Genomic DNA, 60,948 nt, shown 5'->3' with positions numbered 1-60,948 from the left:
TTCTTAACTAAGCAAAGCAATGTAAATCAAAACTCTGCAGCTATAACTCAAACTGACATCAAACAGCAGGTAGAGCAATCAAGATACTGCAAAGAAGCTTCTTGTCAAATATAATCACGAGAATGCGTCTTAATGTTGCATGGTACATCTAATTATGATTGATCGAATGAGAGCATACAATATACCTTTTGTATTTATGTAAACTAACTACTTCTGGAGATTGCACGCTGAATCTTTTGATCTTATTAACACTACACATTAGAAATTGACCTCATTGGTTGACATGATAAACAGTCTGGGTTAAAATCTTTCAAATGGCACAAGACCAAAACCATACATCATTTAAAAGACTAACCCCAATTGTTGATCTTGTAAACAGATGAATTTCATAGGATAGTTGATCATATTTAGCATATTGTTTAGCAACAATCTCATAATTTAAGACAATTTTGGGCCAAAGATAGAATTGTTCGAGGGTGGGGTTGGGGGTTGCTGCATAACGCATCTCCTTAGCAGCTGCATTCTGGTTATACTAATATTAAACCAATTCATTTGTACAAAGCATGCAATATTGTGGAGTACAGGTAATGAACGCCTTTTCGCTCACCGCAAGATCCTGTGTCATGCATGGAATGGAATGTTAAATAGAGTAAACAATGGTCATAACTTCAAAGTGAAACTTTATGGAATTAGACAAACGTGTATTTCCTTGCTCAATTATCACTATAATTTAAATATTTAATTTGTAATTGTATTATTAAGCAAGGAAATTGACGAGGGTCAATTTTGATGAAGGGCAACGGGAAAAACAAAATTCAAGTTCAAAATCCAATAGTTTTATTTCTATGGCAAATGTTTGGCGCACACCTTGAAAAATCGCCTATTGGAGGCATTGTGCATTCTTATGGATGACAAATATGCACAGAAATGAAAGGAAATCACAAAATATATTCTACACACTTTTTAATTGATACTTTCTGCAGTTGATATTCAAGTCATAAATTACATAATACAAGGGACTGCATTGGAAGAGTCCAGCTGCACATGGATTCTAATGGAGAACGCGACAAGACAATGTTTTAATTATTCATATATCCAGCTTTCGGCCATTGACTTCCAGCTGACAAGCTCTTCAGGTTTAAACCACAGACCAATTTCTTTGTCTGCACTTTCAACAGAGTCTGAACCGTGAATGATGTTTCTACCAATGTCTATACACAAGTCTCCACGAATGGTACCCGGTCTGGAGTCAGCCTACAAGATTTAATGATATTTATATAAACCATAGTGAAAACAAATATTTCTGGTCATAATTGGTGTATGCTAGTTAATGTGCACATCACAGGTTCTTTTTTCTTTAAGTTTTTTGTTGTTAGAATTTTATGTTGTGCTCGATTTGGTGACTGTGAAACAATTCCAGACTGAAATACTTGATTAATCCTAAGATGTTCCGAGTATGAACTTAGCAGGGTTCTCCACGAGGGGTTTTTACAGGGCGCCGCGCCCTGTTATCTGAAATTGGCGCCCTGTTTAAATTGTCAGCGCCCTGTTATATTTCCTGTGCGCCCTGCATGGTCCCAGACAAAGAATTGTTTACAAAACAGGCCAACACTCATTGTCTTCCGAAGATGATTCATCGTGCTCAGGGTAACTGGTTCATTGTTTTAAGGTGCAACTGAAAATTCCGGTTTGTTATCGTAGCAGGTCACCGTGAGGTGATAACACCACCAAACAAAAAGTTACAAGTTTTTTTCAACACGATTAAAAATGAACATGTGGCCTGAAAAGTGCATTACCGTACCCATATTTTTACTGCCAGGGTGACGTCAAATATATAAAATCGTTATCGGTAAAACCATTCGCTAAACCTCAAGGTCTATGGTTAAAACCAAGTTCACGCCGTGACTAGGTAGCGGCAACATCGTCACCGCCGAGTGGAACAAACGACCAGCGCAGCCGACATACCATCACAGACATTGCTGATCACCAAGAAGTCCACACGAATGCTTGCTTGAACATGTAAATGTTTATATTTAAATGTCACTATTTAAAGTTGAATTTTCTTTAAATCATGATTTAAAAACCCCAGTAAAACGACCATGCTTTCAACTCGCATCATAAGTGGAGGAAATAAATTTACTTGTGTTCTTTTGGAACAAATATTCTGATTGGTTGCTTTTCGCGTCAATGCGTGGCTTTGGCCAATCAAAAGCATCGTTACATAGTATCAGGGTGCACACAGTAAAATGAACTGTTTCCGGGTCATAGCTGTTTTCAACAGACATCAACAAACTTTCGATTCGAATGAAAATTATTCTTTTAAGTATGTATTTTGTTTTTTTTATACCCAATTCTATTATTTTTGATAGTAACTGTTAACTGCAGATCGAAAATCTTCTATTGTGTACATTTTATTTCGTTTGATCACCTTGGTTTTTGGTGCCATTCATGCAAGTTTTTTAATAAACAAATTACGAACATTTGTGCGACATACATTTTATTTTGCTTCGTCCAAATAAATATAAATCATCAATATAAATTCTTGCTAAAAATTAAATAAAGCATGTATGTATCTATTTGGGAAAATAAATTAACAAACTTGTTACGTTATTTTCTGGACGCGATCATTACTTGTAAACAACTGATGTCGCCGCTTGAGGAATCGTGCAGCTAAAATCAGCTGATTGTACGTGCTGACGTTTACTTAATAATGGCTCTTCCAAATTCCTATTCATTTTGTAATAATATATATTATGCATATGTAATAATATATGTAGATTAATAGATTTTTTAGTTTCCATCCTTGCCAATGATGCACGTTACAAATGTGCCACGCCCACTTCACATTGGCGCGCCCTGTTTAATTTTCAAACCGTGGAGAACCCTGAACTTAGGTTAAACAAAACCCATCAATAACAACAAGAATCAGGTTTCTGAATACCAAAAATGCTTGATTGATAAAAAAAATGCATGCAAATTGGCCATCATGAATCAAATCACAGAACGAATGCATCTCAAGGTAGACATGAGAAATTTAAACATGATCAGTACGGGCATGTCTGATATACAGATGCTGACGGACAATGAAATTGCAAGTCCAAGGGACTAATAAAGCATGCATGTATACTTACAGGGTTGGTTTCTCCCAACATAAACCTTCCAGTTTTCACTGCATTTTTACCTTCCCATGCCTATAGAAAGATTAATAATTTAATGGAAATGATCAAAAATATAGAGTACCATAGTTCTATAGTTGGAACACCTTATTTGCGCAAAACAAACTCATCTAAAATCTTTATACAACTGCTCAACCACCCAACACGCACTTGCAACATTTATATATACTATTAATTTCACCTAGATATTATGTCTAATTGGCAAAATGTACAACGAGCTACACCTTTGAGTTTACTTCTACATTTTGTTTCCTCAATTGCCACTTTTTCAGTATTTACTTCCACTGATTTCTTGATGTCAATAAATAATTCAACCCCTCAAACAATTTTAAAACTATAAGCTCTAACTTTCTTTTCTGATTTTATTTTAAAACATAAAAGAGAACATTTTTTGTATCATTAGTGCCCCCTAAATGGTTAACACAAGTTATTTAATTTGTGTACTTGGGATTAAATCTGAGAAAACTTACTCATTATCATTTGACATTCAAAGATTACTATGAATAACCCAAGATCTATTAAATCAGGCCATGCATCTTTATAAATCCTGAGCAGTCTGCAACCACGAACATATCAGACAATGCATCTACATCTCTGCGTGTTTGTAGACCAGTATACAACCATGAAGGTATTAGAAAACTGTAAATCTTACCATAGCACATACAGGTCCTGATGACACATATTTACAAAGTCCTGGATAAAATGGTCTGCTTGCTAAGTCCTTGTAGTGTTCTTTTAAAAGATCTTCTGATGCCTGTTTAAAAAAACAACATTAATTATTACATAACCCTCGATTCTGCAAAATATATGAACACAAGGAATCACCAGACACTTGCACATACATTGTAGAGGTTGATGATGTACATTGTACTACTGTAAAATACTTTATTTTAGATAGAATTAATTTTTGGTGAAGGCATTTTGATTGTTTTGTATAAAGTTTTTGAAATTTACTAACTTTTAAAGACTTGAATATAAAAACGTAAGGAAAAAAGTATTTTCACTGGATTTATTCTCATCGATGCATTTCTTCATCAAATATAGCGAAAATAAATGCAAGTAAAAAGAAGGTACTTCACAGTACTTGTTATTGGGAAGCAGCAATCTGTTTCAGCTGCACTAAAAGTTTGAGGTACTGAAACAATTCTATAGATGAGTAGGGATCATACAGAGAAAATGTAAATCTGCAAACCACATAAAATAACTAGGCTAATAATCATTCCTGAGGTTCATGACAACCAGGTACAAAATACAATGTACCAGGGAGACACTTAAAATTTTTCAATTTCATTCAAATATTCAGTACGCTATTTCGTGACCAGAAATTCAAATCACATCACAACAATTAATTTGTTGATAATTATTTATTGAACACTTTGAATTCTGGTATACAACACGTCAAATTTTATTTATTTATATAATGTACCACCTTAAGTGTTTTCATAAAATATAGCCTACAATAAATACAGTTACAAGTTTAGTCATTAAGAGCAATACCGATATCACATTTTCCTGAGAAGTTGCAATGGCAGAATCGTGGCTGCATCAGACGCATAGCTGCGATTTACATGTACTATGAAATTTATACAAAATGGTTTTCTTGTTGTCAAACGTGCACCGTCAAATGTCAATAGTTCTGTAATTTCATCCAAACAAGGAAATATTTTTCACTGTCAGGTTCAGCCAATTTCCATCATTTTTTTTTAGTTGAAAGCCTTTTTAAATTTGAGTAACTTGGAAAAATTCAAATCTGAAAGTTACGGCGATTGTTAAGGTAGCGAGAAGGGTTTTGTGACATTTTCGAATAAAACATTCTCTGTCTGTTGTGTTGTTCAGAAGAGTAATTTAGCTTATATATTTCAAAAGACTAAGTATAGAGGTACAAGTTCGCACAAACTGGACAGTCATTGTTTACATAATTATCACGTGACATCAAAAATGGCGAATCATGCAAAAATGACTAAGTCCTCGATTGCGAGAGCACACTGCGGAATTTCCTGGTGAAATTTACGTCATGCATTGTCCGTAATCAAGTCCATTGAAATGCGTCTCGGATAATCAAAAGACCTATTATTCCGATTTCTATGCAGGTTTGTTTTTTTGTCCTCAAATTATTTCATACTTGACACCTTTAACAGACTATTATTCTGTGACAAAGTATTTTCTTTAAAAACCCAGACATATTTTGCACCATCATTATCTATTGAACGATAACTGCGAGTTTGAATGTCCTAGTCCGAACGCACTTGATTTGGCGGCGGTCCCAATGAGTCGTACTCAATCGAAACTTCAATTCGAGAAAAACGCGAAAAACAGTTTTGGTTAATAAAACACTGTAGATTTGCAGCATTATTATAAATATTCACTAAAAATGGCCAAACATATTAACCACTGATATCATAGAGCTCATGAAGAGTGTCTGATAATGAATAATTTCATGCTCGAGCGTGAAAAATGAAGAAAACTGCTGGCATTTGAGTCCCCACTCCAGGAACGTTCGGGTTTCCATTGTTATGCAAACGAATAACGAGGGATAATCCTCTGACAAACATTACTGTCCCACTGTACACGCTGACAGTTTACAAACAAGCTAATCCTTCAAGTGTCTCTGATAAGTGATCTAATAAAACGGTTTTCATGGTGAAACAAAATGGCCGATGTTTGAAAAATTGCTGTGTCAGAGTGCGACACTGAGTGGCAGATTTTTCTTTGCCTCATCTGTCAACGCTTTTTTTTTCTTTTTTTTCGCCACTGCGTTAGAAAACATGGTATTAGTAAAATAGAATATTGACTTGGAAAATAAAACGATTTAAAGGAAAGTTGCGCAAATTTACAGTACTCATTTTGCACTACCTCCCGCCCGCTCCCGCTTTCCAAACACCTTTTTTCTCGCTTTTTTGACCGCTTGTTGAATTGGACAATTATTTAGTTTTATTTTCGACCGCGCAAACCCCGAAATATCACCGCTCGCTCGCACGCATTTAAAATTCGGACTAACAGAAAAATTTCCGAGGTTCACATTGTCTTATAATTGTCTTTATGGTTTTTATAGATGTTGAACAGCTGACAAAAGTTATAAGCACGCAACCTGATCCTTTGGCCTCGATTTGGCTTGGACTGAATATTTTATTTTAAACAATATTCTGACGTGAAATACAAAATGTATTTCAACACAAGTACGACATGGTTGTCTGGGTTTTCTTTCCTGATTATTGAGACTTCGCAATGTGTTTTGTATAATTATTGTTGTTTTCCTCCGAGGCGAAGACAAGCTGAAGGACCATGAAGCTAAATGGCAGTTTCATGCATGGGCTGACTGAAAGAATATATTTCTAAGCCTAAAATAAACCTAGTCTTTCGTTGATAATTTTGATTGTTTGGAATGTCTGTCGACCGTGTAATAAAGACATTATTCTCTATCAATAATCCGCCCAAAATAGGAACATTTCTACTAATTCTTGTGTTTTTTCGACGTTTTTCGAAAAATCTGCGATTAGGCTGCGAAAGTAGAACATTCCGGGGGGTGGGGGGTGGGTGAAGAGCATCGCCAGGCGATGGACGCGGAGTTCTTTGGCAACGACCGCAAACGTTTTCGTATCCAGCCATTGGTTGGCCACAGAGGTCAAAATACGCGTTCTATTTTTATGCTTTAAGTTTGGCTCTTCCGTTTCACCGCCTCCGGAATGTTCTACTTTCGCAGCCGTGTGAATCTTGAGTTTCGAAATTGTTCATCGACTGGCCACCAAATATCTATGGCTATAACTAAATTTTTAAGCCCAATAAATTATTCATACATGTCAAGCTCTGTTCGATTTTTTCAGGGCCTGTGGCTGTTTTTAGTCGAAAATATTTTTTGTGGGAACAATTTTACGTATACGTATACGGTTTAGACCGAAGTCATTCAATGATCGTGACCTAATTTTAAAAATTGAATGTCAAATTTTACCAGACATGGACCGACATGGATTCGGTATCGTTATTTTTGGAATTAATCATTAACACTTCCTCGTTTCTATGAAATATATATGTTTTTTTTTCACGTGATTGTCTCATTAAAATAAAATAACATATTACATTTAGAACAAGCACCCAAAACACGTAACAAGAGGTCCCAGTTCAGTTGCTTTCACGATACAAGTGTCATACAACTATTAGATTTGAAGTGCCGTTCAGAATTTAATAATAGTTAATACTAGTTAGTTGTACGTTCACACTTTACTATCAAAACCACCATTTCGACCACTCCTGCGCCAGTGATCAGTGTTTGGACGAGCGGTCGGTGTTTTCAATGAGCGAGCGAGCCAAAAAAAAAAAAAAAAAAAAACGCGATTAAAATGCGGTCGGTTTCCGGTCGGACAAGACCGCATGGTCGGAAATTAAGCGTTAAGCGGTCGATGTAAAAGCGGAAGGTTGGGCGAAATGAGTACTGTATGACCATGTTTCTCCGACGAAGTCTTGACTGACAATAATGCTGACAATGAATGTTAGATAAACATGCATTGTTTGCAACTGGAAGCTTATCACCCGTTATATCAGAATCGTCAACAACAGAGTATACAGATAAGATGTTATCATTTAAACCCTTTCAAAGATAAACAATATGCAAACGGCAGTTGTAGTCTTTTCTGCTAGCGTTTTAAAACACTGATTTGAGCGACGTTATTTCGCAATTTCGATCTTTTGTAAACCTGGGATGATGTATCAAGGTCTAAAGTGAACGTTTTATCAATTTTTGAAAAATCAAGAAAAAAGTGAAAATTTCCCTTCTCGCTACCTTAATTATACTGATCAAAACCTGACTCGCTGCAGTAAACTATTTATTGCCTGCACTACATTAAATTCCATATTCTATTTTGTTTTGGGCACATTCTAAATACAACTAACCTAAAAATTCAAAAGGGAGGGACCTCAGGGCTATACAGGAAATTACTTATGTCAAATATTAATTGAGTAATATAGTCCATTTTTGATCGTCAAACAGAAAAACCTGAGCGAGATTCAGTTGGCTTGATGACACCGGTCATTCTGATAACTCAGTCACAACCAAAGCCACATAACTACGGTACAGATTGGCTTTTGCAAAGTTGATATCTTGCGAATCTTGTACAAATAATTACTCCACATGTCTAAGGTTTTGAATAATTTTGCCTTGATCCCTAAAAACCCACACATTACATGTACATTAATATCTAAAGCATATAAACATTGAATTGTGAAACATTTTCATTTTTGGCTAGCAGCATTTCAACATTTGTTTATTTAAATTAAAAATGTTCATGCCTGTTTGAAAATGATCTTCAGAAAAATGTATGTGCACCACACCTATTTTTTAAACATCCAACAAGTTTATTTTTGGTATCTAGAAAAAATAATACAGGACTTCTAAAATAATATAACATTGCTTCCACCATACACCATTGGGTAGAGTGCAACAAATGTTGTTTCAGCTACAAAAATGCATAGATTATTTCTTGTTATTATTGTTATTATTTTTTTTCTAAAATATTTCTATATTTAGTAAATTATTTGTTTAAAATGCAACAAACTATTAATTACGAATTGTATCTTAATTTCAAAATTAGTGTGGCAGAGTAGCAATTTTTTGAAGAAAAAAAAATTGTCTTAAAAAAAAATCTTTCCAATCGGGCAAGATGCGCGTTTTTATATCTATAAACTATTTCTTAATCTCCCTGTAGAGTTTTTTGTTTTTAATTTTTCTCTGCGAAGATTTGTTATCCAGATTGTCATTCCAAATTCACCCCCCCCCCCGAATTCATAATGGTCAGTCCCGTACTAGGGCGCATTACGTTACCTGTAAAAACTTCATGCCAACCAGTTTAAATCCTTTTAATTCAAACCTCTTGATAACTTCTCCGATTATACCACGCTGGACACCATCAGGCTTGACCATAATGAACGTACGTTCGGCATTACCTCTGCTTTTATCGGCCATGACTCGAAGGAATTCTGCGATCACAGACAAAAGGGTACACACCATGTGCTGTCAGACAGGAAAAAGAAAGGGCACCGGTTATGCATGCACGTATATTGTCACGTGGCAAATTTACACCGACGTCACGCCGGAAATAAATGAAAAAAATATCGTGCGTTATTAAACAGCGAAAATTTTCAGCTACGACCACCCTGAAACGGAAATTCGGTGAAATATGTGTCAGCACTTGCCTTGCCTCAGATGAACTCAACCTACGAGAAAGTGTGATGTGAACGGGACGGGTCACGTTCAGTGTCACGTGACCTACCCGGCGTTTGAAGATTTTATGAGAAATTTCAACAAAGTTTAAAATAAAATTTGAAAAATATGATTCAATTTAATTATTTTTTCATGGTTATGAGATACTGCAACATTAATTGATAAAGAAAATATTTCGAGAATTCACGTTGTGACACGAGATTTCGCGACATAATTTTAACCCGGAAGAACATCCTCAAAGGTCAATACGATATTGGCACATGTGTGTTCCATGTTTTGGTGTATGTTTAGCATTTGGGGAGACAGACTGTAAATCAGTATCCATTCTTACACTACATCACTATGTTGCGACAGCGAATCAAGAGGTCACTTGATGAGCAAGTGGAAAACACAGAAAGAGACGATGCGAAGAATAGAAAGACTGCGACTCGTCAACAAAAGTTTCTTACGCTTGGTTCTGACAACAAACAAGAAGAGGAGGAAATGTTGGAGAAATTAGTGTTTGGTGGGGAGCACCTTATTATTGAACAGTTTGAAAAAGAAAGCTCAAAGTCAAAAACGACCAAAGAGGTATATTTCGATTATTTTCCTTTACTATACCATCAATTATATTAAATAATTTACTAACATATTTGGATCATATCGAATGGGCTGGGCTCTTGTGTGAACCAGAAAAACCAATAATCTATGAATAAATGAATAATATTTCCATGCAACATAACTTAAACCCTAACATTCCAATCCTACACTGTAATTGTAGATGCCCCTCCAGACATGTTCTGAAGCGAGGCTTATTAATTCAAATGGGGAAGGTGCACTGGAGGGGTAATGCTAGTATTAAAGTTATGCGTTAAGGGTACTAAGAAACTCAGATTATATGGTTCTCCATGTTTAGAAGTAGGCCCAAAAATGAATAACATACAAAAGGGGTAAACCTTTCTATCAAAAATAAAAATAATAGATGCAGTGCATACATGAAATAAAAAAAATTGTTTGGAATTGTGCAAATAACATCAAAAAATAGTTTTACATGAACCAACTACACTGCTAACAAAAAATACAAATAAACCTTGCAACACCACTTGATATATCTGTAATTTTTTTGGGGGGGGGGGGCTCTTATTAGCTAAATGAGTACAAGCATAAATAAATTACTGTAAAATATTTTATTTTAGCTGGAATTAATTTTCGCTGAAAAGCCTTTTTGGGTGATATTCATGGATTTTATTTTCACTGATTTTTGATGAGTTGAATGTAAAATATAGGAAAAAAGGTATATAACAATGTCATAATTTAACATCCCCGTAATGTTTTTAGGATAATTCAGAAGAGCGCTCGCAAGGAATTCTGGACAAAAAAATTAAACCAGCGTGGATTGATGAGGATGATGAACAAGTAGTGATAGACTTCACTCAAAGAAAACATCAATATCTAAAAAAGCCAAATGATAGTGTTTTGACAGGTGATATTTTACAAGAAAGGCTCCGATCCAAGTAAGTAGCTTTAATTTTGTATTTCAAATAATAAAATTGATGCTGTAATAGTCATGACGATGTTAGTTCATTCTGCTATATACATGTAAGAGCATGTTTCAAATGATATTTCCATAATATCAGTACATAATTGTGTACATGTATGGATTGCATTCTGGTTGGAGAATTGGTTCAACATACAATGATGAACAAATAGAGAGCTCCCCTTGTTGCCTTGTTGGTCTGATTTAACCCTAAAAACTATGGTAGGCGTGTACAAAATAGGCAAGGTCAAGTTAATGGAAAGACTGATTTACTATCACCGCTATATTGTTCCGAACACCAAAACAGCAACATAGCCAGCTATGTTGCTGACTGCTTTGGTGTACGCGTCTAAAGATTGTTATCTTACTTGACCTTCTCGAATCAACTCATTTTTAAGAAGGGATGCCTCTCGACTTAATGTGGGCAGTGTAAGTAAGCTAAAGTTAGCACACATCTATTTCTCTCAGTGTGCTTGTTTTGTTTATTATTACAGCAAGTATCAGAAGTATTGGGGCAGCCAATTTGCAAACTCGCTAGCGAATTGGCTAACTGCTTGGGTTTTGACTAAACAATTGGCTTTTGAATCTCACTGGCGCCGATTCGTGGTCGCGTCCACTCTGGACGAGTCTATATTGCATTAGGGGACATAGAATGTTTTTACGTAGCCTGGAATCGCTTTGTTATGCGAGACGTTATAATGTATAAATAGTTTCTCTGTAGTCATAGTACAAATGTAAAGTAAACAAAATTATCGAGAGTGATTTTGGATTTGTTAAAAAAATAGCCGAAATGCTGTGACATTGTCTAATTGGTGATGGGAATCGCCAAGCCAGTGTATAAAATAGTGAACAGAAATTTTCGTAAATATACTGACTGCGAAAGAAGCCCGTCGCGAAGTGTCTTGTATATATGTATTGCAAATATTATACTATAGAACGGTATATCTCTCTTGGAGGATGTAGTGACCCTGAAAAGAGACACTTTGTTTAGATTTTCTTAGTATATAGCGGACTATATTTGAAATCCGCAATGTTGGAAGAAACCTCTAGAAAGTTCTGGCGTGTTCATGTCCAGGGCATCCAGAATAGCGAGTTCAGTAAACCGATTAGCAAATACGTCATTTCTTTTCAATTCTCGTTTTAAATGTCGAAAACAAAGCTCGCAGGTATTAAATTGTGGGCTATATGGAGACTGAACAAGAGGGTGACTTGTCTGGCATCGAGCATCTCGCATAGAATGGATTCAGTGAAATAATCGTCATGAAAACCACAATTGTCTATTACAACAGTGTTGCCTTCACCAATAAACAGCTGACCATCTACAACTTCTTCATTCAGTGCCTCCTCCCATTTGAAGGACCGCGGATAATATTGTAATGGGTCACACCAAGCGGGCTATGCAATAAATTCACGGTAAAATTTATGTTGGATGTGTATCTTTGCACTTCCACCGGCTGACCGACTGAAACATGTCTATAGACACGATTACCCGCCGTGTGTTTCACTCCCGCCGTATCAAAAATGTTCGGAATAGATGTAATTTTTTTTATATGAGTAGTCTAAATCTCGCTTCAATGTGTGGTATATGGTTCTTGCGTATGGCAGCGTGTTGGGCGTACACACACCCTCATCCAACAGCGTTCCTTTCACTTCCCTAGCTGACATAGATGCTTTGTTGGCCTTCAAAAACTCAGTAAATTCCACTACTTCGGGGGTCGCCTTTGTACGTGTTGATCGGTCGACTTAGAGGCACGAGTTGATCCCGTTTCTCGAGTTTTTTGACTATGCCGTGTATAGTACTCATCGACCTCCCAGTCTCATTGTGGCTAAATATTGCAGCGAAAATCCATTCAGCCTCTGACGTACTATATATGACCAGGTTGTAGAATCAACTAACCTAGAATTTCGCATTGTGAAAATATTAAAATAGTCGTGAAAAAAATGTACTTACATTTTTCCGATAACACTTTATTGGACAACACAATGTAATGTAATAATAAACACAAACTTGCGCGCAAAACTTCAACAGATAAAACGTTCCATTATAATGTACATACAGTGTCCTATATTTTGATATCTCATACATAGTAATATATGGCAACGTACACGGAATATTCAAATACATTGAAATTGGGGGTGTAATCCTTGATCCGATTTTCAGAACACTTGACTTGTGTGTGTTCCTCGTAATCAGTGCGACGTCTTCTTTTGGTGTTAGTTTGATCCAAGGAGGTCAAATAAGATAACAATCTTCTGACGCGCACACCAAAGCAGTCAGCAACTTAGCTGGCAATGTTACTGTTTTGTTGTTAGGAACAATATGGTGATGGCAGTGAGTATGTGCCATTTATGGTGTAATTGATAATGGTGACCTCTGTACATCCTTGAGACTCATTGAGAGCAGGGTTTTACATCATTTTTTAGATGTGGGGATCATTGGGATCCCTTGTCTGAAAAATTGGGGGTCATAATTGCAAATTGTAGGGTCATACACAAATCAAGAAATTAATTTTTGTTAAATAGGGAAAACAATACAATGGAGAGTTAATGAGATGATTTGAGTTCAATGGAGGAGTACCAGTATGAAAAAACATCTAACTTACTAAGTTTTATCGAGGTCTTTATTCATACAACAAATTCTGAACATGCATGAAATCGGTAAAAACATCGCAAGGGAGATCCCGTTTAGCCATAACATAAACAGTTCGTAGCTGAGCTGCGTATGATTTCAGATTGTCAGTTGTACCTTGATAATTCCTCTCGTTTGCTACCTTACGAGCACTGATGTGACTTCTAGAGTCTTAATGCCGGATGAGAGTTGAGTTTAGAAAATTTGAACACCCGTCAGTGAAAGGGTTTTTTGGATTTCGATCTCACACAAACTTCACATTCCATAACGTTTCGGTCTGATATGTAACGAAGCCATTTAAAACGATTTAGCCACCCAGCGTTGAAAGAACAATCTTTCTTTAGTAAAACGTGGGGCTTTTCACTGGACGTAGCTGGTGAAGCTTCAATGGGAGAACTATCAGACGAGCTATAAACACTAAACATAGTACATTTTTTGTGTGATTGGTGTAAATGGCAACGCACATACGAATGATGATTTAGAGTGTTCCATTTGAAATCGAGGGAGGTTCTAGTGTTACAAGAGCCCATTTAGCAACTACTGCAGATCAAATGGAGGGGTGGATTACTCACGACTTGACGCCAAAATTTCTACGTCACGCAGGACGCACTGCTGATTTTCATGAGGGTCATACAGTCATAATTATGTGTCAATGACGCAATATATTGCGTCATGTAAGATCCTGTGAGAGAGTAAATTAAATCAATGTGGTACCAGTCACTGAACATAGTGGTTGTCGCATCAGACTCATGATCAGTAGACCCAAGTTCAAATCCTACCTTAGGCTGAAAATCAAAAGGGTCGACCCCCCTACCCTAGGTGAGTGTGCCACAGACTCAATGGAAAGGCCAATTCCGCTGGCAGAGATTCATTCACTAACAATTGCAACTTTGCAGGAACCTTGGTTAAGATCTCCAGGTGCTTGTGTTCGACCAAGCCTGGTTGACGCCAGGATAACGCATTACATTGCCATTTGATAGATGGCCACACAGCCCTGTCATGTAGTCCGAAACATGAATATGACTTCTGTGGCAAAGTGCACTATGTGTCAGCACTAGCAATTGCAATTTGCACTTACCAAAAAAATGATGAAAGTCAGGAGAGACAACAGTGACACTCAATGTCCAGAACTGTGGCCTGGCACAAAAACAATTTAAAAGAATAAATTCCATTTTGACAATTCTACTTCATCCTTTCCAGTTTTGAGAAAGCTGTCGGAAGAGCACCCTCATGGGCCAAACTAAAATCAGAAAGAGAAGAAGACTCTGAAGGTGAGGCGTAGTCTGAAACTGTCACAAAATTGTATATTCGCTGAGTAATCAAGTAATCACTAATACACATACCTTTCCTCTTGTCAACAAATTTGTGACCAAAAGTTTTTTTGGAGTCAGTGTAAAATAGAGAAAGTTTACAGAAATATTATCAGATTGTCAGCAAGCATAATGAATGTTTTCTCTACTATAAGGTGCAAGTGATGATGAAGATGATGTTTTAAAGCACACTGGAGACTACCTCACTACATCGGATAAACTTACTAAAGATATATTACAAATTAAACGATGCACACATGCTAATAAGCAAAAACCAACACAGGTAAGCCAAGTTTTGTTTTTATTATAAAATCATATAAATTTCAGCAATACTGCGCTAATAAAACTTAAATTCCAAAAAATAACATTTTACTAAAGTAAAATCATGGGGGGGGGGGGGGACTTTTGAATTTATCTTGCATTTAAATGCACATATATATGGTACAATGCAAACTTATGGACTAATCCTATTTTCCTACAGGGTAAGATAGAGAGTGTTGAATTTCATCCGGGAGCACAGGTTATATTGACGGCTGGCAGAGATCAAACTCTTAACTTATTTCAAGTGAGATTACTTACAATTTTCTACTTGCCTTCATTTTTATGCAGATGAAATATGTTTGGAGTCTTGTATTGCCTCGCAGAAAACCTTTAACAGTTGAAGTCTGATTATTTTAGAAAGTAAATTTTGCCTATGCCTGAGATGAGAGGCAATTGTGATAACAATTTGCATTCCTAATATGGGCACAATTTCACCCTGGCACAAACACCAATATATTTGCAGTAATATTTGTATTGAATTTATAAACAATATTGTACTGGAATATGGCCAATTCAATAAAAGTCAAATATCCCTAATATAGTCAATTGAACTCTGGTGGCACAAAGGTCAATGCTTTTGCAGTAATGTATACATTGCTGCATCTTGAATGGGGTGATCACATGTACATTACCACGGCAACCATTAGTTGATATAGCACTCGGGTGGGGAGGTTAAATATCATCCATATCTGGGTTTTCTATTAGTGAATAAATAAAAAGTAAAATTTTATGATTGTTCGAGAATCATAAACTGGTAGCAAGCATTCATTGGAAGTTTTTTTGCTTTTCTATAGTCTGGAACAAAGTGTGTGCGTTCAGATGTGTTTACATATTGTGTATATTGCATGAGAATCAACAACAAACAAAAAGGGTATTTGTGAGTGTGTCGCTTTCAGCATTGTGCATTGAATTATGTTTGCTAGCACCATAATTGTGTGCTATTTAACATTCAGGTTGATGGAAGGACAAACCCCAAAATACAGAGCGTTTTTGTCGAAGATTTCCCGATTCGAACTGCACATTTTACAGCCGATGGTGAACAGGTAGTGATGTCGGCCAATATGCGATGCTTCTACGTCTACGACATGATGGCTGGCAAGGTTATCAGAATACCAGACATTAAAGGTGAGGCACACTAAGTATCTATTCTCCTGATTAGGTAATTTGGCAGCTTCGCTAATTAAAAATGTAACTAAAAATTATATTTTCTTATCTTTGTCATACTTTGAATAAATTTAAAGATGTGAATAATATTTTTGAGCATTAATAAATAATCTAACAATTATGTATCAGAATACAATAAGACTTAATCTCTATAATCTCTATAATCAGTGATTGCAGTATTTTTCATATTCTGCTCCTGAATCCCCAATATTAGAGAGGTACCCCAAATCAAATCTCTGCTTACTTAAAATTTATGTTTTCCTTAGTCACCTATGTCTAGTTAAAAAAACAAAATATCTACGTAAATAAAATGAGTACGGTATTGTGATAGACATAATGTTCAACCATTCACTGGTGTAAGGTAATCTGTGCACCCATGCAAAGAATGTGGTCACATTACTGTTAAATATTTTATTTTAGATTACCGTAGTTGTCCAGGTAAAGTGCCCAGAGTCCTGAACATGGGAAATTGTCTAAAAAAATGGGGTGGGCCTATGCCCGGACACCCCCTGCAAAAAAAAGAAAATTCACAAAAATTGACAGCACGCAGATCGAACTGCGGCAGGGAATAGAATGGCAAATGAAAACGTGCAACAAAATAAATGAACAATATGCAACATTAGAAGTAAAACAAAAATAATTTATTGCTTATAATGTAACAAATAAACCAGAAATAATAAAATCAACAGTGAGGACTCATTTGAATTAGGATTTCCCCACTGCAAATATGCTCAATTTGCGTGAATGTCAGGGGTTGAACTGCGTAAAATTATTTACAGTTTTGACAAATACCGGATCAACAGTCATACAAGAACAATAATAATTTACAAATTTACGCAGTCAAAATTACGAAAGTTCATAGTTGTTTGAAAACACTTCTCAGAACTCTATTTGTATGTTCATTGCCATCTCCGTCAAACTCAAAACCCTCAATGTCCAAGTCGGCGTCACTGTCGCCATCCAACAAAATCCCTACAGGGTCGTCCTAAAGTTCAGCGATGTCATCGCACACGATTTGGCATGTCTAATCACAATAAACAGACAAGAAAAATGAGGTCGTGTGCAAACGACTCTGCTCTATCATCTTTGACCTTTAAACATCTGCTTTACTGATTGGCTAAGAATGAAATCACTACTACCGGTAGTGTTTTATCATAGAGATCAAGTCATCGGATTGACATCGCAAAATCGCTGGCCCCAGTTATAGATTCGCAAGCTGCTACCAAATATTTTATAAAGCCAAAATAACGTGATTTCAACCACTCTCCTAGGTATGGGTTGCTACAATATTGCAACATTGGTTTCATTGTCAAAGACGCTAAAGCCGAACGAGTGTGACACTTGTGACTCTCGATACTGTAATATTTGCTTGAATTGTTTCTAGGGAAACACAAACCAAATGGCGCTTTTCAGGGCCACGACGTATTTCAAAAAGAGAACTAACAGCAGTGCCCTGAAAGCAGAACGCGAAATTATCTATTTTGCTGTCATGGCTATTTTGCATTCACTCCTCGTTTTATTTTTCAAGATTTTTTATCAGAATCAGAACAGACTGCAAGGAAGTCAACTGTTAATACAGTGAACAAAAAATAGATTTTTGTTATTTTTTTAATAACAAGTGTAGAAAATGACCCCTGGGTGTAGTAGGCCAGACATGACCTCAATTTCTTCATTGTATCAAAATTGGTAGTGGTCATTTGCCCAGGCAATGGACAACTACGATAAATTAATTTTCGCTGAAAAGGCTTTTTGGGTGTTATGTGTATGGAGTTTAATCTCACTGATTTTTGATGAGTTGAATGTAAAATATAGGAAAAAAGGTACCGTATATTCGCTGGATTTAATTTTCACTGAATAATCTATTTTAGCGAAAATAGCAAAAATAAATTGCAAGCGAAGATTGTATATTACAGTAGAAACAAACTTGTTTCCTCCATTACTTTTCTAGGAATCCAGGAACGAAATTTGACAACATTTAAAATTTCCCCTGATGGTAAATACATTGTATTCCTAGGATCCTATGGCTATATGTATGTTTTGTCAGCGAAGGTAAAAATTACTTTTATTTTATTTTTTAATGGCTCCACCTTTATTTTTACATAGATCACTGTGACCTCTATCAGTGCAGTTGTCACTGTTGTCAAACGTGCCTGCTATCTTTTCCAGCAAAATTGCTTTCATTTACAGTGCACTCTACACAGATATCGGAGAATGTCCATATTGATTGTGAATTGAACTTACCAGTCTAAGCCTAACTTTTGAGAAATATTCTCGGTTGCCATGGTTACTCGGTGAAATTTGGCACTCTGAGAAACACTCCTCTTTTTGCATTTTGTTAATAATGTGTATCTATGGTCAAAATAAGATGATGACCCAGTATAGAATAAAGGCAATTTGTATGTATGCTTCTAATAGTGCAAATACAGTTACCTGGGTAACGATCATTGACAACTTTGGTGAACTGGGTAATTTCTCAGGAGTTGAAATTTGTGTTCTTCGCAAAGTGCAAACTAAAAAAATGAATTAATGTTATTTCAAAAATTAAGATTTTGCGGAGGTTGTATTTCATTTAGTGATGCGACTAGTTAGATAGTTGGCAAATTGTTTCTGTTTTAAAATCTGTCATCAAACCCAATGATTTATTAAGAGGGATATTTTGTGCTGCGTTTACTTTCACAGAACAAAGAATGGATTACCACTTTAAAAATGAATGGTAGTGTAGATGCTATAGCATTCAACGATGACGGAAGTAGAATGTATTCACACGGTGGTAAGTAGTAGAACTATTCAGGTACTACATATTCAATGGGATGCACAAAACCAACACATTTTTGAACTTACAAACTTTTTGTGCCACATCTCTGACCCCTGGTTCTTCAGGAATGCAAATAACAACATTAGTTTTTATGCTAATTGTATGCAAATAGCAGGATAAATTGTTATGCTAATTGTATGCATAAAACAACAAGATCAATTGTTATGCTAATTGTATGCAAGTAACAACAGGATAAATTGTTATGCTAATTGTATGCAAGTAACAACAAGGTGATTGTCATGCTAATTATATGCAAAAAACAACAAATTACATTGTTATGCTAATTGTATGCAAGTAACAACAAGATCAATTGTCATACTAATTGTATGCGAAAAACAACAAAATAAATTGTTATGCTAATTGTATGCAAGTACAAACAAAATCAATTGTCATGCTAATTATATGCAAAAAACAACAGGATAAATTGTTGCGCTAATTGTATGCAAATAACAACAGGATAAATTGTTATGCTAATTATATGCAAATCAGGGCATCTCTCTGTCATGCTATCTCTCCCAATCTTATTTGTCCCCTGATATTTATTTCGAGTTATAAAAGACACTAAAACTCTAACAATAAAACCCTAACAAGTAGAGTAAGTAGGTTTACAAATTAATCACATTGCCATAGTTACTACTGAGCATAATTTCATTGAAGTTATTTCCATTATAGATACATACATTGTGCTGTGTATTATTTTTTATTACATCTAATTGTACTCAAAAGGACATAGATGTATTGTTTTCTCATTATTGTACATCTTGTATGTATACTAATAAAATCTGTTTCTCGTAATTTGTTATTTTTTTATTTGAGAATTACGAATCTAAAAACATAATTTTTTTTCCTGAATTAATAAGAATGCTCAAAATTGTTTTTTTTTTCAGATGATGGAGAGGTTTATATATGGGATATGAATTCCAGAAGATGCGTACACCGATTCATTGATGAGGGGTGTATTAAAGGCACATCTTTGGCAGTTGCCAACCATGAACAATATGTAGCGTGTGGGTAGGTACTAATATCCATATATATATATAGATCCATCTATTTATGTTTTTAACTTCATGTTCCTGTGTTTGTCTTAAGGCCCCCTAACTTTGTGTTCATGTTCTAAGGTACCCTAACTACATGTTCATGTGCTTATGTCCTAAGGCACCTTAACTTCCTATTCTTGAGTTTATGTTAGAGGCACCCTAACTTTGTATATTTATATATGCGTTTATGTTCTGAGGCAATTTAACTTAGTTTATTACTTTGTGTGCGAAGCACAAAAAGGGAGTCTTTGCAGTTAGTGTGTCTGTATGTGTGTATGTGTGTGTGTGTGTGTGTGTGTGTATGTGTGTCCGTCTGTTCCACTGATATCTCAAGAACCATACATCAGTTTTTGATGAAACTTGGTGCATAGATGCTCTGGGCCAATGTGCAGATTTGATTAGGTTTTGGTAAAAATCCATGCATATTAATTACCTAATTTGCATGATAATTAGCTGATTTTTGGCTGTTTCATGACTGTTCCACTGATATCTAAAGAACCACTCATTGGATTTTGATGAAACTTGGCACACAGATGCTCCAAACTAATGCGCAGATTTGATTAGTTTTGGGTAAAAATATGTGCAATATTAATTACCTAATTTGCATAATGATTAATCAATTTTCGGCTTTTCCACTGATATCTCAAGTACTAATCATCACATTTCAATAAAACTTGGTACATAGATGTCATAGGACACTGCACAAACCTGAAAGTTTTTAGGGTAATATCAGTAGATATTAATTACCTAATTAGCATAATTAATTAATTTTCAGCTTTTGATATTTCAAGTAGTAATCATCACATTTCAATGACACTTGGTACATAGATGTCATAGGACACTGCACAGACCTGATAGTTTTTAGGGTAATACGAGTACATATTAATTACCTAATTTGCATAATTAATTAATTTTCAGCTTTTGATATTTCAAGTACAAATCATCACATTTCAATGACACTTGGTACATAGATGTCATAGGACACTGCACAGACCTGATAGTTTTTAAGGTAATACGAGTACATATTAATTACCTAATTTGCATAATTAATTAATTTTCAGCTTCTGATATTTCAAGTAGTAATCATCACATTTCAATGAAATTTGGTACATAGACATCATAGGACACTGCACAGACCTGATAGTTTTAGGCTAATATCAGTATATATTAATTAGCTAATTTGCATAATTAATTAATTTTCAGCTTTTGATATTTCAAGCAGTAATCATCACATTTCAATGACACTTAGTACATAGATGTCATAGGACACTGCACAAACCTGATAGTTTTTAGGGTAATATGAGTACATATTAATTATCTAATTTGCATAATTAATTAATTTTCAGCTTTTGATATATCAAGTAGTAATCATCATATTTCAATGAGACTTGCTACATTGATCTTCTAGGATTATGCAGAGACCTAATTAGTTTTAATTGGATATTAATTACCTAATTTGCATAATGTTCCACTGATATATAAAGAACCACAAATTGAATTTTAATGAAATTTTTAAAGAGAACTATGCAGAAACCCAATTAGTTTTTGGTAAATATTTATGCTTATTAATCTCCTAATTAACATAATTAATTAACACTGATATCTCAATTACTGATCATCACATTTGAATAAAATTTGGTACATAAATGCTCTAGGACAATAGACAGGCCTGATTAATTTTGGGTTAAAATTTGTTCATATTAATTCTCTAATTAGCATAATAATTCATAATTTTTTTGTTCTGTTCTGTTCATATTAGTTACCTGATGTACATAATTAGTTTTCAGCTTTTCTATCAATATCTCATGTACAAGTAATTTTGAATTAATTTTTAATGTGTCTTCAATACTCTCAGCACACAGGAGTTCTTTCTAAGCTTTCTTTGATTTCAGATTGTATTGAACAGGGAGGTGGTCTATTTTTTGTTTAGTCTTTATATTGATTTTTTTTGTGTGTAAGCTTATATATTTAACCTTTTTACCACCAGACTTTCCGGCCCAAATATTCCTGCACTTTTTTTCTAATATTCTTCAATATTTCTGGAAATGAACCCTCATTTTTAAGTAAACAGACAAAATTTTAGTCAATTTTCAGTTTTACTAAAAAAAATTGGCTATTTTTCTCCCAGTCTTCTGAAGGAAAGTGCAGACTATAAACAGGACTATTTTGTGAATTTGTGATGAAAAAAGAGACCTGGTGGTGAAAAGGTTAAACCTGATACGAGTATCTGTGTATTCCTCAGATCTGACAGCGGAGTGGTAAATATCTATGATGATTCATGCTTGACTCTCAAGTCTCCTAAACCAATCAAGTCTGCGATGAATTTAGTCACGCGTGTCACCCAAAGCAAGTTTAACTCCACAAATGAAATTCTTGCAGTTTCATCAAATTTAACAAAAGATGCAGTTAAATTGGTAAGTGAGACATTTACCATGTTCATCATTCACATTCACATCTTGTTGAACCTTTGATTGTCTTCAGTTCAGCAAACTAATCATGTCACTAACTGCAAACGGAGCACTTTCAGGAAGTCTATGAGACTGCATTTCACTCGCAACTCAATTTGGGTAAATAGGAAAATGACAATGCATTATACCAATTTTTAATGTATTCATAATTCAGGTTCTTTTTTCTCTTTCCTCTATCACTACTATTTTTAGTTGCATCCTGGATGAAAAAATTTCCTTCAAGAAATGATTACATCAATCATATGCATGGATGTCACCATACATAGCACCCAGGGTACTCAGATAATTTTTTTTTCGATTAGAAATGCCCTAAAAGTGAGGAGTAAGTGGGCACTGAGTCGAACGAGTATGATACTGTCACAGGAAAAGTGCACCCTCTATGCAGGATTCCTACCTTGTGTCATGTGACATACATAATTGGCATTCCCATGAGGACATATAATCTTTTTTTATTAATCAGCTTTTGAGATTGAGAGGTTATCACAAACATGAAAAAAAAAAAAAAACTCCCAATACATGTACTTTCAGATAAAGATTTATAAGAAAGGTTTATGTAACACACTAAATAAGTGATGAATGTCTCATTCTACATGAGTTCCCGTGCACGTATGCGTCAATTGAATGTATTTCTAACCAGTAGTGTCACAGAATGCAGTTAACAGGTTTGATTGCCAGCACAGAGACAAATGAGGTTATTGCTTTATTCAAAGTAACAAAAACATGTACTGTAGAACTGCACTTTAGACTTGCAATCAGAATGTTGTTCTTTCAAATCATGGTGGTTTGCGATATTGTGTCCTTGGGCTTCACATCTGTCCTTCTCTCCACCTAGAAGTAAATGGATACCTGATATGGTAGTGATTGCTATGTGTGTGTTTATCTCTGTTGTTCCTTGAGCAGCTAGGCTTTATGCTTCCTAGGTCAACACAAATCAAACTAGTGTACTGAACAGAATTACAGTGCCCCAACATCATAAAATAATCAAAGAAAGCTCCGAAAGAACTTGCGTGTGCTTGAGAACATTGGAGGTACATGAATCAGAAATAGAGTACATTTAAAATTGTTGAATGAAATTTCAATTTAGAACACCAATTTTAAGAACAAATTTGCAATTAACATATTGCCGATTCAGTATGCAGTGCATACTTGGTCTCTGACGTTTTGTTTTGTGATCAAATGAAAGGTGGCCGAAATTGTTTTGAAAATGTGATATCTTGGACATGCTCAGTCAGTTTGTGTTCAAATTTGGTATATGCATTATAAATGTTAGAATACATGTCCATGACAATTTGTTTTACAAGCAGATCATTACCGGTAATGGCTGACTAACAGCCATCTTGCTTTTATGTTACTGATTTGGTACACATTCGTGTTTGACTTCATGCATCATCCTCATTGTTAGAAAGAGCGTCATTGGATAATGACATAACAAATAAGTTGGCGCATACTTGTGATACTGGACACATGCAATTTAGTTGAGTTTTAAACAAAAATTGCATAAATAGGAGAAATAGAAATATAAAGTTTGTGACCATAGATTGCAAACTTAGAAGTTATTTGATAAATCTGTTTGTTGTTTTTACCAGATTATTCTATTATTCACTCAATTACTGACCATACAAATTCATTTATGAACAATTTACCTGGTCACATGACCAGTGATTTGCAATTTGATTGCATATATTATGCATGTAGCAATACATGTCCATAAAAATTTCCTTGTGATTAGATAAAAGACAACGGCCATCTTGCTTTTCGGCCATATTACTTATTATCTTAGGCATGAATAACATTTCTCCTAATTCCAACAGGGACTATGACATTAACAAAAACTTGTTCTATTTACTTAATATGCTCTCTATCGTTAAATACACAATGAGGCAACACATTTCAAAATACTTGACATTTTTATTGTGATTGATTTTGTAATTCACAACAATTTTTTTTTTTCCCCCGCTGGAATTTTGCGTTTACTAATAATAGCAACCTTATCATGTAAATATTCCAAACAAAAATATTGATCACAAGGAAGTAGTGCCGAGGTACGCATGTCCTTGTCAATCATAATGTACCAGACATCTGATGTGAAGTAGCTGTCTGGAGCAGATGTAAGAGATTTCTTTTATGACCACCAGTCAAAAATGATAATAACAATAGGGACTATGACATTGACCAATGACTTGTGGAATTTTATGAATGACTAATTGAAAGTCTGAAGAAAAAACTTTTACGAATCTCAGTTACTTAAATTATTTGTGTTTTTATTGATATTTGAATGATCCAGTACACAACAAATTTAGTATATATCGAATGGTAGTTGAATTTTAAATTTAAATCGGTCGGAAATTATGGCTGAACGATATGTGGAAATTATAGGATTACTTCCATATAAAAAACAACTCTTGATACCCTTGTTTTTTGATTACTCTTTCTTTTTATTTTTTTCAACGGAAAGGTCTGCTCAGCAAAATAACAAGAATTTTCTGTATTTTACCGTACTACTTAGGTACAATGTCCCATAATAGTTAGATTTTACACAAATTTACTTTTAAAAAACCCAAAAAATTGACAGTCTTTTGTAATCACTGCGTTTACAAATTCATTCCAGCGTTCTGAAGGAAGCCAGCAGCTATTTGTTGTATCTACAACAGTTGACAGTATTTTAAACCTCCCAAAAGTTTGCCTTGTGTGGCAAACTAAATACTGTCAACATTTCGTTACTGGGTTTTTAGCTGTCAGAAGAGCCGTAAAAAGATAGAAGCGGAAATATGTTTAAAATTTCAGTGATATCTGTACCAGTACACTGGTGTTACTAATTATTTGTTTAGAATTTATAATTTGTAGAATTTATAAGTACCATTAATAAACAAATAAACCAACCACTTCTTTGTTGACCTCTATCCGACACCTTGTTATCTAATTGACCTTTGACACTTTTTAGTCGTTATTCAAAACTTCAGACTCGCATTATATATATTGGAACACATATGCACATTTGTTTCATGATTTTTTTCCAAGATGGCCGAATGACAACCATTTTAATTTGAAAAATTCATCAAAATCAAGCATTTCTGCCATTCCAAAACTAGATCAAACATGGTACATACATTAAACATTATGGACTCTTGATGAAAGTAATTTTGTTTTTTAGATCAGATTTGAAAATGTCCAACTGGCGTCATTTTGTTTGAAGGAATGCTGTTCCAAAGACATGTTTCTGACATGCCTTGACCAGTCAAGTTTAAACTTTATAGATGTCACACATATGCACAGATTTATGTTAAAAATGCATCAAATCCAGACTTTATGGGGAAATCAGGATTGTCATTGCATATTACAGCGTATGACACGGTGGGAGTGTGTACAAATCCTCAGCAGTCGCTGGCTTGTTAGCTGTTGTATATATCTGGTAGCGTCGCTTATGCGTAGGCTTCGAATACGAAGGCAATGTTCACCACCATCAATGTGGTGAAACCCATGGAAGGTGCTGAACTTTATGATGCATGAAACAAAAAATTTCAATTGACCTGATGATGACGCATGCGTTGTGGAATACAGAAAAAGGGTCCGAAGCATGCACACTGCGTACACAAAATGCTAATAACCTTTAACAAATAGTATTTGAAAATTAAATTATTATAAAAAGCATTTATGAGACGCCGAAATCACGTATATTCGGTCTTGACCCCCATTCTCTCTATTGTGGTTATTTGAAGACTGTAAACGCTTTCTATCATACTAAACTGGTCACCAAATTTAACAATACAATATGTTTTACAATACAATCTAAATGAGCTACGACAAGCCAAAATATGTCTTGATTACATAAGGCGCCACCAGTGGATGTTCCCGGCTCCATGCTCGATTTATAAATGCATTAAATACATCACTTATGACATTTCATAGGTATCTAAATTAGACACCCTTATAAACCTTTGGTTGTGTGATAGGAACGTATTTGCAGATGATAGAAAAGCATTTATAGCATGTGATAGAAAAAAGTTAGCATGTGATAGAAAAAAGTTAGCATGTGATAGAAAAGTTAAGTGTGAAGCAGCTCTGGAAAACGTCTAAACCTGGTTGTAGTAGCTGTAGAAAATATTAATATTGAGCTGAAATAAAATGAAAACAACATTACATGACACTGTTGAAAGCATATGTAAGGGACTTCAATTTAAAACAACTTGTTCGTTTCATAAGAGGAACTTATTATTATCGTGATGTTTTCAGCAGAATAAACAGGATGGAGGCCAATCCGTGTGATTAATTCATTTTCAGATTTTATAGATATATAACATTAATGCTAATATGTTGTCAGGGGTTTCACAAATGAATTTTCTGTTCATCAGGCCAAAAAAAAAAAAATAAAAAGGCTCTCAGCGAGACCGGCGTTGGCATGACGTGGCATGGCGTGGCGGGTGGGTTGATGGTGGTGGTTGGGAGAACAGTAAGTAGATGGCCAATTTGGGTGTGTAGCCGGCCATATGGCCGGTGGCCTACTCTTAATGAAATCCCTGTGTTGCTATGACAACCAAACTAATATACTTTATACCGTTCTCGTTTTTTTTATTTCAGATTCATTTTCCATCCATGTCGGCATTCTCAAATTTCCCAGAGTTCCAGGTTTCCATTTACAAACCAACATGTTTAGATTTCTCACCTCGTAGTGGTTACCTAGCAATTGGCAACAACAAAGGAGATGCACTTTTATATCGGTAAGTACAAGTTTTTTTTGTTTTTTTTTCTCCAAAAATATTAAATTAGGTTACAAATTGTCAAGTTAACTCTTTCCCACTGTAAGCCAAATGGGTTAGTATTTCTGGTGATAGTGATATATTTAATATTGATTTGTGGATTGAAACTTGAGACCTTTGCATGCACAAATGTTTACAAACATACAAAAATGACTAATAATACTGTAAAATACTTATTTTTGCTTGGAATTAATTTTTGCTAATTTTGCTGAAGGAATATTTCAATGAAAATAAAATCCAGCAAATATCCCTTTTTTTTTTCTATATTTTGCATTCAACTCATCAGAAATCAGTGAAAATAAATTGCAAACAAAACACCCGAAAAATATTTTCACCGAAAATTAATTCCAGCTAAAACAAAGTATTTTACAGTATACCAACATTATATGTACCAGTCGCCTGCAGTGAAAACTTCATACATTTGATTTTCCAAACTTTATGTAATAAAGTAAATACACTATTCATTAAATTGTTCTCCTTCTAATTTGTTTGTTTTTGTTATACTGTTTCTTTTCAAGGAATGGCTTTCAATTTTTCTAAATAGAAATATTTTTTGAAATCATGATTTTCATTTGTCAGTTGCTTAGTAGTGAATTGAACAGATGAATGATATCCATGCACAATTAACATTTTTCCCATATTTTTTTGGCAAAATGGAGCCACTTCTACAATCTCTAGTAAATCATGCGGACATCACAATCACATTATTTTCGAAGATTTATTAGCTCAATTTCACACTTTTTAGGGTCTTGAAAGACCTATGTTGTAATTGTTTGGTGAGGTCTTGACAATTTTGAGAAAAAACAAATCTTTAGACTTTTATAGAATTTTAAACAATTATTTGACTGTGTATTACATGGTTACTTCAGTTCGTATACATTAATTTATCACAAAGAGTCTTTTGAAATGAATATTCAGTTATTCTAGCACTTTGACACATTATTTGGGGCAAAAAATTGTGCATGTTAATTAACCTAATTTGCATATTACCGGTACACATATCATCACAACAAATGTTTTGAATAAATTTACTGCCAAACCCAAAGAATAGGAATAATCTTTATTGAGTTTTGAAAGTATAAATAATGGCAATGGTTGCTGTGTATATCTGTTTTGCATTGCAAGAGTATGGTACCCTAATCAAATGTATGCAGATGTGCCTCTTTAATGAATTAATATGCATAATTAATTATTTTGTATTACATTGTCACTTTTTTCTAAAATGTTTTAAAATTTAGCAACTAGAAGATGTATTAAAAAACGAAAATCATATTGAATAAAACAAATTAAAATATTAAAATTGCACATGTTGTAAAACCCAATATATGGTTTGCTGGCCTCAAATTATTTTTCAAGTTAATATTTAGTTTCTATTACAACATTTAAGTTTATTCAACTGCTGTATTTTCCCTTTTTTTTTACAGGTTGAAACACTACAGTGAGTCATAGAAGGAGACATCACTTCCTGGTTGGCAGGGCAGTGTTTATTTTTAACCAACAGCGTGGTCGTAATTTAAATTACAAAGTTCATAAAAATAACTTCACAAGAGAAACTAATTTGCTGGTAGATACCTCCCCTCTAACCTCTCAAAACCATACCACTCAGAATTGTCTAAAACCTGAACAACTTCTTCACTAGTTATTCACAAACTTTTCATGATTTATGATCTCTTGGTTGGCACAGTGCTTCCTTCTTTGCCTCCCCCAACAACTTAAACCTTCCAGTCATCAATTCAAATGTGTTGATGTCGGGAGGGGGAGGGGTCGTGAATCAACTAGATTCTAAATTAGACAGGAAAACTATTTTCTTCATGAAACACAGACCACCATTAATGTGAGGACCACTTAAAAGATTGTGCCTGATATCCAACACTAGCACCTAACCATCAGACCAAGGTATCAAATTCTACCTTGTATATATGCTTCGACTGCTAAATCATGACTGTTCCACTTTATTAGATGGCATTTAATATTTGTTCTAATACATAAATTCTCTGATCTATGTTGAAATTCTCGGATCTATAGTACTCTACTAGATACCACTCGCCTGCATGTAATCATTCTTGCCAATGTACGATTTGTTTTAATAGAGCAGTGTTCCGGTCTCTCATGGCTTCTCTGACCTATAGTACTTCACCAGTCACTGCATGTCGTTATTATTGCCAATGTAAGATTAATCTTGTAGTGTTTCATTCTCCAACAGCTAGATCCTAACATAATAAATATAACATTGGAATGACAAATGACTTGAGTTACTGCCCTGACCCACTATTACACAAAAAAATTCAGTCTGCGCTCTTCCTTGTACGTTTCCTGGTCAATAACCTGGTCAATCATAACCTGAAATACTTCCTCAACTATACTACAAACAGGTTTACATGCCTCTCAAGATGTTATGTTTTTTTCTGACCTGTCAAACATGTCTAAGTAAGTAGAATTGTTGAACAATTATTAATTACTATATATGACATGCCGGGTGTGTGTGTGTGTATGTATATATATATATATATATATATATATATATATATATATATATATATATATATATATATATATATATATATATATAAATTTGTATTACAATATATTGTTGACATATAACAATATCTCATATTTTATAATGCCTGTTAGTTGTGTTTATTCAATTTATAATTTATAGCATGTGTGGCAGAAGAAATATTACAAAAAAAACAACACCACCTAGCCTCTTAGAAGCTTGCTGTGCTGTGTTCTCTCCACTATACTGAACACACTGACCGAACAAAATGTATTGTGTGACCCAGTTTAAGCAGTTGCCTTTATGTGGACTAGTTTGAAATGAAATGGCCGACTGTACGGTCAAACACCCTAGTTGGCTGAGAAGAGCTCTAACTGAAACAATGATTGGCCACGGAAATGAGAGGCATTCAATCAACTTGGTATTATATATAGCTATTATATATTGTATAATATGTACTCGACAAAATGATATTAGAATAGAACATGTTGTTTGAACCCTTGACCAAATGCACTGTCTCCAAATCTAATCAGAATGTTTTTTATCACCAACATTGATGTAACTTTTTTTCGATAAAAATCTCTAAATGTGGTTACTGATGTTTTAATTGTATCTTACTGTTTGTCGTGACTGTTGTAAGACCGACACAAGTAAATCATACATGGTCTGTTTCTTCACATACGACTTGAGTCTTCAGTTGGGATTCTATTATGTTGTGTTCATTCACGTGAATCTACAATGTTGCATTCTGAATAGCAAAATTGAAAAGATAGTCTCATAATAACTTGTCCTAAATTGAAGTCGCTGGTATTTTACAATGGCTTGACGTGTGTCGTTAACCTGATGCAGCAATGTGATCCCGGGTGCGTTTTATCACAATAATTGTTGCGTTTTAGACGCATATTTTTGCATTGACGTCAGTGAGAAGTGAAGTCCCGGGAAACTGATATCAGCTCGGTCTAACTAATACTAATACCGGCGTAAAATTTGAACGTCAAATATTCATAGCTTAAAGGCCTTCACTCAGCGACGATTCGAAAAAAGGGGTTGTAAGTGAATCTGTGACTTAAACGGTATTTGAATGTCATGGTCAACATTATAATTCTCTAATTTATTTTTTATCAATGTATGTTCACACTATGTATCGAAAAAAGGGGTTGTAAGTGAATTTGGGACTTAAACGGTATTTGAATGTCATGGTCAACATTATCATTGTCTAATTTATTTTTTATCAATACATGTATATGTTTACAATATGTATCGAATTTACATAAGTTGTTTAACTTGTATACATATTGCCGACATTCATCAATGACAAAATCGATAATCTTTTGCACACACAAATAAATATTAAAAAAAGCACACAAAAGACAGAATGACAACTGAGATTTATATGATTACAGATTTATTCGTTGTAACCATATGGGAATTTCTGTTTACAACTCTTCCAACGGGAGATTTAGATTATAGCACGATCTAAATCCTACTTTAAGCCAATACATATACCTTTCTGTTCAATGCTGAGGTCCTTTAGGTACAACGGCAAATATTCTGTTGGTGTCATAAAATCCCCAAGCAGAAGTCATACCCTTAGCACGAACTAACGGAGTGTGTGCGAACGCCTAAAACATCCATTGTTCGATGTTCATTTGGAAGAATTACTACTATATTCATAACTATTCATTTTAGTATGCCATTTCCGACATGAATATCAACGCGAGCACATCTATAGTGACATTGTTCTCAAGAAAAAAAATGAACTGACGAAGTACTGCTGTTATTCTGCAATTAATTTCTGAATTAATTTAGCTTTCTCAATGTTTTATAACCGTAGAACTAACATACTTATATAACATCCTGGTTACTGCACTGAGTAATCTAACAAATTTGGATTTTCTTTAGCGCGAGAAAACTACGTTTTCTCCCGTGCGTGAACGCAATTGGGTATTATAATAGCGGATATGCAAACATATGAGATTAGCTTAAATCTTAGCCCCGTTACACACACACGCACGCACGCACGCACGCACGCACGAAGCGATTGCTCCTAACCATGTTTTACAAGGGAAATTGATATAATCATGCTGGAGATTGTTTTGCGAAATCTCTATGTATTGTTCATTCCAGTTCGTATTCCGTTGTGGTAATTTTCTCTAGTTTTACTTTTCACATCTGTTTTGATACTTGGAAATAAGATGCTTAAATGTGTGTCAACTGATAAGAATTATTGTTTGAAATGTAAAAAAAGTGCATCGGGCGGCTGAAGCCCTATAGTTTTCTGATTTTCTTCTATAGCTCTCTGATTTTCTTCAAGTATGTCTCAGTATTGATCAGTGATTGATCTGAGGCAAATTGTCTTCCCACTTGGATGTCTCAGCCATTCCATTTGATGTTAACATTCCTACATAGTATGACTTGTAGACAACCCCTCACTGACCCTTCTAAACACCAAAGTAGTTTGGATTTCGCATGGTTTGTGAAAAATCTTAATACTGAAATCGAAGTTCTCAATAAAGTAAAGTTGCCTTCAATGATTGCAACAATGAGAACTTTGTGATTAGACAGTACGACCTTTCCTGCGGGCCAGCTTCAGTGCTCCGATATTTCAGGATAGGTTGCCATACTAAATGATTTTACCATGTTTTCGAGGTGATCACAATAATCAATAGGAGGTTTTCTCCATATAATACAAAGTAGGAATGCAAATTTAAGGATACAAGACCGCTGGATCGTGCTCTATTCAATCATCGTGTAGTATAGGAGGGTATCACATTAAACAGCACCGAGAATAGACGAGTTTCGAGTTCCCGGTGTGCTAGTTTCGACGTTACTGAACGCGCTCGCGACATAAAGGGGGTCGATTTCAACAACAGGTCGTGCGTAAATTGAATATACATGCCTGTACCCCCCCCCGAAATATTTTATAAGGGCACGTACGGATACCATAATGATATACATTTTTTATCCGTATTCATTTTGAGTGTGTGAATGTAAAACACTATTTTATGAAAGTGTGTGAGCTTTTAAAGGTAACATTGGATGTCTATAGTAAAGAATCATTTTGTACGTTCCAGAACTGAAGGTTGTAAAGTAAAATAACTGCTTAAAATTGCGCATTTTTCCTGACCGGAAGTTAATCCACGTCATATCGATTCAATCTCATTCGCGCGCGCGGCAGCTAAGCAACCAGGGAACTTCAGGAACTCCAAACAAGTATATTGGGTTTACTGCAGCTAAAAAAAATGTCCTTACACGTCATCTACTTGTTACACCGGGAAGTATTCGCCATACGAAGCGATATGTAGGAACAAGATGACCCCGAGAGATGATAAGAGATGAGCACTCAATGGAAAAAGTCTGTGATCATGAGAAAAAAAAAACACGCACTGTTAAAAAGAACTCGTCCATTACGGGATTCCAGCTTCAAATGTATATTTAAATGCTGATGAAAAAACAACCACAATCGTGTTATGAATTCAAAAAAACTAAATGGTACAATCTAATAACGTCCCAATCATCAACCAAACTCTGAGACAACTTGAAACAAAATAATTACAAATACAGAACTAAAAACGATATGTTCAAAGTGCACTGGAATGATGAAATAAACAATGACCCCTGTAAAAAAAAAGAACTAACCCATAACCTACCGGGAATAGAAAAATACTCACTACAAAAATAAATTTAGATCAAAAACTATAGTAAGGTTCGACTAAGTAATCATCACTTAAAATGGAATCCGGGAGACAAACAGTACTAAAAAAAACCAAAGGAAAGGGAAGATGTGATACATGTTCAGAAAAAAGTGAAAGATGAATAACATTTTAATAACATTTATAATATCACGCCATTTTATCTATTTGTATTACAATCTATTATATTTCACTTGGCTTGAAATTATTTAACAGGATATAGAGATTTGTATTTTATTTCCGTCCGTAGATATGATTGTATTTTAGACACTGTTACATTTGCCATATAGTGTCACTTTAGTCATTTTAAGATTAGCAGTTGTATTTTGAATACATTTTGTGTTCGGTTTGCATTTTTGTCCTTGTTATGTAACCAATTTAATTCCTTCCGAAAAATTTCGCGTGTTTCAATAATTTAAGTACACGGTACTACTGTACTGTTTATCATGTGATACGCCCCTCTCTCATTTTAGCCCCCACTCGGACGTGGTCTTGAAAAGGAAATGATTAACTTGGATTTCACCCGCCTGTCATTTCCCAGGCATGTGATGAGAATTCATTCTCATTCACATAGCACAGTTTATATTTCCATGGTTACATGGATCATCAGAAAAGTTGACGTGATAACGGAACAGAATGGAACACAAGGGCATGTTTTTATTGTGTTATTCAGGTTTCGACTGTTTTATATCGGGCAATGACTGATTATAACGACCTTGGTGAGACAACTGGTAATTCCAATTCCGTACACTTGCCCAAAATCAGTTACCGGCAATTTCCGGTTACTGTGTAAAGCGACCCGACAAAGAGGTTCGGTATTTCATTTAATTAATATAAACGATGGTTTTGTTTATTTAATTTTATACCAAATTCTTTTTGACAAATTTAGAATTTGCAATATGTTTTGTCAGATAAAGTAAAAGCCTACTCTTTAATAAAAAAAAATCAAGTATTTTTTCAAATTATATTAAGTATCGCAAACCCATTTTTACCAGTTTTAGGTTGATGTTAACTATTGTATTGTAATATGTTAACCCAGCAATGTATTACGTATACCATGTAGTGTAATATGTTAAACCCGTATTGTAATACGTTGACCCGGCATAGTAATGGAATGACCATGCATCGTAATACATGCAGTAATAAGTATCTTGAACATGTAAAATGTTAAACCTGTATTGTAAAAGGTTGACAGAGTATTGTAATTTGTGTATTAGTTGTTAGTTTGCTGTCATGTATTTTTTCTCAACCTTATATAACGGAATACAGTGGCGTATTGGGGGGCCCAAGCTTCGCTTAAAATTTACGGAGCGTAAATTGCAAAGAAGCTATGCGTAAACCAGATGCATTTTCATGCGTTGGGGGGGGGGGGGGCTGGATCCGCCACTGACGGAGTATGAATTTGGATTTAGATTACATATGATGTTATCTCTGTAAAAGACTCAAAGTATGTCTGGCGTCCACGATACACAGCGTACATGGTTCACTTCCGTGAGTTATCTGTTTATCCAGGTACCCCGGGCTTCCCACACTAAGGTGGAAATGAAAGGTGTAAACCACTTTCGCTGTCGTCGTCAAGTTTCAGTTAGCGTGATTCATAATATTTGTGTGGCAGTAGTCCTCCCATCTTTTGTACAAATTCAACTAGTTTCTGGATAACTCAATTACGACCACACGTTCAAAATGTTGTTTACTTCCGGGTACGACCTTGATCCGAGATACTGTAGAATACTTTATTTTCGCTTGGAATTTATTTTCGCTATTTTCGCTGAAGGGATGATTCCGTGAAAATAAAATCCAGCGAATATACTTTTTTTCCTATATTTTCACTTTAAACTCATCCAAAATCAGTGAAAATAAATTCCAAGCAAACGCCCAAAAAGCCTTTTCAGCGAAAATTAATTCCGGCGAAAATAAAGTATTCCACAGTAACCTCTCACAGCAGGTAGTCGTGTTACTACACCGGGGTATGCACATTCCAAAATGTTCCAATGTTCTATGGTACTCTAGCAACCTTTATGGATCGTAATTTGTAAATAGGTATCGCGATTTTCAACCAATTTCTGTTTAGTTTGACCAATTTGTCCACTAGAATTACTAGCAATCTGGATTTGATTGTATTAGGCGCTTTTTTTATTACTTGAAACTGCTATAATTTAATAAATCTATTGAACAAGTTTTTTGAAATGCTACGACTTGACAGGTTGACATTTACAATGTATTGCGACCTCAGCAATCTGTATACATTAGCGGAAGCACTAGAAAAACACGTAGGGGGATACTTGAAGGATAATTTGTGTACTGGGGAGGGATGTGCAAAATATATACTAGTATGTATTTTGGGATATATATATATTAAATCCTTGGGCTATAAATCTTACACTGGGAAACATTAATCAAAATCTCCACTTCAGATGAAGTTCTTTAGAATTTTCTTTTGGGATAAGATTTAACACATCAAACTGTGCTTTGCAGTAACTCTACATACATTTCCCTACCTTTGAGGTCGATGACCTGGGGTGTATTATGTGTATTTGTATATCGCGGAATCCCGGAAGTTGTTCGATAAAAAATCATTTTGTTCAACTTCCGGGTTGCTTTTATATCACATATTTTCGATAAATCACTGTTAGTAATTACAGTATTGGAGTGACTTTAATCATTTTATGTCTTTCAATTAATTAAGTTTGATTAAAGGCATAATTTTCGCCATGATGCTACTCTACTGTCAGGATAAGGCTGTGACACATTTTACGAAAAGTGCATGGGTTTCTCACCAATTCTACATTTACTAAAATTTGGCGCGAAATAAAGAAGAAACATTAACGAAGCAAACGTGTCTAGTGACGCATATGACTTGTGATTGTGATTGGTACAAGTTAATTTAAAACAGATCCGTGGAACCTGAGTGTACTACATACAATGACATCGCAGAGGAAACACCAATGTTTATACTAGTGCCCTGCGATAGGAATGTAACGCGTTCATATTTAGTACCATTTTAGTCACTATAATGCTGCAAGTCAGCTCATTACAGTGCCAAATTACTGCATCCACGCGAAGACGTAGCATGATAACGCAGCTCGGTAGCTGGGGTCGGATTATGTTTAACAATTCTGTGTGTGCTAGCCCGAGCGCTATCACCACAAAAAGAGACCATCGAACCATGTGGTTCGATTTCGCGGAATCAGCGTCACAGGAGGGAGAACTCACGCCGCGGAACAGACGTGGGCATTTCTGCACGCATACATACATACGGAGTGGTAAGGGGAAATCCCCATAATTACATATTTACTTTTTTTAACCCTCTATTATATGGTATAAACTAAGCCCCGCACTACCTTGTTTAGTCAAAACTTGTTGAAGCTCGTTGATACTCAGAGACAAATGGCAATCGAAGAAATTCAAACTCAGTACTGCGATGGACGACTGCTACTCTACGCCTCGGCGACCATCAATATGTGTATCATTTGGTACTTTGCCGCCTTTATTTGTATCGATAAGTTATTACCGAGCATACTCTCCGAGCAAGGTACGGAGTCTTTGAAGTTGGTGCATGCGTGTTACCCAGAACAAACCAGACGATTGTAAGTACGGTTCACTTTCCTCACTCTCTCATTGCAGTCACATATTTAGTTTTGAGGTATTTTTAACGATGGTGTTGCATTTTTTTCGTTCTCTGTTAAATGTGTGTTCCAATATTTCACATAAATAAAGCACAGTGTACTACTATTTTACACGCGTTGATTACATCGCACGGGGCTTATATCGAACACGACGCTGTGCGGAGGGGTGGGCGCGGGTAGTCTAGTCTGATAATTTCTCGAATCAATGTTATATATTACAAGGTATTTCCATTTTACCATTTATTCAATTCTGGCTAAATGATTTTCAACACTCGCCGAGCGCCACGTTCGCACTGAATGTCACCGTGATTGTCCGAAAGAGCCGTGTTTATTCAGAGACGTTGTCGCTAAATCTTACACAGCCGGACATAGTCCGAAACACAGATACCGCTGACCCCACCCTTGACACAGACACCACATTAAGTGATATTGAAATTCAGTTGTAATTGACGATCGACCGGATAGACGTGAATGACCTTGACGTTTTCGACGAATCAACGCGTGGGACATTTTACAAGTTAATCGGATATTTTTCAAATACGGAGAAAATATACCGCCCGTATGCATCATGGTTCTTTTTTAGTATCCGTGTATGCTTGGAATTACGAGTTGTAACGGAATGGGTGACGTACGGATTATTTTACTCGCTAGTATAATTGTTACTTCTCATGGCGGTAATACTAAATTCATCAGTGGAATAAAAAGAATCTGGCAACTATTAGTTATCTGTGATTGGACAAGAACGATGAATAAAGTTCAAAGTTCAAGAGTGAATATACCTGTGTTATGCGTTCCATTTCGAAAGTGCCCTGTGATGGCATGTACGAGAACAGTTGCCTCGTCGTCATTGCTGCTTAATGCTTGTTTTCACTACGGAAGTAAAACATACGAGTTGAATAGGTCGAAAATCAGACATCTTTTTATTAGACGATCAGACCAAGATACCAAGGTGACCGCGAAGGCACGAAGATGTGTTTAATGGAACTCGTCATGATCATGTGGCCAATTCTACGACAAACGCAGTGGCATAAATGCAATATTCATATTTACATATTTAAACACGAGTGTATGCAACTGAAATTTTTGTTTTTGTCATATATGGATACTATAAAGTCAGAAAATAAAGCAATTAGTAGAAGACATCTTTTCAATAACATGACGATGGTCCATTTTGATTAGCGGTATCTTCGATCATAGGTGTCGATCGGAATCAGAACAGGAAATAGGCATACACATGGTAATATATAGATACGATGCCGGAAACCATGTAGCATATTGCTTTTTAGAAATAAAATATAATATTGTATTTAAAAAATACATAATCACAACTATCATCGCATTTAACGTTATTTATTTGGCTCCTACAATCCAAGACGCTGTATGATTGGAAATCGAGACCAGCGGGCCATTCTGAATCCAGGGTTCCTATTGAAAAGTGACCACCCGTTTTGAATCGGTGGACTGAGGGGAGTTCGGGAAAACTGTTTGTTTTTTGTTTTACACTCGATCATGGGAGGATCACGGCAAGTACCATCGACGAGAAAATCCCAATTGAAATTTCAGACCAGGCTGATCAACCACTGCCATTTGTTCGCCCTTGTAACGCTGTTGCTGCAATATATACTACGCCCCCACTGGCACTGACACTTAAATCGAAACAGAATACTAGTACACCTTTGACAGGGACCTGAGTCACGGCAAAGTATGTCTAGTGAATTCTCTAAAACGCAGTTTCCTTTTCATTGACATTGTCATTCTTCCAACATCCGACTCAATCTCAAATGATGTATGTTATATTCATAACATAAGTAATACTAGGGAAAGATGAAACGAATTCTAAAATTAGAAAGGCGTTTACTAGTTGAAATAAAAAAACTCAAGAAAATGACGTAACCACGCAAATAAGAGAACTATATTTTAAGCTCTCCCAAAACATCAACGATAGACCATTTCCCTTTCGCTGCGAGATCCCGCGTTACGCGTTTAATAAATAGTAAATAATGTTTTTTCCCCCACTATTTCCCGTTGTGTTTGTTATAAGACCAAGTGGGGCGTATACAACGCACGTGTAAAATAACAGTTGTTTGTTTACATGAAAGTAAAACACTTGTTGCATGACGACCACCGCAGTAAACGTAACATTACGATAGTCGCCCAATAATAACGAAGTATTGACAAGAGGGACGTTGGTGACAGTTTTGTATTCAACCATTTTGAGCGGGAAACTATGGATCTGTCTATTTAGATATTTAAAGAAGTTCTCTCTATGGAGTTATTTATTACAAACACATTATTTTTCATAACAATTCAAAGCTTAATTTAAATTGCCTTCCGCATTTTAGTTCCTTTTTTCCAATGACGTAACTTTTGGATTCTCGCTGTCTTGTTTATCTGAAAAATCAGATTAAAACCGAACATGGACTTATATGTGGCAAGTATGCCTTTCGGAATAACTACTTAGGACAACGACTACCAAATATTGCCTAATATATACCATATTTATCAGTCGTAGTGGCTTTTAATTTCAATACTTCAAATATTTTCAATGCTACTTTAAGTTATTACTAGTTTGGACGCGGACCCAAGATCCTGTGTCTGTAATGACTATTGTTGTATAGTACATTCCCATGAAATGTATTGATTTTGAGAAAATCACGAACCGTCGCTCGTTCATTGAATCCCAACGTTGTCGGGGTTTCCGTGTTAACATTGACGTAAAACAGAGGTTTTTATCTTTATGATGTTATTAACAGACAGACAACAGGCACAGACTGCAAATGACAACAAACAGTTGTAGTAAGAACCCACCGACAATCAAAATTACCAGTATGATTATCTATTAGTATGTATTTTCTTGGTATGCGACATGTTTCAGAAATCATCGGTAACTTGGCATATTTTGAAACACTATAATTTCATTTCATTAAAAATCCACTGTCGCTTGAGACGCGTCGTGTCCGATAGGGGTCCCTTGCAACGCAACCAACGCATGTAAAATATATTGTTAATAAAATATAATGAAATAAAGACGCGCGCCGCGTGATGCGCGCCGTGGCGCTTTATAAAGATAATGACTCTAAATCGGAGACATGTCCCTTCACGAATAATTATTTAAGTTATAAACGCAATACGCATATCATTTCTTCAATGCTCGTTGCAGTAACCTATCCTCTTTTTTTCGTTACAGTTATGTTGACTTCCTACCGCAGCTTGGCATGCCAGTGGTTGGATTATACCTTATGTACTCATCAAACGTAATGGAAAAACCCTTTAGCGGGCCCATTGATAACGCAACCCAAGTAGCATTCTCGGTTATGTTGGGCATATATCTATTCCGCAGCTTCCGTGAGCTATTCACGTTCGGGATCGAAAAACACTTTAAAGCTAATCTCCTCCACCACGTGGTCACCGTGGTAACGTACGCCGTGTTATTGGACAGCAAAGAGAATGGAGTGTATGGCGTCATTGGCCTCATTGCGGAAGGAAGTAGTTTCTTCATTGAACTTGGAAAATACCTGAAATCAGTCAGCTTGCGGGATCATTGTTTTTACAAAGTCGTTAAATCGTTCGGCGTCGTATCTACCGTCTCCTTGCGAGGCCTCGTCCCTATTGTTTCAGTGGCGTTGTCAATAACAACGGAAAGTCCTTTAACCATGGGCTATATATCAGTGACGATGTTTTTCACCAGTGGGTTGTTTTTTGGTGTAATTAACTTCTACCTTGTCGAGGCGACTGTTGAGTCTGCCCTACGTCAGTGTTTTTGTGATTCCCGGCGACCATTGGGCGATGATCCCCGTTTCCGGCATTTAAGCACTCAGATCTGGCAACATCGAGTTCGCTCAGATCAATATCAGTCTGGTTCTCAGGCGTACGTGGTAGCCGAACCAAATATATACGACACATTGCCTCCGCCTGCACCATCTTCTCCCGTGAAGAAAACCACTGACAATATCATCGAATTTTCCACATCGCCGGATGTGGCCACGTCGACCACCCTTAAAGACAAGCAAGACTCCAAACAGACGCTATCAGCGGTTTCAGCGAACCCAAAGTATGGATCCGTAGATCATAACGCAGCGAACATATATTCTATAGTGTGCGAATGAATCTCATTTCAAAGGGAAACTATGTAAATGTAATAGAATACTATAAACATGCTTTTATAACAGGCATATTCCTCTTTATATGCACCCACTGCGTTTATTGGCCGATTCGGCGACGATATATTTCGTGTTCCTGACGGAAGCATTTTATCTACGCTAAATTTAATTAATTTCATTCATTTCCGATTTAAATGTAGTCCCTGGTCGGTTTCACTAGCGATGACCATTGTATGACTACCCGAAACCCAGGCAGAACATACATGCCATTTTCTAGTAAGACGCCCTCAATTGTCAGAATCGATATCGGTTATATGTAATTAAAATCTTTTACAGCGACGACGGGAATTAAAAGCGAACGCATACTTTATGTAAGATTTGAAGAAGATTTATGTAAATGAGTCTTAAGCATGGCCCTTATAGGTCACAATTTGTTTTGTCATTGGGGGTAATTGGGACACTCATTAAGGTAGTGAATTTGTACCTAAAGAAGTACCAGGCTGTGTGAACTTTTGCCGGTCATGTATAACGTTATCTCCCCGTTTTGGTGGTTTATCAGGAGTGGGAACAGTTAAACACTACGAGTTTCCGTTCCGTTTTCAACATTGAGAAATTCAGAAAGGAAATTCAGAAATATATTAAGAACAATTCACAAGGAAATGTACAGAGTAATAATTTTCATAATTACCCGAATACAGATGAATATTAAAAAACATAATTTTCTATATTCTCTATATTTCGCATATTATTTGTTGTGAATTATGACTGAAACAAACTGAATGAAATTACAACCTATGAAGTGTGTTCAACTCAGGTATGAACAATAAACTCAATAAAGATTCATTTATTAAATATTTTGTTTCCATAAAAACAAAAGAATTTCACAAAAACGAAAGAAACGGAAAGTCTTTATATTAGTGCTAGTTTGTTGTATATTCTGACGCGCGTATTACACCGATACATATATCTTAATTTAGCTAAAGTGTCGATTATCCCCCTGTGAGAATATATTTTCTGTTAAATTAGCTACATCTTGAATTAGCGAAATTACAGATTAGCTAAATTAGTTAAAATATCATGTTTTACAGTATTCCGACGCACGTATTACATCAATACATCTTTCTATGTGTATTGTACATCTCTTGTAATTATTATATGGGTAACTTTTTTGTAATAAAAGTATATATATATATAAATTAAATTCAAGATATTATCGACAGAGTTGCGTATTTCAAACATATTGGTGTACAGGGGTATGGTGGGATATTCACTCTAAGGGCAATGTAATACATTCTCTGCTTGCGTTTCTTTAGCGGTTAAAAATGATTTTATTTGGAACGAGCAGGGTTAGCGCAAATCTAGACTTACTTGTGCGATTCTCTTTGACAAGGTTCAAGTTCCCGAAATCTTCTTTTCACAGATTTTCCACACATCGACTTCCAACCAAGCTTTTCCGACGGTCCTCGCCCGACATTACATTACATTTTACAGTTTTTCCACGCAAATTGCCGACTTTCTTGTTCTGAATTTGTTCAACTTTCAGGGCATTATTTTCTGTCACGTAACTATATTGACTCTCTATGGAACTTTCCCGCCGTTCCTTGCCATGGCTAGAATGTATTAAAAACTGTGATTCAGACATCCTCGAGATCCGTCTAGATATGGGCGAATACGGTTGTACACAAGCCGTACAAATGTTTTTTAAGGGATTACCTGACGGCAAGTATCGCTATTATGCTTATTTTTTATTCAAATTATTGAAAACACCGTCTATCTGCGCCTTTGTTTTATTAGATATGACCAAATACATACAAAATAAAATACATAAAAAACATATTTACTTTTACTACCTTAAATGGGCAAATACATTACAATTCTCATTTAAAATATTTTTTATCTTAATATTAGGATTACACTCTAAATGAAAACACCGGTTAGAATAGGGTCATAAGTTCGCGTAAGCGGTGTGCGTGCGCGCGCTGCAAGGATTGACCCAGGCTGATTATGTAAGAAGCTAGATTGATTTTTTTATCTGGATTTTCCATATCCTAGTATACGCCACTTAGTTCGACTCAGTTCATCTGTGGTTCTGCACGAGTGTCACTGATATAGATCAAAGACGGGAAACAACTCCGTGTCAGATGCAATGCATGTAATCTGTAAATAATTGAAAATTACGTCACGTGACATTACGTCATGCTATTCGGAAGTCGTCGTTATATGCTGCATGACGTACTGCCCGATTTCGGTCGGTGCTTGACGCCAACTATCACCATTCTCGTAGTCTACAACTACATTGGTTAATGACTATATTAGTTAAGTATAAAAGAGAAGTATTGTGTACATATCTAGTATAGTTGTGTATTTTAATTCACAATCACCACATGTGACGTGCAATGTATAACTCCCAAACACATACGATGCTAATTAATTGTCTAAATTCTCTTCTCTTCTATGATACCCGTTGGCGTACCTTTAATATTTCTTTCATTAATTCATTTGTTATATTAAAGATCTTCGGTGCCCATTTTTTTATTTTCTCTTCAAACAAATCTCAGAAGTATTTGGGGCAGAAAATGGACCCACAATTTTTCTGACATTTGTGGCTTTGTCTAAATGTGCGACTTTTCCAATTTACTGATTCAGAAAAGTGGTCAAACCCATTTAGTCTGTTATATGTAACACAGACACTTTTATTTTATTTCTAGAATGTCCCATCACAAACTTGAATATTATCAGGGATTAATAGACCATAAACAGAAATCAACCCGGATATCCCGCTGCAAGCGAAGGAGCCACGTGATTATTTCTTCTCCTCCTCATCACGTGCACTGTTTTCCTGTATCTATGTAATTATGTTATTTCGTACGATGGACGCCATGACAGGAATATAAAAAGTCTCGCGACTCTCCCACTTTTTACGTGATCTCGGCGACCATTTGTATCGTACAACATTCGTATTTTAATGAACGTTTAACGACGTGTATTTAATTGTTATTCTATGGTATGATTTTCATGGAAATTCCACGTGTAATAAAGGTTTGCCAGTGTGACAACTTTCGATATCTGCACACCACGTGATGTGAATTCAGTAATCTGATTGATTCATGATGGTGTGGCTGACATTCTCAAAATAAGACAAACTCCCAATAAGTTCGTGGTTTTACACTTTATCTTGAATAATTGTAGGATATTGAAGTAATTGGGTCGTAAAATCCCATAGTTACATGATTCACCAATAGGGATCGAACCTCTAATAATTGCCATGCGTTTTTCGTCAAAGGCTCGAAACACCTCCTATATATTTGTTGTATTTGTGTGCGTGTGTGGCACCAAGGTTATGACGACTTCAATTTAACTTTACACCGACTTGTGACGACAGGAACTACATTGTGACGACCGTCATTGTTTTCATAATTTATATTAATATTTAATCGAATTTAAGTCAAGTTTGTGAAGCTTAGGTTTAGTAAAAGTGTAGGTATGGTACAATTGTATTAATATTAATCACTGGTTTTGTGGATAACTAGTGAATTGAACTTATTTTTGGTGGCTGCAACACCAGCTGTTATATCAACATATGAAGTGTCCTTAACTAATTCCACAGTTCTTATCACCAAACCACCCTGCTTCATACAAAGCTAGACCAAAGACCTACACACCTGTGTCAGTGGCACTTACCAGTATGTTGTTACATTGGGATTGAGCTGCTAAATACCACATAATACTGCCTGCTTCTCCTTGATTATTTCGCTGAATCCAAAAATAAATCCCCACTAATGATTTGACCCCTGAAAACTATCATTGTATTATTTTCAATAAATTATGATGACTTGTTTTTCTGGCTCACAGAGAATCTCATTTTCACCTCGCTGTGCTACAAACATGTGATGAACTTAATTATTGCAGCTTTCTGTACTGGGTCATGCAGATCTTGTATAAACTGATCCCTTTTAAGTTCAATAAACTCATAATAAATTAGGTCAGCTCTGTCATGTTCTCTTTCCCCATGGACTATTTGTCTAGGTGGGGTGGAAATCTGTCCGTATCAATGACCAGTGTAACTCTAATTGCACCACTTTTGAAGCCATGTTCAAGAACAATTTTGTTGTAAAAGTATTTACCATATGAACGGTAATTCTTGCGCTCAGGAAGAGGCCCTTTATGGATGACACGTAAAACATCAACGATAATTTCAGTGTGCAATGGCTCTCTGAAAAAGAAACATTCAGATTTGAAAGACCACCAAACTCTAACTGCTCCATTGCCTTATTGAAATTTGTCTTGAATCTTTTTCTCATGCCAACTGACGTATCAGATAATGCAAGGGTGCACTTTGTTCCAAATTTATACCCTGTTCACGCATAATTGCATATGTGCATCTAATTATTGTTCTAAGTTTTTGCAAAGTAGACAAGTAGACTGTTGTGTTCGTTTGTGTTCTCGTTTTTATTTGGTGTGAAAGTGCTAAGTCTATTCCGTTTTTGCTTATTTTCAATTTCCAGTTCATACCGCCAGACATATTTTAGAAACCTTTTTTGCCCCTCAATTTGTATCATAGGCAGGTCAATTATCATATTGCCAGTCAGTACTGGGGCTTTGTTGCGGAAAGGATTGACAAGTATTCTGGGTGTAACTTTGGAAGGTAAACAAACTTTATTTATCTCCTGTCTCATACGTTTCACTCTTTAAGGATTACTGGACTGTTTAGTGTATTGTGAAATTTTACTGGTAAACTTGAAAATGTGACCTTCAAACAACCACAGTACGTTCACCAGGTATACCATTAAGTCTGATAATGTGACAGTTTGAAAATGGGAAGGACGTTTGGTTAACTGTTTTAACCGTCTATTTATAACACACTCACTCATGTCCTTCATCAAGGGCAAGGTTATGACAAGGTTTCCTGTAAGACTCATTGTCCATTTCCCATTTTCAAAATGTTGCAAGATGTCGGGGGGAAAACTGTATCATAATTGTGTATTGGCAACCAGTTCTTCATATCTGTCTGCGAAAAAAATGGTGCCAACACCTTCATACATACAATGCGGAGAAACCAGTTACCTGAACGCATTGCTATGTACATACCCATGTATGCATTCAGAAAATGCAATGAATGAACTATATGAAAACCGAGATATTTGGTCATAATTCTATCATAAGATTTTGGCATGGACATATTTGTTTCCCTCCATAACATTTCTGTCATGCAAGAAGCATAAAAGGTTGTGAGCATCTTGCCACTGATATAAAGCATCTGGATTTTGATGACCACATATCTTTGTTAACTCTTTCATACCGCCATCCCACAATACATTTTTTACAACCCCTATTTTCAGCATATGCCAGTCAACAGGTATTGGTAAACACCAACTATAAAGTTCAACATCTCTCTTTTAAGGTTTTTCACAATTGCACATGTTTGTTAGTTTCCACCCAGTATGACCAGTTTTGTGTTGTTTTTTTTTTGGTTTTGGTGATTGTCTTTTAAATATTAATTGACCTTGTCTGTATTTGTAAAATGGATAAAATACCCCATAAATGGTTGAAACGATCTTCGGAACCATGTCTGGCCTATGAAACACTAGTATTGTGGGATAGTGGTATAGAAGCAAATAAATATATAAATAGTTGTCGAATAGTTGTCGGATTCTCTAATTCGAAATGCAACACATAAGCAGTGTCAGAATTTAAAAATGTTAAATTGAATATGGTATGCTTGTTTTCCCTTTTAATGGCAATTGGAACAGCTGTAGACTCGTCATCATTCAACAGCTCGCGGTCCAACATGATAATGAAGATCATTGATATGACGAGAACGATGAGTAGTGCAGTCTTTAGCCATTCCAACTTGCTTACCATATTGACAGATTATCTATTTCAGAAGCTTCCGTTTCCAATCTTGTGATGTGATAATGATATCAGCGGTGTTTATTCTGTAATGATATTTGAGGAATATGTTTTAATGGAATAAGTGATACTGACCAAAATAAACTTAATGATTTCAATATATTATGTTATTTCTGAAAAACAGTAACATCCTATTTAATAAAAATCATCTGTTCTCGAATTGATAGCGTTTGTCCGTGAGTTGTTTTATTCAGTATATATTATGATAATGTGTACGTCTGTATTCCTGGTTTGAAATATACATTTACTAATATTTAATCAGTTACAGAGACGTTTACTAAATCTTGCAATATTTCATTGTTTCATATGAGATATTGTATACACTGTTACAAGCCCAATTGTGGTCATTTATATGCTATATAGTTCATATAAAATGTCAGGTTCAGGTGTATCTGTTGCTGTTCAAACTGACATTAGAACTGTGTTATGACTTAATTACTTCCCATTCAGTCATTGGGACTTGTGAATTGATTTCTGTGCCTGCATCCGTGTGTCCGTATTCACCCATATCTCGCATATACCCGCACCGATAAAATTCAAACTTAATATGTGAATCAGACATTTTATCTGACATACGCACATGCGTTCTTTTGTCAGCCAATTTAATCTCAAAACATGGATCAAAAACACACATTTTCACCATTTCGGAACTGGATCTCAGTCGTGTGTGAATACATTGTGTTCGAACTTGGTACATATTTTACACACAATGGGAATATTATTCACGTCATTTTATTTTCCGGATCAGGTTAGAATGTCCTGTAAATGTCAATCAGAATAAATAATGCAACAAACCACACTTCAGGTATTCATTGATGAATTTGGCTGAAATCTGTTGCATAACAAAAGATTTACCCGAGCTGTTAAAAATGTAATACATTTTGAAAAATTACATCCACGTATCGCGAGATGTAGAATACATAGATATATACACATGCAATCAGATCTATTCTAATATTAATAAAAACGACAGGGATTGTGTCATATCACGACTTGTTGCAATCAGCATAATGTGTGAGTTCAATTTCACCCAGGCACTGTAGCACATCATATGCATAGGACAATTGAACATGAAAAAAACATTCCATTTCCATCCTTTTTTGGGAAAGATTTAAGCGTTCTATAACATGGCTAACCTCGACGTATAGATAGATCACAGTCTTAGTTGTCTGGTTACCAGGACCACCGTCGCCAGGCTGAAAAATTATAGCTTGTAGGCCAGATTTTAGAGAAATATTTAGAAGTTTTTTTTGTTTGAAATTGTCAAATCCAAGTAAATGTGTTTTGAAACTTTTATAACCTCCAAGAATGCATTAATGGATTCTGATCTTTATTCTACCAAGCAGTAAGTGTCACTTTTCCACCTATTATAAATCATGAAGAATATGTTGATTAATCTACTGATTTGACCAAACCACGACACATTTCTGACAAATACTGATAACACCTTTTTCAATGATATCACACATTATTCGTCCCCATAGTTGCTGCAATATCGTCAACAGATTGGACTTAGCCCGTATTCTATTCTGTTATTATTACATAGTAATTATTAATGCAATCACGGCACAATTTTCGTACGTACGCCCAAGGGTTCTGTTTAATTTATATGAACAAATATTTGCAGGCGCGCTCGCTTACAGTGTGGCGACAAAAATACCGACCTATAAACACAGCTTTTCAAAATAAAAAAACGACACTCTTAGTAACCTAAATCAATCACGTTTTTTTTATAATTGTTAAAAAAAACAGTGCACTGACAGTGACCTTTGTTTATAATCTCAAATTCCAGAGCCACACACATCAAATTTCTCATGATGCATTGGTGCCGGAAGAAAGCTGTCCTAATTCAGACTGTATATATATATCCGTTTTTAATTGCAATACATTCGAACACTTAATTCATTCAAACCTGTTATCCAAATCCTATTCATATATACCTTACTGAAAAATACATATGTATTTAAGTGGTGTAATAGAATTATTGACGGCAATGACTTTGTTGACTGTTCCGTGGAACCATTGACCATCAGGTAACACGCTTTAAATAGTACCTTTGCATGTTATTGGGAAACAGAATACATTGAGTTATAGATATGGACTTGTATATTGTCATATATTGTTACATCTGTACTCAGTTTACTTTGTTGTGCCTTTGAAAATATACTCGATATTTCCACTGTCGATATGAAACCGAGCAAAAAAAAAAACATAATCCCGTTAGTTTAATTGGTGTCTGTGTAATATTGCCCTGGATACTTTCATATGTGTGTTTAAAATACCTGATTATTAATATTATAGAAGATTGGAATCCAGAACAAATTTAGAACAGTGAATCTGTAAGTTTACGATTGCCGTGACGTGCCGATATTTGCAAAATTGTATATTATTTGATGACATGTGCAAATCACATGAGTCGAAGCTCTGGATGCCGGGGTTTGATGTATTGGTGAAACACGTTTATTCTTCCATGTCGATGTTAAAATACGTTTAAATAAAGCCACCATGTATCGCTGCACAATAGTGGTAGATTAAAATAATGTCGTTTTTTTTTTTTTTTTTTGAAAAGCTCTTGAAACTTGCTCTGGTTGCTGTTTTTATAGGTCGGTATTTTTGTCACCAACACTGTAAGCGAGCGCGCCTGCAAATATTTGTTCATATCAATAAAACATAACCCTTGGGCGTACGTACGAAAATTGTGCCGTGATTGCATAAATACTTATTATGTAATAATAACAGAATAGAACATGGGCTAAGTTCAATCTGTTGACGATATTGCACCATCTATGGGGACGAATGGGGTGTGATATCATTGAAAAAAGTGTTATCAGTATTTGTCAGAAATGTGTGGTGGTTTGGTCAAATCAGTATCATAATCAACATATTCATGATTTATATTACGTTTAAACGTGGAAAAGTGACACTTACTGGTTGGAAGAATTTTATAATCAGAATCTATTAATGTATTCTCGAAGGCTATAAAACCATACAATTTATCTCTAAGGTGCAAAACACATTTACTTGGATTTGACAATTTCAAACAAAAACATTCGAAACATTTTTCTCAAATAGCCAACAAGCTATAATTTTTTGAGCGTAGTAGCAACATGTTTTTTCCATTCTGACGACGGTAGTCCTGGTAACCAGACAAACCAAACTGTGATTTATGGAGGGGCAAGGGTTATTTCGTTCAACGTAATTGCAATATTTTTTTGTTCGTACTACGTAAATTGAAAAAATAAATTCCGTAATTCTGTAATCACAGGCTAGACGTACAACGTAATCGATCAAATATTTTTTTCGTACACTGTAAAAATGTGTCATTTTTCTCGGTACGTACAAGAATTTACATCCAAATAAAAAAATCGTAAAGAATAATCCAGGGAAATTACATTATAGAAACTGTAAAACGACTAGATGACACAATTCACTACAAAATTGAATGTCACGACGTAAAAGGCTCTCTAACCGAATGAAGAGCATCGCGAGGGTAATATGCGCATGCATCTCTACACACGGCGCAGCAATAGCGGAGAATTTGAGCTGGAGAGCTCTTCGGACCATTCAATGTTCCTTTTTTTATAACTGTAAACTGTAAAAACGTCTTTTTTTCCTTGTAAATTGTAAAAAGCCCTTTTTATTTCTCGTAAAACCGTACCAGCTACCCCCCTTGCCTCCCCTCATTTATCTATACCAGGTTAGCCATGTTATAGAACGCTTAAATCTTCAGGTTCAATTTTCCTATGCAGAAGATGTGCTACAGTCCTGGATGAAATTGAAACTCATACATTATGCTGATTGCAACAAGTCATGACAAGACACAGTCCCTGTTGTTTTTATTAATATAAGAGTATGTTTCTGTGCATATGTAATCTACATCTCGCGCATCTCTTTGTTTATGTGTTGTTTACGGAATACTTCTGACGTTTTTTGAGTTGAGAGCACTTTGTAACGTTTTTTTAATGTCTTTTTGGGATGAGAGTTTGGTGCGCTTATGTATGTATGTATTGTTTGATAACGCAAGCTTTTGTTCATGATTGACAGGATTATATGTAACTCAGTAGTTTATATCGTTTTAGCCTTTTCCCGTCTTTTTGCCAGAGGAGTAATGTGTTATGATAGCTTTGTGTTTGCATTCCGTTTCCACGCCGTATGACTTTTGGTTAGATTAACGACTTGTGAGTTCAGTTGAAGTTTATAAGCATATGTGACAGGAGTTTGATTAATAGCTTTTTTATTCATTGTTTATTAGTTACCGCTTGCAATGCTTTAACCGAGAGACGCATCCCTGGTAATCACGTGATCGTGCTGTCGACGGCCGCGATTGGCCGATCGCTTGGTTACACCGCCACGCCTTAGTTTTTTTTTCACCTTTTGATATAGAGTTTGTAACCTTAGTAACAGAGACAGTGCAGCGAAGGGTTACCCTCGGCGGACCGTTTGAGAAAAGTGAGTCGATTGGTAGCCTTTCCCTTGTTTTTTGATTTATAACCGTTGATATTTGTGACTTTATAACCATTGTATTTAGACTTATAATCAGTTTATTAATTAGTGTGTTGTACTCTTTTGATTTATACCTTTTTCTTAGTATTGTATTTAACCCATATGACGATGAGTAGAGGACGGTATCTTTGATTTATGAACGTGTTATGCCGGGAGGCATGGCTCAGTTTGGGTGAAGGGATGTGTGATGAATTTGTTTTCGCGTATCTGTTAATCGACTTAATTAGCTGATTATTAGTGAATTGCTGTGTTATGTCTGTCATCGTTTAGGCAGGCGAGGTCCTGGACGGAACTCGACTCAGTGATTTGGAAGTAATTACGAGATAACGGTAGCTATTCAGGCTATTATTTCTGACAGATAGTATTCGTAATTATTAATGTAGTGAACGATTAATCAAAAGATATGACGTATTCAGTACTTAGTGTGATTGGCTTTATGATTGAAGGCCACGCCATAGAGTCTTTTTACTGCTTTGTAATTGGTTAAAGTTTTGAAAATGAATAAAGTTGTTTTAGTTGGTCTTGGCGAGTACAGCACGATAGACGCAGTGGAGAGTCCAGTCCTGGAGAGTCTTGGGCGAGTCTCGGGTCAGCCTTGCGATAGTCTTGGGGATTTTCCACAGGGCGCTGTGTCTTATAGAGTGCTCGACTGATCGACTAAGACGAGAGTTGAAACGTATTTCGTTGTGTGTGTCTATTTGACTGTAAAGTTTTAGTGACTTTCCCGATCCCGTACCTCAAGGGGACGCGATATAGAGACGAGACGAGATTCCCCCCTGACACGTGTGGAGAACCCCGTGGAGAAGAAGTCCCCCCTGATAAATGCAACAGATTTCAACCAAATCCATTAATGAATACCAGAAATGTGGTTTGTTGCATTATTTATTCTGATTGACATTTACAGGACATTCTAACCTAATCCGGAAAATAAAATGACGTGAATAATGTTCCCATTGTGTGTAAAATATGTACCAAGTTCAAATAAAGTCTGTTCACAGACGACTGAGATCCTGTTCCGGAATGGTGAAAATGTGGATTAAATTGGCTGCCAAAAATGTCTGATGCACATTTATTTTGAGTTTGAATTTTATCGGTGCGGGTATATGCGAGATATGGGTGAATACGGACACACGGGCGCAGGCACAGAAATCAATCCACAAGTCCCAATTTCTGAATTGTGACTGAATGGGAAGTAATTAAGTCATAACACAGTTCTAATATCAGTTTGAACAGCAACAGATACACCTGAACATGAAATGTTAAATGAAATACTAGCATATAAATGATCACAATTGGGCTTGTAACAGTGTACACAACATCTCATATGAAACAATGAAATATTATTAGTAAATGTATATTTCGTAAATTTCAAGCCAGAAATACAGACGTACACATTATCATAATATATACTGAATAAAACAACTCACCTGCAAACGCTATCTATTCGGGAACAGATGATTTTTTATTAAACAGGATGTTACTGTTTTTCAGAAATAATATAATATATTGAAATCATTAAGTTTATTTTTTGCAGTATCACTTATTCCTCAAATATCATTACAGAATAAACACCGCCGATATCATTATCACATCACAAGATTGGAATCGGAAGCTTCTGAAATAGATAATCTGTCAATATGATAAGCAAGTTGGAATGGCTAAAGACTGCACTACTCATCGTTCTCGTCATATCAATGATCTTCATTATCATGTTGGACCGCGAGCTGTTGAATGATGACGAGTCTACAGCTGTTCCAATTGCCATTAAAAGGGAAAACAAGCAAACCATATTCAATTTAACATTTTTAAATCTTGACACTGCATATGTATTACCTTTCGAATTTCTTGAGAATCCGTCACATCACTGCATTGACCCACCATTTCTTCTCATGATAACTCTGAGTGCACCGACACATTTTAAAGCCCGTGAAGTTATCAGAAATCACAGAGGAAATATCACCAATGTAGCAGAACATAAGGTAGTCCAGTTGTTTATTGTCGGGAAGCAAGCTAATGACACAGGCAATGTCATCAGACATCTCCACATGGAGTATCTAGAATACGAAGACATTATTTTAATCGATGCATTTGATAATTACCAAAATGTAACGCTGAAAGCAGCGATGTTATTGAAATGGGCTGTACATCACTGTCGGGGAGCTAAGTACATTTTAAAAACAGACGATGATGTTCTAGTTGTTCTGAAAAATACAGTTATGCTACTCGAGTCTGCTCCTCCACGCAATGTTGCAATTGGAAGAGTATTTCCGCATGCCTTTGCATTGAGGAACCAAACTGCGAAAAATCGTTCTACTAAGCAGCAGTGGCCATATAAATATTACCCGCCATTTATTGTCGGGGTAGCTTGTATTGTATCACAGGATGTCGCACAACGAATGTATGAACAATCGCTTCACATACGTATGTTCCATATACAAGACGTGTATTATGGAATTCTCTTTTGGCTTATCGGTATTAAACCACAACATAACAATCATTTTGCCGTCTTAGCAAGTAATGTATGCAAATTACCGTGCTGCCGGAATAATATAGTTGCTGTTCATTTCTCAGGAACTGAAAATTTGTATCGCCACATCAAAAATGTCACTGAATATAATTTACTGAATGATACCAAGAGTTGTATTTAAGTCAGGCATAATTATTTGGCGACCCCATTGTGCAACTGCGCTTGCGTAACCCGTGGTAATTGGCGGCCATTATAATAATCCTTATCGAAGTTTCATTACATTTATAAAATTAGTTTAGGTTAGCTAAGGATAGCAATTAGCGGCCAACAAGACCTTCTAATCTGTTTCACTTGTTCTGTCATACGATTATGTGACATTACTAGCAAATTCCTATTTCTTTTTTTCTTTCTTTTTTCGTTTTCCCTTCATTCGAATGAAGCCGCATTTTCCCACATATCAACAGTCTTACCAGAGTTTGGTTTAGTTAGACCAAAAGTATAATGCAAGAGAATGCGCCACTTTAATGCGCCACGAAGTTTACTTCACCAAACTCGAAATATTAAACTAAAAATAGGAATTTGGTGTAATTTCTATTTACACGGAGAAACATGATTGACAGATTGGATAGTCTTATTTACCTAACGGTACCAAAGATAGATATATTGTGTAAATATGGAGCTCATGCAAAAAATGTAAAATAGAAATTTATGGTGAATTTAAAAAAAAAGAGATTGCTAACGAAGATGTAACATGGACAAAATTTACTTGCATGATTGAATTCACTGTTTTCTTCACAAATACTTTTGAAATAATTTGCTTTGTGGGATATTATATATATATATATATATATATATATATATATATATATATATATATATATATATATATATATATATATATATATATATATATATTAGGTAAAAACGTGATTTGTTTGTTTATGGAATGCTACATCGTCCGAATCACACGCTTTGTTGGTGCCGCCTCATTGCCGACTCCACCAATTCGTGCGGGGTCAGAATCAAACAGTTTGATTGGATGTGCCTGTTGGAATGGCGCCCAATCAGACGTTTTGTAACATTGCGCGGGAAGCTAAAGAACAAAATGTCGGAAATGGCGACGTGTAGCACGGTTACTTCGAAAGTCCTGGCGCGTTTCAGCCCTTGGGATATTTTACTATAATATGGTGTGTCTACATCGAGGTTAAAATTTGCATATAACATTAGCGCGTAACGAAGATTGTGATAAAGGACAGAGTGGTATAAACAAAGGTCAGATTACTTGAAATCGATACCAGGAAGGGGGGGTGTAAAAGAAAAGTTATATAACATTTTATTATTTAATAATTTATTAAAATACATAATAGGTTTGTCCAACTTCCTGGGTAGTAACCGTTCATGTAGAGTGAGTGTGTTTAGGTTGTTTTCAAAATCCCAATAAAAGGCGCTGCATTCTTATCACCAAGTTTTCCACAATTTTTTATGCCAACGTTACAGGCTGTTCGTGGCATACTTCGTCAGCAAATGACAGGTATTTATGTCGACCATGTTTTAACAAAGTAATGAAACTGTCAACTCTGAAAGAAAATCTCAGAAACTCTACTCTACTGATCATTCGAGTGTTGAACTGTTGAACAATTTTCGTAATTTACCACTCCCTGTCCTCGTTGCAATAAACTCATCTTTTTTCAGCTAGTAATGCCTCAATTGCATAGTTTTGGTGATCGGTGAGGCGTTTTATCTTGAAAAAATGCGTGATCTGTTCTGCTTGGGTCGCCATTAAAAAACACGCTCTACTGTATTTTGATACAAGATAGCTGATTGGCTGTTTATTTTGTCGCATCTCCACTCTTTGTCGTTAAGGGCGCCTATTAAATACGCACTGTAGTGGTTCAATACTTGGCTGGCGAAGATGGGAATGCTATAGCATCGCACAATAAATGATGTGTTCAAAAAGTAACTACGATAGACAGCCATTTTTATATTTATTAGTTTTAGCTTGATGTGGCTCCTTGACAAACATTATTTTGGCGTGATTACTTAATACCTAACGTTGTGCATAAAGATGATTTTAAATATATTAACACTAACCATATTGGTACATATTTTATGGTTTTTAACAACTTGCTGTAACATTCCACATTATATATTTTTACCCAACACACACTATGGATAAAAGATACATATAACATGATGTAATGTTGAAAATGCTTTCTGTATCAACAAAACAGTTCAAAATACTCGACGTGTTATTTAAATTCACCAAGACCGTATTCAATTAAACATAATGATTGTTATCGTAGATTAAATGAACACCCAAGCATTTACTAAATATAGACGCCTAATAATGACTGATAATACAATGACTGTCTAATTTAACATTTTACCTAGACAATTAAATTTTCAATTAAAAGCAACATTGCCGTCACCGATTTGTCTGACATTTTGGCACATGATTCTAATAAGTATTTGCTAATATTTGTGTTTCCGAATTTGAATAACATTTCTGGATTGAAAGTAATTGCCCTTCCAATGAAAAGAACTTATAATCTAATCAAACATTTCGATATCGATATAATATCAATTAATAACCTTAATTGCGACGAACTTTTAATGAACACTTTGGGGGAAAAAGAAAAAAGAAAATGGTCTTATGTAAAATAAATTTAATTTTTAGAAACTTCAATTCAATTATAGTGATAACAGAAAATATATAACATATATATAGGTGGTAAAATATGATCTTTAGCGAAAAACATTTGCACAGAAGTGTCAACAAACATTGATATAGGCGTAACTGTTTGGTATACAAGGTTTTGCTTTGCGGTATCTATTCTTACAGGTCACATGCAGAAACCAATCCATCGCCATTAATGATCATTTTTTGTCTTAAACTCCTTTTTCAATACGACGTTAAGGGTCAGTACTCGGGCCACAATTGTCCTCACTCTGTATAACTCCGTTCGGTCAGATTATTCGTCAGCGGATTCGTAAATTTCACCAATATGCTGATGTAATTAACTGTATTTAGCATTCATCTAAGCTAGTAAATCAACTGCAATCGCAAACAACGAAAAAAATTACGTAACATTAAGAACTAAAGAACAAAACTAAAACTCAATGATGTAAATACAGACCTTTTGCTCACCAGATCAAAACATAACTGCACTCCAAATCCCGATCCAACATCGATTCTATAGTCATTGAATGAGTCTCATCTGCACGCAATCTTGGGATTATATTTGAAAACGCCCTCTAGTTGAGAAAACATATTACCAGAACTTGTTAAAGTATAAATAGGTTAAATTCGACACTCACACAATCGGCAATCGACGCTCATTATTCATCAGCTAATGTTTGATCACTTAACACCAATGTTTGGAACGGCACTGACTTCCATTCGCTTACAGAATTCAATTCTTTATCTCAGATTATGAATTTATTATGTATATGTTACTATAATGTAGCTGACGAAGGCATATACAATCAAATACAGCGATCGATTCGAACGACATTGCGTCCTACCACTAGAGGGCGCGATTTATAGTTCTAGTAATTCCTATTTGTTACTCAACGAAATTTCGACATAGCCAATATACCTTTACTGTGGTGTGGGGCAATATACACATTACATTGTTATTCGCACGATTCAAATATTCGACCTCACCCCCCCTAAACAAATTGTATCTACGCTGCTAAAGGTGTTGCCACGATTACTAGTGTTGATGTCTCAATAACGTTCCTTCAATCATGCAATGTTCAATTTCATATTAATATGAAATAAATAAATATGAAATCCTCATCAGGATAACAAGATTTATACGATTATAATATTTTGATAAATAATACGTATGTGAAACTGAGACTGGACTAAGAACCAGATTCAACTGCCACAATTCCACGGACAGACACAATAATGATACACCAGCAGACATCCAGGAAAACTACATTATCCAAATTATATTAACAATTGACAAAATAGAAATAATTCAATTATTTCGTTAGAGAACTTGACTAAAAAAATCCACAGAAATAACTGAGGGCGCTGTTGTCATTTCTATCAACACCGTCACCTGTTCTCATTCTGAACCACGCACTTGACCACCGTCCCTCACACGGTGACCTGACGCACCCAGATTGGATTATTCCATTTTCCGCTATGAGCATCGTGACTGTGGCAGTTAGTTATTTTAATTGATCACCCCTAGGAAAATATAAGTTTTTGTGAGCCACACAGAACCTAATACTGCCCCAGCAGGTGTATCGGCCCCTATTGGGTGTTCAGTTGTACCTTGTGCCAATCTCTCTATTTCGTTCTCTCTTTCTTTCACCAACTCTCTCTCTATATATATATCTGCCCTATACATATCACATATGTTGATACTCAGAACACTAAAAGAAGCGTTAAACAAATCAGATTACACATTCGATAAATACTTATACATAATTGAAAACCCAAATTACAAATCTACATTCAAACTAACATTCATTCTGGGAAATAAGGGCGAGGAAACGCTAATTGAGTTATCAAAATATGATCATAATTGCTTCACAAAAAAGAGAGGAGAGCATCAAAAGCACTCTAACAGCTGTCTCAGTTAAAACCACAAAATAATAATACCACACACATTATTACATGCATTAGATTAGACATTTTTTAATATATTTTTATAAACGGCATTTCAATGTTTGTTTTTGCTTTTTTGTTTTGTTTTTGTAATTCACATTCAAACTTTATTATTCCTTCACATCAATATCCCAAAGTGGAATCGATAATAAATAAAATAAAATATTATTCAAATATGCAGGTAAAAATGAAGGGTACACCCTTATATACAGTAAATACATTATTAGTTTACATGTCATTATTCTAGCTTTATTAATGTTTCTAGCTGAATTCACATTAACATTGGAATTAATATATAATAATGCTCATCACATATTCTATCATTTATTGTACCCAAATGTTGGCAAGTCAATGCAGAAAATAAAACAGGGAATAAATTATATCATGCATGTTAAAGCAATAACGTCACAGCTAGTGTTGTCAAGAGATTCATCTATTAACAAGCCTTAAACAATTCTTGATGTAGTTTTGCATAGCAATTGTGTTTTAGTGTCAGGTACGAGATCACATTCATTCATTCAACATTACGCCAACAAATAAAATGTATAGTTAGCAAGATTTAGGTTGCATACGCGAATTTGAATTTTTTTTTTAAGTAAGATTCACCTGTCACCAACATATTTGTTGTATATGACGATGGTGAGATTATGATTTTAATATTATATGCAAATAGCAAACAGCAGACTGTTTAAGCTGATTTGTAATAATATATTTGTTGCGTATTGCGCGTATAATATGTATTAACCGCGTGGTATACATCGCATGGGACCCATGTGCTCACTGTAACTCAACATCTGATAATAAATCCGAATACTAATAACCTTATAACACAGGATAAAGCCATTGCTTACGAGTGAGATCATTCTAGAGATTTTTACAACCAGCCGTTAATGTGTTAAGATAAATTATTGTGGTGATGACCGGATGAATCATGGTCGTTACCAGTAGACTATGGAGGACAGCAGTGAATGGAATATATTCTATATTTGTAGCATTAATGTGTGTTTACCTAATTCCATCACTTCTGTTTTCATGGAGGAAATCAACATATGCAGACGTGAAAGGTAAAAATAGATCATTTGATGTTATTTATTAGTAGAAATCACAATCATGCATTTTTTGTTTTTATTTTGTCTCATTTGTACATCATATAATACTAAGTAGGTTCTAATTTGACCTAACCTTAACGGATATATAGTTTTACCCTTTGTAACGTTAGAATAAAAGAGGTCAGCACGCATCGTTATGGGCCGTTTTTTGAAAGTATGTCGCATTATATTTAAGGCTAAAAATATATGTAAAGATGTATACTTAAAATGCAGTGAGCTGAGTTGTAACTAACATTCCAAAATGTCTGATGCGTAAGCACGTTATACAATGTAAAACGTAAATAAGGTTGTCAACGTGCATCAATTTCAGAGCTAGAAAAAACATTAAATTTGCGCCAGATTGCGCGAACGATGTTAATACATCTCGCATTACTATCTCGTTCTCAACGAGGTTTCGGCGGCCATTTGTAAACAATGTCTATCGAACTAGCAAACTAAGTAAATTACTCTTTCTAGATATTCTGATTTTATGACGTTAATGATAGTACGTGTATGTGACTCATTGCAATATATGTGTTTCTTCTTCCAGTTTGGACAAATGAAGTTTATCACACTTCTCGTTCTACGGTAAGTGTAATATTTTCAAATGCGTTGCATAAGCCTCGATGCATGGGAATATTCCTATGGAGGACACTGGTATCCGTAAACAGTCGGGCACATAATTACCACACCCGGCCGCCGAACTGGAACTCGTTCAGGCATGTCAATAACCAGTTTTTTTATTAGTTTTAGCACGACTTCAATCTTTCTACAGTCGATGGGTTCCAGTATTTATTTGTAATGTATCTTGGATGAATTCTTCAAAACGTTACATTCAAGATGGACATCATATGCTAGAACAGGAAAAAAAAACTTTCGTTCACGAAATAGTCTTATTGCCATTTTTTTTTTATCTTCAGCAATCGTCCAGAATGATGATTGAAAACACGTACAACCCTCGACTAGCAAGTCAAAAACGAATCCAAACAGCTAACATTGCGTGCCGACGTAGTCGTTTTGCGTCCGCCAATACAGAG

General features: G+C 35.4%; 3 protein-coding genes across 3 annotated transcripts; 2 read left to right on the top strand and 1 right to left on the bottom strand.

Moving 5' to 3' along the window:
• Positions 1 to 946: 946 nt before the first annotated feature.
• On the bottom strand, positions 947 to 9,447 carry LOC102810230 (nucleoside diphosphate kinase A-like). The gene is made up of 5 exons (XM_085497809.1): positions 9,360 to 9,447; positions 8,989 to 9,177; positions 3,829 to 3,930; positions 3,132 to 3,191; positions 947 to 1,254 (listed from the first exon to the last, which is right to left on the bottom strand). The coding sequence occupies exons 2-5, from the start codon at positions 9,172 to 9,174 to the stop codon at positions 1,084 to 1,086; spliced, it is 519 nt and encodes a 172-aa protein (XP_085353935.1). The 5' UTR covers positions 9,175 to 9,177; positions 9,360 to 9,447; the 3' UTR covers positions 947 to 1,083.
• Positions 9,448 to 9,635: 188 nt separating this feature from the next.
• Positions 9,636 to 28,954, top strand: LOC100378445 (U3 small nucleolar RNA-associated protein 18 homolog). Its single transcript, XM_002740465.4, has 12 exons — positions 9,636 to 9,957; positions 10,705 to 10,880; positions 14,733 to 14,803; positions 14,998 to 15,125; positions 15,324 to 15,407; positions 16,117 to 16,288; positions 18,276 to 18,376; positions 19,007 to 19,097; positions 20,030 to 20,153; positions 22,422 to 22,593; positions 27,223 to 27,362; positions 28,826 to 28,954. The coding sequence occupies exons 1-12, from the start codon at positions 9,730 to 9,732 to the stop codon at positions 28,848 to 28,850; spliced, it is 1,512 nt and encodes a 503-aa protein (XP_002740511.2). The 5' UTR covers positions 9,636 to 9,729; the 3' UTR covers positions 28,851 to 28,954.
• An 8,054-nt stretch (positions 28,955 to 37,008) lies between these two features.
• Positions 37,009 to 41,510, top strand: LOC100379037 (uncharacterized). The gene is made up of 2 exons (XM_002740468.3): positions 37,009 to 37,177; positions 40,404 to 41,510. The coding sequence occupies exons 1-2, from the start codon at positions 37,050 to 37,052 to the stop codon at positions 41,320 to 41,322; spliced, it is 1,047 nt and encodes a 348-aa protein (XP_002740514.2). The 5' UTR covers positions 37,009 to 37,049; the 3' UTR covers positions 41,323 to 41,510.
• The last annotated feature ends 19,438 nt before the right edge of the window (positions 41,511 to 60,948 follow it).

The sequence above is a fragment of the Saccoglossus kowalevskii genome, chromosome 4, assembly GCF_978046115.1.
Source record: "Saccoglossus kowalevskii chromosome 4, keSacKowa6.1, whole genome shotgun sequence".
Classification (NCBI taxonomy): Eukaryota; Metazoa; Hemichordata; class Enteropneusta; family Harrimaniidae; genus Saccoglossus; species Saccoglossus kowalevskii.
Note: the sequence above shows the minus strand (reverse complement) of the source record. Positions and strands in the feature narration are given on the sequence as shown.

Bases quoted from the DNA above. Each gene is read 5' to 3' on its own strand.
- LOC102810230 (XM_085497809.1), bottom strand. From the start codon at position 9,174: ATGGTGTGTACCCTTTTGTCTGTGATCGCAGAATTCCTTCGAGTCATG. The intron at 3,192-3,828 runs GTAAGATTTACA...ATCTTTCTATAG, and splicing joins CAGGACCTGTATGTGCTATG to GCATGGGAAGGTAAAAATGC. The intron at 1,255-3,131 runs GTAAGTATACAT...TAAATCTTGTAG, and splicing joins TGTTGGGAGAAACCAACCCT to GCTGACTCCAGACCGGGTAC.
- LOC100378445 (XM_002740465.4), top strand. From the start codon at position 9,730: ATGTTGCGACAGCGAATCAAGAGGTCACTTGATGAGCAAGTGGAAAAC. The intron at 15,126-15,323 runs GTAAGCCAAGTT...ATTTTCCTACAG, and splicing joins ATAAGCAAAAACCAACACAG to GGTAAGATAGAGAGTGTTGA. The intron at 16,289-18,275 runs GTGAGGCACACT...TTACTTTTCTAG, and splicing joins CAGAATACCAGACATTAAAG to GAATCCAGGAACGAAATTTG.
- LOC100379037 (XM_002740468.3), top strand. From the start codon at position 37,050: ATGTGTATCATTTGGTACTTTGCCGCCTTTATTTGTATCGATAAGTTA. The intron at 37,178-40,403 runs GTAAGTACGGTT...TTTTCGTTACAG, and splicing joins CCAGAACAAACCAGACGATT to TTATGTTGACTTCCTACCGC.